At 35.0% G+C, this 71,291-nt stretch overlaps 7 protein-coding genes, 1 long non-coding RNA gene and 2 pseudogenes across 9 annotated transcripts; 7 read left to right on the forward strand and 3 right to left on the reverse strand.

Annotated features, from left to right (window-relative positions):
* Window positions 1-642: 642 nt before the first annotated feature.
* Window positions 643-4,564, forward strand: LOC145595361 (receptor-like protein kinase FERONIA). Its single transcript, XM_081651759.1, has 3 exons — window positions 643-1,663; window positions 2,092-2,499; window positions 2,877-4,564. The coding sequence occupies exons 1-3, from the start codon at window positions 834-836 to the stop codon at window positions 4,417-4,419; spliced, it is 2,781 nt and encodes a 926-aa protein (XP_081507885.1). The 5' UTR covers window positions 643-833; the 3' UTR covers window positions 4,420-4,564.
* Window positions 4,565-8,428: 3,864 nt separating this feature from the next.
* Window positions 8,429-9,830, reverse strand: LOC145595866 (uncharacterized). Its single transcript, XR_014103027.1, has 2 exons — window positions 9,531-9,830; window positions 8,429-8,700 (listed from the first exon to the last, which is right to left on the reverse strand). It is a non-coding gene; the product is annotated as an uncharacterized LOC145595866 (long non-coding RNA).
* Window positions 9,831-11,107: 1,277 nt separating this feature from the next.
* LOC145593869 (receptor-like protein kinase FERONIA pseudogene) lies at window positions 11,108-15,129 on the forward strand (annotated as a pseudogene). Its single transcript, XR_014102808.1, has 3 exons — window positions 11,108-11,752; window positions 12,831-13,387; window positions 13,578-15,129. The product of XR_014102808.1 is annotated as a receptor-like protein kinase FERONIA pseudogene (transcript).
* A 5,358-nt stretch (window positions 15,130-20,487) lies between these two features.
* On the forward strand, window positions 20,488-23,053 carry LOC145594844 (uncharacterized). The gene is made up of 7 exons (XM_081651186.1): window positions 20,488-20,638; window positions 20,735-20,856; window positions 20,998-21,050; window positions 21,313-21,376; window positions 21,542-21,584; window positions 21,688-21,735; window positions 22,780-23,053. The coding sequence occupies exons 1-7, from the start codon at window positions 20,561-20,563 to the stop codon at window positions 22,951-22,953; spliced, it is 582 nt and encodes a 193-aa protein (XP_081507312.1). The 5' UTR covers window positions 20,488-20,560; the 3' UTR covers window positions 22,954-23,053.
* Window positions 23,054-27,833: 4,780 nt separating this feature from the next.
* LOC145594719 (uncharacterized) lies at window positions 27,834-33,689 on the reverse strand. Its single transcript, XM_081651048.1, has 6 exons — window positions 33,350-33,689; window positions 31,316-31,697; window positions 30,622-30,818; window positions 30,158-30,299; window positions 28,503-28,656; window positions 27,834-28,407 (listed from the first exon to the last, which is right to left on the reverse strand). The coding sequence occupies exons 1-6, from the start codon at window positions 33,406-33,408 to the stop codon at window positions 28,382-28,384; spliced, it is 960 nt and encodes a 319-aa protein (XP_081507174.1). The 5' UTR covers window positions 33,409-33,689; the 3' UTR covers window positions 27,834-28,381.
* Window positions 33,690-34,580: 891 nt separating this feature from the next.
* On the forward strand, window positions 34,581-36,041 carry LOC145593870 (COBRA-like protein 2). The gene is made up of 4 exons (XM_081650234.1): window positions 34,581-34,641; window positions 34,814-34,890; window positions 35,083-35,542; window positions 35,668-36,041. Exons 1-4 carry the CDS (start codon window positions 34,581-34,583, stop codon window positions 35,730-35,732), a joined length of 663 nt encoding a protein of 220 aa, XP_081506360.1. The 3' UTR covers window positions 35,733-36,041.
* A 2,112-nt stretch (window positions 36,042-38,153) lies between these two features.
* Window positions 38,154-38,870, forward strand: LOC145593871 (COBRA-like protein 4 pseudogene; annotated as a pseudogene).
* Window positions 38,871-41,649: 2,779 nt separating this feature from the next.
* On the forward strand, window positions 41,650-46,565 carry LOC145595368 (COBRA-like protein 1). Its single transcript, XM_081651765.1, has 6 exons — window positions 41,650-41,896; window positions 43,204-43,283; window positions 43,716-44,172; window positions 44,433-44,592; window positions 44,678-44,964; window positions 45,114-46,565. Exons 1-6 carry the CDS (start codon window positions 41,812-41,814, stop codon window positions 45,404-45,406), a joined length of 1,362 nt encoding a protein of 453 aa, XP_081507891.1. The 5' UTR covers window positions 41,650-41,811; the 3' UTR covers window positions 45,407-46,565.
* Window positions 45,909-48,968, reverse strand: LOC145593872 (COBRA-like protein 4). The gene is made up of 6 exons (XM_081650235.1): window positions 48,716-48,968; window positions 48,543-48,622; window positions 47,586-48,042; window positions 46,881-47,028; window positions 46,294-46,571; window positions 45,909-46,207 (listed from the first exon to the last, which is right to left on the reverse strand). Exons 1-6 carry the CDS (start codon window positions 48,765-48,767, stop codon window positions 45,909-45,911), a joined length of 1,314 nt encoding a protein of 437 aa, XP_081506361.1. The 5' UTR covers window positions 48,768-48,968.
* Window positions 48,969-67,587: 18,619 nt separating this feature from the next.
* Window positions 67,588-70,450, forward strand: LOC145595046 (PI-PLC X domain-containing protein At5g67130-like). The gene is made up of 8 exons (XM_081651401.1): window positions 67,588-67,684; window positions 67,788-67,897; window positions 68,599-68,736; window positions 68,823-68,921; window positions 69,159-69,462; window positions 69,596-69,819; window positions 70,020-70,106; window positions 70,262-70,450. Exons 1-8 carry the CDS (start codon window positions 67,588-67,590, stop codon window positions 70,268-70,270), a joined length of 1,068 nt encoding a protein of 355 aa, XP_081507527.1. The 3' UTR covers window positions 70,271-70,450.
* The last annotated feature ends 841 nt before the right edge of the window (window positions 70,451-71,291 follow it).

Below are 71,291 nucleotides of genomic sequence, written 5' to 3' on the forward strand. Positions count from 1 at the left end.
GTGGTTATAAGTTACAGAACCAGGTAATTATTCATAAATTGTGGTTAATTAGTTCACCAATTGAACACCCTAACCCCTAATTGAAATCGTAAAACCCTAATTTCAACTACATTACCATAATCCCCAAAATCGCAACCACAAACCCTAACAGAAATTGATACCCCCAAAAAACAAAGATTATGATGAAGAAAACATACCAGCCTTTTCGGAATCAAAGTCATGTTGCAGCAACCACAGCTAATTGTTGATTAAATTTGATTAGGAGGAGAGAGATGAAGATTTGTGGAATTTTTGGGCGAAAAATAGTGACTGAGAAGTAAGAATCGAGTTAGGAAAAATAAATAGGAGGGAAATGGGAGGGGAAGGTAACTGGTGAGCCCTACGTGACGTCATATGGCAGTTAAAAGGGGAGAAGGTGGTAAGTTTTAGTGTTTTGCAAAAGAGAAGGTGGTAATTTTCAAAAAAAAAAATACAAGGTGGTAATTGCTAAAATGACCAAAGTAGAAGGTGGTAATTGTCAAAATTTCCTAAAAACAATGACACAAAAATTAGATTTTACTCCATACCAACCAACTAGTCTCCATGTAATATGCCTTCAAGAGTTAAAGGTATCCACAAAAAAAAAAAAAAAAAAAAAAAAAAAAAAATCTTCTTTTAAGTTTGAATAGTAAACGTAGAAAAACATTGAGTTCCAGAGTAAACATATGAATCAAAAACCAAGAACTTCTCTGCTACAATACTCTAAATGAGCCTCAAATTTCAATTCCCAGGAAATCCTAATTAGCACTACCAATCCTTAATTAATTTTTCTTCTGAAGATAATTCAATCAACCATGCTTATTCATCCTAAACTTCTCCCTTCATTTTTCTTACTGCTCCTCGTCCTCTTACCATTCGCTACCTCTTACCAATCGTACCATCCAAAAGACCATTATTTAATCAAATTTGGCCTTCCTAAATCCTCCACCAAACCCAGCGGCCATACATGGCAAAGTGACGAAGATTTTCTCGTTGCTCCACCATCCGCCGTAGCTGCTAGCACATCAGCTACGGCGGTGGGAGTGAATCCACCATATGACAAGGCCAGAATATTTAGAGACAGTGTCACCTATTCCATCCACGTCTCTTCTTCAGGGCCTAAACTCGTCCGCCTCTACTTATACCCACCAACCTTGACAATCTATAATAACCCTTTTATTGACACCGAAAAATCTTCCCTCAATCTCCTAATAAATGGATTCCAAGTACTACGCAACTTCAGCGCATACCTTGTTGCTTCCAACGCTAAAGCCAACCGAAATACCACTGCGCAAGTAAGTAATGGCCTTGTGAGGGAGATCTACGTCACAGTGGAAGAATTACGAGATCAGAATAAAAATTCTATCAACTTAACCTTCTCTCCAAGCAGTCCTAATGGGTTCGGGTTCATCAACGGCGTAGAGATTATATCTGTGCCTGAGGGGCTGTATATTAACCGGTCATCGGTTAACCAGCAAATTCCTTACCTTCAAGGTGGTCTTTACAATTATCTGGGAAATTATGATTTTCCGAGCTCTTTAGCTATGGAAAATGTTATACGGTTGAATGTTGGTGGACACACTGTGGAACCTTCTGAGGATACTGGGATTGACCGGACTTGGTACAATGACGATAACTTTGTGCGGTAACTACTTCTCTTTCTCCTATACTGTAATTATACGATTTTTTTTTTTAAATAAAGTGTTATAATTTGACAACACATTAGCGAACATGAAATTTTTACCTTAAGACCTTTACCAATCATAAGGTATTGTTATACAAAAGTAGTTTATTGAGGAAGTCCCAGTTAATCAATTTGGTAAACAAAATTTGTTTATCAAATAGCAAAATGGTAAATAAAACAACATAAATGCACAGTCATCATGACATTTTCGTAAATATATCAACAACAGCGGGACCCATATTTAATAAAAAGTTGTTGATTTATTTACAATTGTGCCATTTGATAAACAAATTTTGTTAATCAAATTGATAAACTTGAATTTTCCCGTTTATAATTTGGTAATGTTATGTTACAACATTAAATATTTTTCTTGTGTTATTGATTCACAGTTCTTATAACGGCACCCCAAGCCACACAGTTATCTTCAATAATAGTAAAGTTATCCCTAATTACACAGTAATAGCGCCTTCTCTTGTCTACGGCACAATGAGGACAATGGGACCATATTATAAAAGCGTAAAGCAGAACATGACATGGGAGTTCGAGGTTGATAATGGATTTAATTATCTGGTCAGACTCCATTTTTGTGAGTTAGACCCTAGCTTCAACGGTATTAACCTAAGATTGTTCTCTATATACATCAACAATCAAATGGCCTGGCAGGAAATGAATGTCCTTGTTGTTGCTGGCGGCTTGTACATTCCAATACATAGAGATTTTGTATTTCTTGTCAATGAAACTAGTAGCTGGAGCAGAGTTCTTCTCTCGGTGACCCTTATACCCGATTATAAAACATAGTAAGTTCTTCGTTCTATTTCATCTTTTTTCAACAAACAATTAATAAAATGAACAAGTACGCAACTAATCTATACATGTGTAAATTTCCCCATACTTTCTGTGTCTATCTAAGCTAAGCGAGTAGATTAAAATAGACAAGTTAAACGAATTTGTTTGTTAATATAATTTAGTATATGTACAACATATGTTTACAACGGTTGCATGTCAAAATTTCTTGTACAACTATTTTGAAGGATTATGCCTTGCTAAAATTGCTACATATTTTAATTTTAAATTAAAAAAAATCTGAGTATTTAAAAGTATTTACTTCAATTTCTGACTGAAGCAATTTTAATTTGCAAAACTTGATATCCTTGATAATCTGTGTTGCATTTAGCTATGACGATGCGTTGCTCAATGGGCTAGAGATTTTCAAGTTGAACTCAACAAATGGTTCGCTTGCTGCACCAAATCCTGCTCCCCCCAAAAGTATTATACAAGCTCCTATTAGTACACAAACACCGGGAAAATCAAAAAAATTGCCTCTACTCATCGGAAGCATCCTTGGAGCGACTCTAGTTTCACTTTCGATATTTGTATGTTGTATCATCAATGATCGAAGGAATAAGAAGCAAAAATTCGTGAGTACAACCACCACGGAGAAGAGTAGCAAGTTAAAGTGGATATTACCATTATTTGATTCTGCCGGCTCCACGGCAACTACAGCTAGTGTGGCTTCTAAACTGCCGTCTGATCTTTGCCGGTATTTCACATTAGCCCAAATTAAGGCCGCCACTTGTGATTTCGACAAAGACCTTATTATAGGAACTGGTGGGTTTGGAAAAGTTTACAAGGGTACTATCGATGGTGAAACCACTACTGTGGCTATCAAGCGCCTTAACTCGACATCGAAGCAAGGAGCTCGTGAGTTCCAAACTGAGATCGAGATGTTGTCGAGGCTACGACATGTGCACTTGGTGTCCTTGATTGGATACTGTGAAGACTTTGGTGAGATGATCCTCGTATACGAGTACATGCCAAATGGCACTCTACGAGATCAGTTGTTGTATAAGCATAACCCTCAAATAAGTTACACATCATTGTCATGGAAGCAACGCCTAATGATTTGCTTAGGTTCAGCTCGTGGCCTACATTATCTCCATGCGGGTGCAAAACACCTTATCATCCACCGCGATGTTAAGTCTACCAACATCCTTCTCGATGAAAAGTGGACGGCCAAAGTCTCCGACTTTGGTCTCTCCAAGGTTGGACCTGACCATACTGATGCGGGTGCTACTTATGTTAGCACCGCAGTCAAAGGGAGTGCGGGGTACTTAGATCCTGAATACTATCGATGTCACCAACTGACGGAGAAATCCGATGTGTACTCCTTTGGAGTAGTCTTGTTTGAAGTTTTATGTGCTCGCGCTGCAGTGAACCCATCCCTTCCTAAAGAACAAGCAAATTTAGCAATATGGGCACGAAATCACTACAAAAAAGGAACCCTCCATACAATTGTAGACCCGAACCTCACGGGGCAGATTGCACCCGAGAGTTTAAGGAAGTTCGGAGAGATAGCTAACATGTGTGTACGTGATCGAGGGGTTGAGCGTCCCTCGATGGGAGACGTAGTGTGGGGGTTAGAGTTCGCGTTACAACTTCAAGAAACTGCCGAGAGTAACAACATTGCAAATGGTACACCAGATGAGAGTTTCGACCTAAGTAGCAATTATCTAAGTGCTCTTGATGTTGGTTTTATAGAAAATGATATATCGACAAACTCAGGAGATAACTTTTCTCAAACTAGTGTTGTCGAAGGTACTTCAAAGAAGTTAATGGACAGTAACAGTAAATCTACGACGACTTCATCTTCGGATTATCTTGCTGATTCCAAACCTGGTTCAGTCTTTTCTGAGATCATTGATCCGAAAGCAAGATGAATCTATTCCTTCTTTTCTTTTTACAAGAAACTATTTATGTTGCTGTATTATAAACAATTTTCATGTAATTTTTTATTTTTGCCTTTTAGCCTGGCTTCTTTCTGTATACTTGTATAAGAGATATATACATCTTTATTACAAATCACTTCATCCTTTGAGCAAAATATTTGTTCAGGAGTAGTAATCTTCTTCTAAGTTTTGGTTTAGGCATGCAATAACAAACATGTCTCCAAAGTAAGCTTTATATTCACCTAAATTCATTTATATGAAATTATCATAAACTATTTAAATTTTAAATTGAATTTCAGTAGCCAAAACCTTTGTAAAATTTTTTATTCCCTATCTTATCTGAGCTTATTTTTCTTAAAATAATTGCATAGAAATAAGGTGAAAAAAATTGATTCAAAAAAAAAAGGTGAAAGGAGTACTTAATCCTGCATTATCCTAACTTTGTTCGACTCACTTTTTGTTTTCATTAGTTATTCTAAATTCTACTCGCTTTTAGAGAGTAGCTTTCTTTGAGAGTGAAACTAATCAAGTGACTAGAAAAGTAGGAAATGAAGAAAAGTAAAAGAAAGCTAAGGTACATAGAATTATTAGAAATAGACAAACAAAGCAAGGACATAAAAGTAGAAGAGTCACAAGTAAATTTTAGAATTGTCCTACAAGTGGCTCAATATATACGAAGATCGATAGTGAAAGTGATGAATTGAAAGGGCGGTTTAAATTATTATAAAGACTCGGGAGTCAAGATCAACGAACCCATACAATTAGCCAGCTTTATAATAATGTTACCTTTTCTTGTCATTTCCATGTTCATATAAATAATGGTCCTCTTAGTTAGATATTATCACGAGTACGTTAAGTGGTGAAGAGCAAATGTTGAATTTTCTTCCTTACTATAAAACATGGTATTGAATTGATTGATTATTTGATTGTAACGTTACACTTACTAGCATAGTGATTGTATGTAGGACCATATACCAATTCCAAAAAAAAAAAAAAAAAATTGAAAATTTGAGTCGAATTCACGATAAATCCAATAAATCTGACAATATTATTACAATATATGACATTAATATTCTAACATCTGACATTAATAATCTAATATATGACATTAGATTATTAAGATATTAATATCAGATTATATATTATTATTGTTAGATGTATTAGACACGCAAAAGCTTCTCATTGCAAAAAAATGATCATGGAATTGTCTTGAATAACCTACGCAATATAAAACTCTATCATATAAATTTTCATAAATCTATCTTAAAATATCACTAAAATATATTATTATCCTAAATTTAATATCATAAGATTTATGGAGTATATGGAAAATATATCACAAATTCACTATAATATATTTTCCTATATTCGTAACAAATAGTTAATGGTCGTTGTACTTGCTAACTTACAACATGAAATTGTTTGACACATTGAGCAAGACAATTATTCATTAACTTGTACGACTGGAGTTATATACTACAAATCTAAAATATTTTAGAGAAAGTGAGATACTTCCCTTATTTCTCTAATATTGCAACATGGAGACAGGTACAAATTTTATGAAGAGAAATATGTGAAAAAGGACTTTTAAGTGGTCAAATTTTTGTAAAAGGACCTTTTAAGTGAAAATGTATTATGTTTTAGGGGTACTTGGGAGAGTTTTCTTGGTGGTCAACACTGGAGCTCCGCCATTGACTGTCAAGTGAGTTAAAAATTAAAAAAAAAATTATAAAAAAATTATTTTCCCCCTCAATTTTCCTTCCTTTCTCAAACTACCGTATCTGTTGATTATGTTCCGCAAGGCTTGATTGCCTTGACGGAGATCAATGTTTCTTGATTAATTCTAATAATTACGCTCGCCGAGCCTTGCCCTTTAAAAAAAATGTCACTTTTATTGACCAAAATCATTGATTTTTAATTTTTAAGCCTTTGGGCTGATTGACCCACAATTCAAAAGCCCAGTTCAGGGGTGTATTGGACTTTGTTTGAATAAATTGGGCCTTTAGTTAAATAGAGAAAAAATAAAAATAAAAGCTCTGTTAAGCACGCTAGTTTAATAAGACACAAACGCTAGTACAGTAGTCAGTAGGTGAAATTGAAACTACTAGTGAGGTAAGTTGACAAGCAACCTAATTATATACTTCATATATTGTTTTGTAAAATTATTTTCTTAAGTAGATGAAAATTTATATGGGGATAAAACTTGTGTATTGGTGAAATGAGAAGCCATGTCATAAGGACAGCATTCTTCATGTAAAATACTTTGTATGAAACAGGCTCATCCTTTCATTACCTAACCTCTACGAAGATCACGCAACTTCAAATTTATATAGCTTCAATTTTTTTTGTTTTTACCAAAGTTTGAAGTTCAACATCCTGTTGTAGAACAAGCAAAAGAACAAAATAATATCATACTCGATACTTAAAATCTTAGAACTTAGGGCAATCATAGGAAACGAAGAAAATAAGATTGAGCTGAGCCGATAAACAACATAGGCATGTCAAATCATAATAATAAATCAAACAAATATATGTAAATAGCGTAAACAAAGATTACGTTTTTTTTGGGTTTTAGTTAAAATATCTAATTGTAAAACTAACGCGTGTAAAATTATTTCAATTTATACTACTATATAAAATAATTACTTTTTCTAATCATAGCTTATACTCCCTGCATTCAAGTAATATGGAGCATTTTCCACATCTTGGATGATGTGTTGCTGCATAGTATAAAATATATTTCCAATTATTTAAGTTGAATCAATGAAATGGAAATCTTGCTATACATTCCTAAGAATCTAACGAACCCACCCTCTCATATGGGTCCTAGGCCCTCACCCGCATATGATCGAAGCCAGCCCATCACACCCGCAAATCAGGGCTGCCACGTGTGATTTCGACGACAATAATGTGATCATAGGAAAGGGTGGACCCGCTATGTGAACTGTTAAACGTCGCTCTCATTTTACATACTAACGCTCGCTTTTTGACATGGAAGGACGATATTGCCCTTTGTGTAAGTTGTAGTGTATAATGGTGTAATACCATTCCCAACACTACCACATCCGACCCCGACCCACCACATCCAACCCCACCACCAAAAATTATTAAGCATTAGTGACGGGTATAGGACGATGGATGACGACAACATTCAGACACCGGACGCTTTGTCGAAGGATTCTGTAAGTCGTCGTACTTTTTTTTAAAAAAATTTGAAATAAAACATCCGCCTAAAAAATTAGGATCCACTTAAAATTTTTGGACGGATGTCATGGTTTTTTTTATTATTTTTTTTAATATTATTATTATTGTAATCTTTGCATATTATTAATCTTTGCATATTAGTAACTTTTATATATTATTAGAATCTTTGTATATTAGTAATCTTTGTATATTAGTAATCTTTGTATATTATTATTGTAATCTTTGTATTTTAGTAATCTTTGTATATTATTATTGTAATCTTTGTATATTAGTATGAGAGTGAAGTATGAGAGTTGTGAGTGTCGTGGAGTGAGTCGTGGGTATTTATTTGATAGGGATAAAAATGAAAAATCCTAAAAAATATGCGAGCGATGCCTAGTAAAAGGGGAGCGACGTTTAACAACCCCGGCTATTTATGCGAAGTGGTTGAACTACCATAGTACCATTGTGGCTATCAAACAACTTAACACTACTTCAAAACAAGGGGTTAATGCTAATGAGTTCAAAATGAGTTTGATCGAGATGCTCTAGAAACTACACCATGTACAACTTGGTGTCCTTGATCGGGTTATTTTTTGAGGAACATGGTTAAGTGTTGAGATGTACAACTTGGTGTCCTTGATAGGGTTATTTGTGAGTTAGGAACTTGGTGTCCTTAATAGAGTTATTTTAAAATGAGTTATTATTAAGAACTGTATTTAAATATAAGGAAATTTTGTATCTAATTAATGCTTATATGTAATTTTTAGGGCTGCATGTAGCATTTGCCTAGATAGAAATCATCTTATCTTGAAAATTCTCAGCAAACAAATCTATTTCCGAATAAGATCCAACATAATTACGTCTTTACTACACATATATTAGTAGACACTAGACAAATACAGATGAATTTAACAAATTAAAGTTCAACACTTAATTATGAGATCAGATCAACCAGCATTATTTCCCAAGGCCAGGCAATCACACCCACAGCCAAGCTTCTCACGCATCACCACCGTCCTAATACAATAAAACCGAGAGAGATAATACAGCATCGATGAGTCATCTATCTCATTAATGTGCATCATCCTGGGAAAAAAATCATAGTTAATTAGAAATTTAGAACATTCCATGTAAAGCTTTGTTCCAATTAAAATACCACACTAGAAATTTAAGCTATTTATATATAAAACAAAAATTAATTAATATAATGATTTACAAAAGGTTAAATGCGAGTATCACAACACTAAAAGGAGGGAGCAATGAAATATGATTATGTTTGATAGCCTCACCAGATCTTAGGCGAGTAGCACATAAGATAACATTTCACTTTAAAAAGAAAAAAAAAAAAAAAAAAAAAAAAAAAAATAGTGTGATGCTTTATCAATTTTTTTTCTTCTTCTTATGTAATCTTATTTTTTTTATTATTGTGAATGCTCTCAATATATAAACACGGTTTGAAATTGTCGGCAGACATGGATTTTTAAGTTTAATCCATATAAACTAGGATATCCATCTTTTTAAAAATAGGATATCTATTATCTGCACCATAATTTAATCTTACGAGACGACCTATTATAGGGTAGATCAGTAGGTGAGACTGTGAGAGTACATTTTAGTTAATGTTACTTCACTTGTACTTACATTAAAGAGAATGAATTTTCCATCACAAAAAACTTTTTAATTAACCACCATTCTTGAATTTCCTTACCAAATTAGAGAAATAGAGAATAACACTCTAATTAAATGTCAAAATATATAGACAATAAATCAGATAAACTTGTGATTAGTAAGGAACTAATGGGACATACAAATTTGAAATAACACACACTAATCAATTTCATGAAATAACAATATTATTAATATTGAAAATAATGGAGTACATTATATATGTAATAATGAAGAAAACAAGAACTTACCCAAAACTAAGTTAATGCATTATTTGACATCGCGACTACATGAATGTGCTTGGCACTCTCGATTACCATTTCCTTGTTGAAGACAGCCGTTGTTGGTGGTAAAACCGCGCTTTCCAGGTTTTATATATTTCTTCGGATTTTTGCTCCCCATAGAGGCTGTGCCAGCACAGTCACCAGCTTCTGCAGTACCATAGCTGATTAGTAGAACAACAAGAAGAACACACATCATCTTCATCGACGGCATTTTTTTATATCTTATATCTCTCACCTCTCTTTCGCTGTAATATATATGGACTACTCCACAACTTAATTGGTCATATTACCATCAACGTATATCTATATATATACTCGAGTAAAGATTTTATTTTATTTTAAAAGGGAATAACATGGTTATGCCCCCTTCCGGCCCCCTATATCCTTCTTTAAAAAAATTAAAGTAATACGGAGTATAATCCTTCTATGTAATTCCTCCGTTTTTTAATAGTTGCAACACACACTTGTTCACGATATTTAAGAAAAGTGGAATTTACATAATGTAATATACTAGGGTGAGAGGTTTTTGGAGTATAATTTATTGGGTCATGTGCTTTAAATAAGAGAAATAAATAGTACTCGTACAACTTTTTTCCTAAAAATCTGTCCATTTATAGTTTGTTGCAAGTATTGTGACATTTTCATTTTAAAAAAGTGCTGTAAGTATTAAAAAACGGAGAAAGTATTATTTTTTTGAAAGTTTATTTTTAGTTGACACGTTAATTGTATTTGTGTTTATCATTTATACTGTCACTTTCTGGGACCCAATTGTGTTCAATAAATTTCTTTTTACCTATCTCTCTTTTCTGTAAAGCAAATTAGAAGTGCTTTTGTAAACTAAATATATAAATAAATAAAAACTCCCTCTATCCCTAAATTACATTCCTATTTCTAGAATTTATTCCTCACATAATAGAGATAAATATGAATGCAATTTAGGTACGGAAAGAGTACAGATTAAAAGAGCATCCATCATACATGTATATTATTCCTTTTTTTTATTTTTTTTCGAAGAGACAGTCTAACGATTTGTTGTAGCCGTAATGATGATTCTCATCTGATTCGCCTGAACGCATTTGAAAACTTGACAACCGTTGCGATCCCGAACAAATCTTTACCAAAGAATTGACAATAGGGCAAAAAGATATTACCTTTTTGATAAACCCTAACACACAAACAAACCCTAAACGAACATAAACAAACAACTAAACTAACAAAAACTAACGAATTCACCATAGGGAGACACTCCACTATAGGGAGACGAACGAACATCTACACTACTTGTGTAGATATATTGAAATCTAAATAGCAAAACTAAAGATTAACTTATTGCACTTAAAAAAAAAAAGGGGGAAAATAAAAAAAAACTCATAAACGAATTAGCAGTAGTTGCTTGTAAATGTTGAAGTCTCATCCTTGAAAAGTCATCCGAGTCAAGTTCCAAACTAAAGTCTTCAATATAATCAACCTAAGTCATCAATATACTATATAATCTTCCAAAATCCATACACATACCAATACATTTAGCAACAAAATTTCAAAAAATGAACACAATTTACATCTTTTTAATCATAAACCTTATAGCAATTTCTTCAGCATTATCATCTCTTGTTAAACAACCACTGTTTATAAGCTGTGGCATCCGTAAGTCTACTACTGTCGTCAACTCTGACGCGGACAACCGTGTGTGGAAGAGCGACGACGATCCCGATTTCGCTCCTCCTAACATAAACACCATCTCCACCACCGCCAGGAACACCAGCCAGCAAGGTCATCTGTATGACACGGCTCGATTATTCCGATCACCACTTACCTACACCTTCCAGCTCTCCCCTGGCCCCAAATTCTTACGCTTGTATTTTACAACATTGACTTGTTACAACAACATCCATTACTCCGAATTCTTTGTTTCTCTAAGAGCAAACCAACACATCATCCTCTTGAATAACTTTAGCTCTTTTCTTAACTCCCCAAATGATATTAATACACAACGAATTATAATGGAATTCCACGTTGTAACCGTCGAAAACCACCTCAACTTAACCTTTACTCCAGGAGATGGAGGTCAATATGGCTTTATAAATGCCATTGAAATAGTCCCAATTCCTCAAGGGCTATATGTTAATCTTACAAAAACGACGTCGTTGAGATACCTCTCTAATCCTGGCATAGGATACACTCCACATAATTAGGGCTGTACACCGGTCCAAAACCGGACCGGACCTGGACCGGACCTGTTGAGACCGGGACCTGAATCAAGATTTTTTAAGGACCGGAGACCGGACCTGATTTGACAGGTCCGGTTCCGGGTCAGACCTGAACAATCAGGTCCGGTCCCGGTTTTGGACCGGATAGACCTGAATCACCTTATAGATTTAAAAAAAAAAAAAAAATTCCAAATTCACAAATTGAATAAATATCAATGTATTCTACTCCGTATTATACATTTAATACTTGTAAATATTACTATAGTATCAACAATCAAAATTCAGTAAAAAATTTTCTCAAAAAAAAAAAAAAAAAAAATTCAGTAAAATTTGAACCCAAATTAAGAGAATAAAATTTAAATTACAAATCTAATTTGAAACTTACCGTAAGAAGACTAAGCATATAAGCCTAAACTTTAATTCTAATTAAAATGAACAAATCCAAAAAAAAAAAAATTGAATAATCTAGAATTGTAATCAGTTACGGGGACTAATGGTGGATCTCGCCTCTCGTAATGGACCCTTGGACGGTCACGCGCTAGAGCTTGTGGTGACCGATCGAATGACCGCAGTGGGAGGGCCGAATGTGAAGAGGTGGGGCTGGGTCGCGTGTTGGACTGGTGGGTCGACGGTGCAGCAGTGACAGCTCTGGTGCTTGACGTCGCAGTGGGTTGACGGTGGTGCAGCCGGCGGCAGCAACCTTGCCAGTTTGTGTGGGTGGAGAGAGATTATAGAGAATGATTGAGAATTAAGAGAGAGAGAAAGGAGGAAGGAAATGAGAAATTAGAAGTGACGGTTATGACTCTATGAGTGTTGCATTTAGGGTTTAGTAGGATATTAAGGGAATGCTGAACTTTTTTACAAAATAGAGCTTAAAACCGGTCTTCAGGTCCGGACCTGAAACCCCCGGGTTTGACCCGGACCGGACCTGAAAACCGGAATCCATGTTTTTTACAGACCGGGACCGGACCTGAATTTACCGGTCCGGTTCCGGTCCGGTCTAAACAGGTCCGGATCAGGTCGGGTTTCAGGTCCGGTCTAACTTATGTACACCCCTACACATAATACCACCGCGTTGCAAACTCTTTACCGTCTGAACGTTGGTGGCGTTTATATTAGCCCTAACGATGACTCTTGCAGCATGTGGCGCACGTGGTGCAAAGACGGAAATTACCTCGTCCCGGGAGAATTGAAAGGAGGAAAGGAGGGTGGGCTCTTATATGGGACCGAGCCGGAGGTTTACCACACGTTGATCTCTGCATGTGTTGCACCAAACTTGGTGTATGCTACGGAGAGGATAATGGGTGACTATTTAATAGAAATGAAGTTGAGAAATAATCTAAGTTGGAGCTTTGAAGTAGATCCCGGGTTCGATTACCTGGTAAGACTCCATTTATGTCAAAGGAATCTTGATATAAGGAGTAATATGGAATTGTTCAACGTGTACATCGATGGTCTAGTGGCGGATAAAGGCCTCGATGTTTTTGCGTTGTCAGGGGGTGTTGGGGTTGCTATGTTTAACGATTATGTCATACGAGTCGATGGTGGTGGTGGTCGTGGTGCCGGGAATGGAACCAAAGTTGCTTTAAGGCTTGATCTGCAACCTTGGAATTATTCGTAAGTAATTTACATTTTATTGTGTTCAATTAACTTTTTTTTTGATAGAGCATATATAGCAGTATGATTAAATTAAGTTTATTGGCTTATAATTATTGTCCAAATCCTATTATCATCTACATAACACGTTTGGTGGATCCGTAACCTAATTATATTGTATCATTGCATATTGTGTTTAATTTTTTTGTAGGAGTGTCATAGACGTCTTTTTGAATGGTTTGGAGATCATGAAGTTTAGTGAATCAAATGGGCAAGGCGTGTCGAATCTAGCAGCTCCTAACCCACCAAAAGCACCACAACTGTCGAGTCCTCCAACAACAATACATAGAAAAGAATCAAACCGCCGTTCCCTTCTGATAATAGGCGTCGCAATTGGTGGCACGGTTTTTATCTCTCTTTTCTTAATTGCTTGCTTGATTGTCTATAAACGAAGGGCAAAGAAAGAAAAAAACATGGACACAAACACCGCAAGCAAGAATAAGTGGGCCCCAATTTCGTTTGATTTAGGGTCTGCGACAACTAGCACCATGAGTTCATCCTTGCCGTCTGACCTCTGTCGCCATTTCACGTTCATCCAAATCAGGGTTGCCACTCGTGATTTCGACGAGGACTTGGTCATAGGCAGGGGTGGCTTTGGAAAGGTCTACAAGGGTTTGATAGATGGTGGAGCTACCAAAGTGGCTATCAAACGACTTAATTCTACTTCTAAACAAGGGGTTCGAGAGTTTCGAACTGAGATCGAGATGCTCTCAAGACTACGCCACGTACACTTGGTGTCCTTGATAGGGTATTGTGAAGAAGAGGGTGAAATGATCCTAGTTTACGAGTACATGCCACAAGGCACCCTTCGAGATCATTTGTTCTACAAATCTCCAGAGAAAATCGACAACAATAACAACTCTTCATTATCATGGAAGCAACGCCTTATGGTTTGCGTAGGATCAGCTCGTGGCCTACACTACCTTCACGCGGGTGCAAATCAACTTATTATCCACCGCGATGTCAAGTCTACCAACATCCTCCTTGATGACAAGTGGACGGCCAAAGTCTCCGACTTTGGCCTCTCAAAGGTTGGACCTGACCATACTAATAAAGCCGGTACCACTCATGTTAGCACCGCAGTCAAAGGGAGTGTAGGGTACTTGGATCCCGAATACTATCAACGAAACCAATTAACTGAGAAGTCCGATGTGTACTCCTTTGGAGTAGTCTTGTTTGAAGTTTTATGTGCTCGCGCTGCAGTGAACCCAACCCTTCCCAAAGAACAAGCAAACTTAGCAATATGGGCACGAAGTCACTACAAAAAAGGAACCCTCCATACAATTGTAGACCCGAACCTAAGAGGGCAGATTGCACCCGAAAGTCTAAGGAAGTTCGGTGACATAGCTAACATGTGTGTTCGTGATCGAGGTATTGAGCGTCCCTCGATGGGAGACGTGGTGTGGGGGTTAGAATTCGCGTTACAACTTCAAGAAACTGCGGAGGATAACAACATTGCAAATGGTACACCAGATGAAAGTTTTGATATAAGTAATAATTATTTAAGTGCTATCGATGCTGGTTTTACAGATTATGATACATCGTCAAATTTGGGAACAAACTTTTCTCAAACTAGTGTTGTCGAAGGTACTACAAAGAAGCATATAGACAGTAGTAAATCTACGACGAGTTCATCTTCGGAATATCTTACCAAGCTTGGTTAAGTCTTTTCTGAGATCATTGATCCGAGGACAACAAGATGAATCGATCTATTGTATCTTTTATTATTACAAGAAATTATTTGTTTTACTGTATTTTAAACAAATTCATGTAATTTTTAATTTTTGCTGTTTAGCCTTGGTTTGATTGCTTGTATACTTGTAAGAGATGCAACTAGCATCATTAAAATCACTTCAATTCATGGAGTATAGGAATGTTGTTTTAAGGCTTGGCAAATTAGGCAATAACAATACATGTGATGCATCCTATAAGGCTATAAGCTACACTACATCAGTATATCTGATTTGTCTCTAATGGCATTCTATACTTCTAATTTCTATTCACCTAACTTCATTTAGATGGAATTATCTGAAAATATCAAAAATGATTGTAAATTGAATTCCGGTAACCAAGCCTTTGTACTTGTAAGTTTTTTTCCCTTATCTAAACTGAGCTAATTTTTCATTAAAAGAATTGCATAAAAAGGAGGTGAAAAACAGCCCTTCAGGGAAAAAAAAAAAAAAAGGGTGAAAAAGAAGCTTAATTAGTCTTTGGTATGTGTATATTAGTCTTTTTAACCCGACCTATCTTTTTCTTTTTAAAAGAAACCAAATAACATCCTTTCAACACTAACTTTTTTTTTTTTTAAAAGTAAAGCTAATCAAGTGACTAGAAAAGTAGTAAATTAAATAAAGAAAAGTAAAATTAAAGGAGCAAAGAACTTGACAAACAAAGCAAGGACATAAAGGTAGAAGAGTCACAATATATATATATATATATATATATATATATACACACATAGATATGTTGGATTCCGGGAAAAATCCTCGATTTGAATTGTGTATTATTGATCAATATATATAAAGTTTTACAAGACTCGTAATCCTAGTACAATAAGGATACAGAAAATATACAAATATTATTATCCTAATCTACAAAAAATATTATTATAACTATAATATCTATCACACCCCCGCAGTCATAGCGGGAGGAAGTTGTACGCTAAGACTTAAAATCCAAAAATAATTCTCGTGGTAGGCCTTTCGTGAAAATGTCCGCAAACCGATAGCTAGAAAAACATGTAGAACCCGAACTTGTCCCAAAGCAATATTTTCTCGAACAAAATGAATATCCATCTCCACATGCTTGGTGCGTTGGTGTTGAACCGGGTTAATAGAAAGGTAGATAATACTGACATTATCACAATAAACAATAGTAGCATGTTGAAGAGGACAATGTAACTCAAGTAAAAGATTATGAAGCCAACATGCCTCAGAGACAACATTTGCGATACCTCGATATTCTGCTTTATTTGCACTTGATATATATAAAGTATGTTGATGCTTAGATGACCAAGAAACGAGGTTGTCCCCAAGAAAGTAGCCATAACCCGATGTGGAACGACGGGTATCGGGATAACCTCCCCAATCAGCGTCGGTGTAAGTAGTCAAACAATGAGAAGCAGATGCATATAAATGTAAGTCATGATCAATGGTACCCGGAACATAACGCAGAATGCATTTCAATGCATCATAATGAGATTCGGGGATGATGCATAAAAAGACACACTTGTTGTATCGCATAGGCACGCAATATCGTCCGGTGAAAGTGAGATATTGAAGAGCACTAGCTAAATTGCGATACAAAGTAGGATCCCGAAAAGGTGGTCCTACATCTGCACTTAGTTGATTTAGTGTCAACTGAGGTACCTATAGGTTTACAAAATACTGAGAGTGCTGAATTGAAAGGACAGTTTAAATTATTATAACGAGTCAAGACTCAAGAGTCAAGATCAACGCCATCAACCCATACAATTAGCCAGCTTTATAATTATTTACTTTTTTCTTTTCAGTTCCATGTTCGTGTAAATGATGGTCCTCTAGTTAGATATTAATCATATTATCAAGAGTACGTTAAGTGGTGGAGAGCAAATTCCATGCAAATGTTGAACTTTAATTTCTTCCTCACTATAAAAACATGTTATTGAATTGATTGATTAATTATAACGTAAAGCGTTACACTCACTAGCATGATGACTGTATGTATGGCCATATACCAAGTTGCAAAAAAGGTGATCATGTAATTATCTTGAATAGTAAAAGGTCGTCGTCCTTGGTAACCTTTTTTTTTTTTTTTTTTTTTTTTTTTGAAAGCTGGTAACTTTAATTTAATGGTTAAACTTTAAACTGTTTGCCATATTGAGAGACAATTATTCAGTAACTTGTATGATTGGAGCATGCAATGGACCCATACAATTTCGTGAAAGTTTTACATTGCATGTGAAATTGTGAATTGCTTTATATTATTGGAGAAGATGGAACAAGTATATGAACTTTTTCTACGAGTATAACCACTAAGTATTAAGGTAGATCGTACTACATGTGTGATGTTACTCCGATCCGTATTTGTTAACAAAATGAATATGACTAAGGGCCTGTTCATATTTACTGAACTGAACTGAACTGATTGGAGCTGAACTGAACTGAACTGAACTGATTGGAACTGTACTGAACTGAATTGAGCTGAAATGAATATTTTATGTGAGAGGGAAATTAAGAGCTGAACTGAACTGAATTGATTGGAACTGAACTGAACTGATTGGAGCTGAACTGAACTGAACTGAACTGAAATTAAGTAAATGTGAACAGGCCCTAAAACCGAAGATTATGTATGCATGTGGCCGATCTGATCTCTTTTAATACGAAGTAATAATATAGGCAATTTTAGTGGTTTTAATGTTTTATCCAAGCCATGAGAATGAGCACTAAAGAGGGTTACCTATAAAATTACATCATAGCCTTTTGTACTACTGAAAATCTTATTAGTACTATTAATATATATTTTTTTCAAGTACTACTTAAAGTGTCTTTTGTACTACTGAAATCATATATAGTACTTTGAGAATGTTCATTAGTACTATATTGTCTTTCAGAAGTACTCTTAAAATATCATTATTTACAAAATTGTCATTATTATGTATTTGTTTGTGTTTAACTGTGAGACCTTACGAAACACTCTATGTTCTTATATTGGTTATATGATGTCTAAAGGGGCCAATATATAATCATGTATGAAAATTTTACACTACACCCCGGTGTAGCTTCTGCTACCTACACCCCCCCTCCCCAAGGGACGTCATTTTGAACATATAATATTTCAAAACTGAACATATTTTATTAATATTTATAAATGAACATACAATTATTTATAATTGAACATTTAATTAAGGAGCATTATTATTATAGATGAAAAATGTGTAAAATTTATAATTTTGTACTTATTATTGAAAATTTTTGAAGGTAGCACACACTCCTTATTGTAATTGTAAGAATCATTTCCATGAAAACTACAATATAGCACACACTCTTATTGAAATTCCTTATTAAATTTGTTAAAAATAACTAAGGGCCTGTTCTCTTACGTTGAAATTCAGTTCAGTTCAGTTCAGTTCAGCTGAGTTCAGTTCAGTTCAGTTCAGCTCCTAATTTCCTTCTCTTATAAAATATTCATTTCAGTTCAGTTCAGTTCAGTTCAATTCAGTTCAGTTCAGTTCAGTTCAGTTCAGCTGAGTTCAGTCAATGAGAACAGGCCCTAATTCATGATATAATTGGGTGCTTTAATTAGTAGTATAAAATGAACTTTTAAGTATATGCACATATTCATTTTAAAGTTAATGCATTTACTTGTTGATCATGATAAGAACGAAAATGAACATTTATCAATACGTAAATTAACATTTATATATAATGAAAATGAACATTTATCAATACGTAAATTAACATTTATCATCTATTAAAATGTGAATGACGTTATACTAACATATAAATGAACATTTAACAAAATGAAAATGAACATTCATAAAAATAAAATAAATTAAAGAAATAATAATAATAAAAAAATAACTACGAACTATAATCTTTGTTTCTCTTCTCTGAAACGGTTTCCTTCGCTCTGCAAACAAAATTGAAGAATGTACAGATATAATTTATTAGTTCTTCAATAAAAATTGCTAAGATTATAGTATAATACTTACATTGATTTACATTACTATAAATGTAAATGAACATTATGAATATCATATATGATCAAAAGATTTCATAGTATGCATAAGTCAGTTTCTCAACACACATGAATGAATATTTATGCATTTCATAAATGTGCATAACGTATCATAAAATGAACATTTTTTATTTTAGCACATAAAGTCAAATATAAACTCAAATAGATTCAAATATGCAAATGAACATATATAATTCAGTTTATGTTCATATATTACCTCGGAATTGTAGAAATGTTAACATCTATACCATAAGTTTTAATATCTTTTAAAAGTTCTTGATCTACAATAGGAGATTTTTACAATGACTATGTAGTAATATATAAATAAATATTTGTATTAATCATTTATTAACATGTGAATGATTGTATACTAATATATAAATGAACATTTATCAAAATGAAAATGAACATTTATAATAAAAAAAACCACTACGAACTAATTTAATTAATGCTTATTTTTCTCCAGATTTTTTTTGATGTTCTTCTCTGAAGCTATTTCCTTCATACTGCAATAAAAAAAAATGAAATACTTCATACTCAAAATTCAAAATGTACTTGTTCAAATTACTAGTTTTAAAACTAAAAATAGTAAATGTTCCTGTAACACAATTGCAACAATAAATTATAAAAATTAGGGTTCATACTCTTTTTCGAATTAAATATGAACAAAATCACTTACTCCTTTGAATTTCGACCTTGATATGTTGAAATATGTAGCAGTTGAACAGCTTTTTTGGATAATTTGTCGCAAAGTTTGTTGAAAATTTTGGATTAGAAAATGCTGAAAATGGGTGTAGAGAGAGAAAATGCAGTAAATGGGTGAGGAGAGAGAAAGTGAAAAAAGATAAATGGTGGTTTGATTTTTACTGTACAATTGTAGAAAGTGGGTATATGAGGGAGATTGTTAAACATTTAGAGGGTGGTGTAGGGTGTGGTACCTACACTAGGGTCTAGTGTATACCAATTAAATCATGTATCCTTTAAATTGCTAGGAATGGGCCTGATGATAAGACACAAAACATGCTAAGAGGATAAAAGTCCATTAACATTAAAGATTTGTGAACAATGTACAAAAATGAAAAGAAAAAACTTCTCCCTTCCTTCAGAAATCAAAACTTTTTTTTTTTTTTTTGTTTTTTTGACGGGCTTCAGAAATCAAAACATAAGAACAATATAACACCATTAATCCCATTTGGGCCATCAATTGGGCTTCAATTTTCATTATTAATAATATTGGACCATTATATTCCTATTTGCATGCCCTATAATAACACGGCCCATATAAAATATAAAAAAATGCATAAAATAATAAAAATTTCACAATTTCTCTGTTATACTGGGCAAAACCAATTTTAGCCGCCATTGAAGCTCATTTGCGCCTCTTCATCTTCTTCAATCTTGTGCTAATTCAACAACATGAGCAAGAAAGGTCCACCAAAGCATCAGAACAAATTCGCATGGAAACCCCATCTTGGTATCAAAATCAATGAAACGGTACTAAAAATCAATTAATTTATCTTACAAATTATAAAAAAGTTCTCTCTTTTTTTTAGAATTGTTTGAAGGATTTAACTTTTTTTACCAATTCAGGAACCAGGTGGAAGATTCAGGCCATTTCCAGAAGTTACTGGGGTTTGTCCTCGTTGTAGAGATCAAATTGAATGGAAGCGCAAATATGGCAAATATAAACCCCTTGTTGAACCCTCTAAATGGTTTTTCTCTCTCCTCCTTTCTAAATTTTGAAACTTATTATTGGGTTTATTGATGAATTATGATTCTGGGTTTTGATTTAATTTGTTAATGAATAATGGGTATTGATTTAATTTGTGATTTGTTGTGTTAATTTTATTCAGTCAGAAGTGTTCTAAGAGGGCTGTTCGTCAAGCTTACCTTAATCTATGCCCTGGTTTGTCTTAATTTCTTTTATTAAACTTATTGTTATACTTAGAATTATACTCCATATTGATTATGCAATGCAGCTGCTGAGTTAATATTTTAGGGTTCAAAAATTGAAATTGTTGTTGGCAACTTAAATTGTAGTACCCAACTAATCAAGGACTTAGAATCAAATCCCGTCTACATTACTGCCCTTGCTCCTTACACACCCCCACAAAAAAATTTGAACATGAAATGCAAAAGTTTGATTTTGTCTTTGGAATGGATTGCAGGCTGTGCTAAAGAACAGGGTGTGTGTGCTAAGTGTTGTAGTCGCGTGGGTCAGCTTGTTGGAAGGTTTTGATCTTACTCTCCTTTTATGGATATCTTGTTCAGCTGTACCAATATCTTTTACTACGTACTTAATTTTGATAGTGTAGACTATGTTTGTTGCTATAATTGCTATATTACTTAGTAGTATTGCACTTTTGTTTGACATGTGAACTCTAATATTCGTTTCAGGGATGCAGCAGAAGTAGAAGCTGAGCAGAAGGTCCTTGAGGAGGTAATGAGTTAATGACATTGTCTTTTAACACAAGTATCTAAGAATGTGGGAGTTGTTTTTTGGTTTGATATCTGATAGTTTGGATCTCTGTGTCATAATGCAGGCTATAAAGAATGCTCGCGAGAGGGATAGGAGGACACTATTGCGATCTGTAAGTCATCAGCAGTCTGTTTCTTTTGCTGTTTTGCCTATTATTTTTGCAGTCATTTTGAACTCTATACAGTAATAGTTAGGAAACTTGCCTTATTCCCCCTTCACTAACGTTCCTCCAGTGTATGGATGAGCATAATGATAAACAAGCTATCATGACTGTATAATATGAACTTGGTTATCATAGAACTTTTATTATTATCTATGGTGGACTGGCAGTAAGTTGGTAACTGTGTCTGCCTATTACCTTGGGTAATTGCTAATGTTATTTACCAAACTGCTCAACTATGATATCCTTATGAACATATAGCAATGAGTTGACAAATTTATCTGAAAACTGGCATCTGTTTGAGAAGAGATGGATTTAGCTGTCCTTTTTAAGCAACAAAGAAAACCCAGTTCGATGCTTTTTACTGTAAGAACACTGTCAGCTTGCTGAGGATAGATTAAACCCAAGCCTTTTTTACCATCCTGGCCGGTGCTGCATGAAACAATGGTCATAGCATTCATAGCCTCATAGGTTGTGTAACTTGTGTACTCTTCAAATGAATTTGACTTAAATTAATGTGTTTGTGTTTGTATATGTTGAATAAGTTGAGAGCACCCTGTTTGGAACATAATCTCATATTATATGTTTTTTAATAATATTTGTGGCATTTATGCAATCAGCTTTTGACTTATGCATATCTTAATTGATGTAATACGATATGAATATATGGGGATGAGTGGTAGTATATTACAAACAATATACAGGTGTATCGCTACCATAACGTTAGTTTTCAAGTTCTCTAGTTCCCTAATCCTCACAGCTTAAGTGCTTACCACCTTGCCCATTAAGGTTTTTTGGTAAACAATATGGGAGAACAATGTATCAAGTAATCAAGTTTATCCCGTGTTATTAATTTGTCAATCTTGTTTGTGGCGGCTACCGTCAATGCTGATGACTGATGTAAGTTTTTACTCGATATTATTGTTACATCTTTGCTGGTGTTGCTCAATTTGTATGTTTCATTGAGTCATTAAATTTGCCAACTTATCGCAACAGATGAACAAGGATAATAAACCCAAAGGGCAAGACAAAACCCCAGCTGTTCAGGATAGGAAAGTTGAGGAATTGTTCTCTGCTGTATCACTAGATGAATATGCGGAATTGAGCAGAGATGACGAAGACAATGGTGATGGTGAATATGGTGAAGATGATGTCAGGATCTGTAACTAAGCCATTGGCAAGTGTATTTTTAATATCGAATCTGGAGTGGTTTTTCGCCATGTGAGAAATTTTGACAATGTCACTGTTAATGATGGAACAATGAGTTTTAGCTTTCCTGTCATTCTTTTGCTTGAGCTAAACCATAGTCAAGCACACAGCAGAGACACTGATGCCACATCTGGCTCTCTACCTGTTTTTGCCAAGTAAAAGCCAGAATGTTTAAGAAGTTCAGACGTTTCTGCTGTGACAAAAGAGCTTATCGGTCTATACCTTCTTCCCTCTCTCTTGAATTGGCACTTGGCAGCGTACAGTTCATGTATTTTATTGATGTACCTAATGTTTCATATTGAAATCTTGTTCCTCTGCTATTAGATGATGCCGAGCAAAAATTTGACCTTGCTACTCACTCAGTCACTTGTGTCCTGCTTAGCCTTGGGTATGTTTACGAACCTTTTTTCCTCTGCTCACTATCAAACGCAGATTGTATTGGGGACATTGCTCTTGATAATGCAATTGGAATTATTGATGAGCATCAGATTCCTTCAACTGCCCCAAAACGGAGCAATAGAAGGAGATAAGTGTTCACCACTTTACAATTTCATAACCAAATGTCAAACGTGGTAAAATCATGACAGAGGGGGATAGATTCATGGCATTCAGGTAGAAAAAAAATCTCTTCCACACAAAACACAAACTCGATTATGTTGGCCTTCATCTAGGGCTGTTAAAAGCTGACACGATACGAACACAACACAAAATAAGCGGGTTTGGGTAAAGTATTCTCGACCCATTTACATAATTGGGTTGAAGCGAACCCGACATAAAATTAAACGGGTTAAGTTTGGGTTGAAATGTTCAACCCGAAACCGACACGCATAACCCAATTATATAAATGGGTTGAACGACAACCCGCTAACCAGAATTCGACAAGCTTAACCTATTAATTAAGTAATAAAAAGGACCAAAAATTTTATTCTAAACTTGTAATTTTGTAAATTGCCTTGGCCCTAGAGCTGTCAAAAACTAACCTAACCCGAAAACTCGACCTGAACCAGCAATGATCTGAACCCAACTTGTACCCGGACTATGGGGTGAAACTAGTGACCTGTAACTCGACCTGAACCTAACCATATGTTAACCGACAACCGATTTGATCCAATACTTTTTGATCTAAACTCGAACCTGCTCCCGACCTGAAAGTAACCGTCAACTGATTTAATCCGATCGAACAACAATCTGAACCCGAACTAGTACCCGACCCAATTAGAACCTGTACCCGAGTCGTGGAAGGTTTAATAAAATTTATATGCCTTTTGTTCAACTTATAAACTTCAAAATTACCTTAAAAAACGTGGATTATAGTCTTCAATTTTGTAACTTTTTGACCTTTTTTCACCCAAAAATAAAAGTTGCTAAAACCCTCCAAGAGTCCAATTGGGTCGGTGGAACCATCCAATATGCCCTTAAACCGTCATTTTACCCGTTCACAACTTGAAGTGATTTCGTAAACTCAAGACTACCACGGATGTTTATGACAAAATACAATGATCATATGTGGTTTCAAACGGAATTATATGACCCCGTGATGTATCCCTTATAGTCTCAAGGCTTTACGGCATCGGGCAGCGAAACCTCAAAATTTTCTCAAAAAGCGTGGATTATATATAGCCTACTATTTTGTAATTTTTTGACCTATTGTCGTCCGGAACTAAAAATTTCCAAGATGTTTACCATGGTCCCTAATACCCTCCGGAAGTACAATTGGGTCGGTGGAACCATCCAATATGCCCTTAAACGGTCATTTTACCCGTTCACAACATGCAGTGATTTCGTAAACTCAAGCTTACCACGGACGTTTATGACAACATATAATGATAATATATGGATTCAAACGGCATTATATGACTCCGAGATGTATCCCCTAGGGTTTCAAGACTTTTCGCCACCGTGCCAAGAAACCTCAAAAAGCGTGGATTATAGCCTTTAATTTTGTAATTTTTTTGACTTTTTTCGCCCAGAAATAAAAATTGTCGAGATGTTTATCATGGTCCCTAATATCCTCCGGGAGTCAAATTGGGTCGTCGGTAGAACCATCCAATATGCCCTTTAACGGTCATTTTACCCGTTCACAACTTGAAGTGATTTCATAAACTCAAGCCTACCACAGACGTTTATGACAACATATAATGATCATTTGTGATTTCAAATGGCATTATATGACCCCAAAATGTATCCCTTAGGGTATTAAGGCTTTTCGCAACCGGGCCCCGAAACCTCAAAATTCCTCAAAAAACGTGAATTATAGCCTTCAATTTTGTAATTATTTGACCCTTTTTTCGCCTGGAAATAAAAAGTGTCGAGATATTTACCATGGTCCCTAATTACCTCCGGGAATCTAATTGGGTCGGTTGAACCATCTAATATGTCCTGAAACGTTCATTTTATCCATTCGCAACTTGCACCGATTTCGTAAACTCGAGCCTACCACAGACGTTTCTGGCAACATATAATGATCATATATGGTTTCAAACGGCATTATATGACCTCGAGATGTTTCATTTTGGGTTTCAAGGCTTTTCGCCACCAGGCCCCAAAACCTCAAATTTTCCTCAAAAAGCGTGGATTATAGCCTTCAATTTTATATTTTTGACCTTTTTTCACTCGGAATGAAAAATTTCCGAGATGTTTACCATGGTCCCTTATATCCTCAGGGAGTCAAATTGGGCGGTGAAACCGTCTAATATGCCCTTAAATAGTCATTTTACCCGTTCATAACTTGTAGTGATTTCGTAAATTCAAGCCTACCACGGACGTTTATGACAACTTATAATGATCATATATAGTTTCAAACAACATTATATGACACCAAGATATATCCCCTAGGGTCTCAACACTTTTCGTCATCGGGTATGAAACCTCAAAATTTCCTCAAAAAACGTGGATTATAGCCTTCGATTTTGTAATTTTTGGACCTTTTTTCACCTGGAAATAAAAATTGCCGAGATATTTACCATGACTTTTAATAGCATCCGGGAGTCCAATTGGGTCGGTGGAACCATCCAATATGTCCTGAAAGGGTCATTTTACCCGTTCGCAACTTACACCAATTTCGTAAATTCAAGCCTACCACAGACGTTTATGACAACATATAATGATCATATATGGTTTCAAAAAGCATTATATGACCTAGATATGTAATCTCTTAGGGTCTCAAGGCTTTCGCTACCGGGCCCCAAAACCTCAAAATTTTCTTAAAAAGCTTGGATTATAGCCATCATTTTTGTAATTTTTTGACCTTTTTTCGGCCAGAATTAAAAATTGCTGACATGTTTACCATGGTCTCTAATACCCTCCGGGTGTCTAATTGGGTCAGTGGAACTATCCAATATGCCCTTAAACGGTTTACCCGTTCTCAACTTGCATTGATTTCGTTAATTCAGGCCTACCACGTACATTTATGACAAAATACAATGATCATATATGGTTTCAAACGACATTATATGACCTCAAGATAAATCCACTAGGGTCTCAACACTTTTTGCCACCAGGCCCCAAAACCTCAAATTGCCTCATAAAGTGTGGATTATATATAGCTAGAGATGTCAAAAACTGACCCGACCCGAGAACAAGACCTCAACGGACAAAGATCTGAACTCAGTCTGTACTCGAACGATGGGGGGAAACTGGTGACCTGTAACTTGACCTGAACCTGACCTGATCTTAGCCGAAAACCCATTTGATCCAATACTTTATGACCTGAACCTGAACCTGTCCGGACTTGATAGTAACCGTCAACCGATTTAATCCGACCCGAAAACAATCCGAACCTGAAGTGGTACCCGACCCAATTAAAACATGGACCCGAGTCATGGAAGGTTTAATAAAATTTTATGTACCTTTTATTCAGCTTATATACTGGTATAATTCTGTAAACCCTCAATCCGATTTAATAAAATCTTTTGTTCAGCTTATATAACTTTTGTTCTCTATTACACGTATATAGGTTTAATAAAATCTTGATGATGCTTGATCAAATTATGAAAGGCGTAATTATATAGTTCAACTTGGCCATATCGATATTTATTAGAATTGAACTTTAACCAAAACCCGACTCAACACTAACCCGAACTCGAATGTACCATCTTGTTAACCCATCCAAACCTGACTCAACACAACTCGAACCTGAAATTAAACCCGATCTGATTTTAACTCGAATTGATATATCCGAAAAGGTGAACGACCCATTATAACTTGAACTGCAAATTGACCCGACCTGAACCTGAACCTGATCTGAAGCTAGATTGATCCGACATAACCTGATCTTGATTTAACCCGAGACCTAATTTGACCCAACCCAAACCCTACTTGAATACCCGAATTGACAGCTCTACTTGGCACCTTAGGTTATTTTTGGCGGTTAATTTGGCGGGTAAAATAAAATCCAACTTTTGTAAATTAAAATTTGGCTCTTAATTTGGGACAATTCTTATGTATGGTTGTGCTGCTAAAGCAACCAACTTTAAATTCCTGTAGTACTTTTGCTAAAATTACTAACTTTAAACTCTTGTAGTAGTATCATTAATGAATTATTGATGTATGTCTTTTTAATTTTTAAATTGAATATTATAGTTTATTACATACTACATGGGTAAAAGATTACACGGGTAACCCGTTTAATAAGCGGGTTAGGTTTGGGTCAAGGGTTTTCAACCCGTTTAACAAATGGGTTGGGTTTGGGTCAAGGGTTTTCTAACCCGTTTAACATCGACACGAACACGAATACGACACAACCCGTCCCGTTTGACAGCCCTACCTTCATCCAAAGTGTTTAGACAAGTATCTGTAGCCAATCCACAATCTTATGCAGACAGTCCAAAAAAAGAACAAAATATGCTAAAATAATTTCACATTATTATCACTTTATCAGTAAGCATTCTGAAAGAAGGAATGTATATCACAGAAAAGCTACATTTTCCTTGTAATAGTTACTTTTGACTGAAGTTCAAAGAATTTTTTCGCTATCACCCTTGTGGGTTAAGCTCATGACTTCTATAATTTGTGGTCATAAAGATATACAGAAAATAATGACTCCTTCCTGCAACTTTCTAATCTATGCATACAAAAAAATACTTCACTGGTATTGTAAAACCATGCCTGATTAACGGACATCCTCACTGGTTATGGGTAACAGGAACGTTCTGCTAAATACAACTTGCTAATTCAATAGGTGTAACCAGTCTTCATTGTGCAATTCACAAAGGCTGGATACTGAAGTCATGAAACCAAGTTGCAAAGAGTTTCTTGTAAATGTTGACGGCAGTTGATAAAAGAATGGGCAATTAAAAAAGCCAAGGGTGAGTAAAATATTATAGCCATTTTGAGTAAGCTGAATCTTTCATAGCACTGAAACGGTCAGCAAATGTGTTGTCATGTAAATCTAGTCCTCCTTTGCACACAGCCGTTCTGCACAGAATTACAGAAAAAGTGTTCAGTTCTACTGGATAAATAAAAAAGTTGTGACAACAAAGAAGGATCTGCTGTAAGAGAAGCATCCATACTCAGATATTCATAAGCCAGTATCATGGAGGTTCCCCAAGCGGACATGCTGAAAAATCTTGGACCTAGTCCTCTATAAAGACCTTTCCAACCATCATCTGCAATCAATTTCTTTACAACTTGAACAGCATTCTGTCTCTTGTCTAATCCCATTACCTGCAATGTCACAAATTTTTTATCGATCAGAATCGCAACATATACACATCCAAAACGAATCCTGGGAGAATGAGTGGAAGAGTGCCAAGACTAGATGGGTGGATTACAATCCCCTTATCAGTAAAGCATCCTCCTCAGGCCCTAATAAAATTTTACCAGCTATGTTGGAACTATTTTGATCTGCTCCTAGAGAACTCCATGAAGAGACCCATTTGTAAGCAAGCAAGGAACATGCCTTTGCCAATAACCCAACAAACCTAGCACGGTTCACAAGCCATCATCACAGTCCAATACACCAAGGTCAACTATGGCAACATACTTGAATGGTAAGGCAAGTTCTTAACAATAACCACTCAGCACCAAAGTGACCATGTCCAACTCCAAGCCAAGTCATATGGAGCAATGCAAAATTAAGCCAACTTAAGGGGTGATACAGCATCAAGCTGAACTAAGTGGAGGCACAAGTAATACACTGGTCACTGCTTAAAGGCGCACAAGTGGCACAACTCCCCTCCCCTCCCCTCTTTGAGGGATACTACTTAATGATCCTAAAAATGCGTAGGGAAACTTCCCTCCATTTTCTACCAAAAGTTTCACCCATATATAGACAAGATCTACATGAATTACATCATTTGCCAAACAATCAATCTTGACTATGGGTATTATGATATTATTATTATCTTACAAACCAAATATGTATATCACTACTGCTGCTTCCAGATTGTTGTCCATTTGACACTAGTTGACTAGTTGGCATGATCTAGGAAGCTTTCCCAATAGTAGGTAGCAGCAATCAAAACAAATCATTTTTGCAAGGGATGCAACATAATCCTAGTTCTCCAAAGTCAGAGTATTTAAAAGTCACCTAAAGGAGGCTTCACTCGGATTTTAATAGGCTATGCATTAAGTTGGTCATTTCTTAATTGAGATTTTCCACCAAGAGATACCTCACAAACATTAGTGACATACTTGCACCATTGAAATTTCGACCAGAAGGCTACCAAGATTGAAGGTACAAAAGGGTCCTCTCACCCTATCTTTCAAAGGGAGGTAAGGAGGGTGGACAAGAGGTTTTCGTCCCCATGTTCACCATACAAGGGACTTCCCTCCATAAAGTTCCATGCAAAATTCCAAAAATGTAACTCCTATACAATAAAAATTTCTTCATTAATTCTAACACTCCATAAGCATATTTGTTGGAGATATTGTCTTTGTCCAAATTTAGTTTTAACACTGTTAGTTCATATTAAACAAGAAAAAGTGATGACCTTTTCAGTACAAGGGAATAATTGAATAAATGAAGAAAGCAAAGATTGCTAATGAATATCCAATACCTTGGATATTTTTGACATTCAAACTAATTGCAATACCATCTCCTTAATTTTTATATCAAAATTTATTATTAGCATGAATTACCTGCATTAGAGATATGCACACAACTGCAAACACATCTACTAAATAACATATTAGCACTGAGAAACAAAGTGGAATTTTCTTTTACCTGTAAACGAGTCTTAATGGTGTCTAGCGGAGTTGTGATGCAAGATGCCGTGGCACCAGCAACAACACCCCCAGCAGCTTGAATAGACACAATTTTCCCTAGACTAGGAACCTCTTGCTGCTCAGTTCCATCTCCTAGAAGGCTGAACATATACAAAGCATTCAAACCCCCAGTAAAAAAAAAAAAAAAAAAAAAAAACAGAAGACAGAACTAGATTGTTTTATTAACAGTATAAAATATGATACATAAGAATACTGACACTCTTAACTCCTTAACACATCTTCATAATGGCCACTTGAGAACAGCACAAATTAAACCAACTACTCAGACCTCAGTTCTAATACTTCTAACATATACTGTAGAAAAGTTTCACTATATTGATACAGCAACTGCAGTCTCAATAAAGCACGAATTATCATTAGGCCATAATTCAGAATTAAACTCTATAGAGATTTACACCTTACCTCCAGAATAAACGTTGACTAGAGCCGTAACTGGCCCACCATACAGCACTGGAAGGGGCATATGTCATCACTGATAGACCAAACCCCCTATACAGTCCCCGAACACCATCTGATTTGACAACCTTGCGAACAACATCAATTCCCCCATTATATGTTGCATAACCCGAATATCCTTGTACCATCAACTTCTGGCTAACCTAAATTTCAAAGATAGGAAGAAAAAAAAAAGGTCAAGGTGTACTGTCAATGTGAATCAGATAAAAGTCAACAATTAAGTTTCTTTCAATTAAAGTGTTGATCAAATGAAAAAGCAACAGAAGTTTGGCCTCTAGAAGTCGATAAATAGTTGCAACTTTCTATGAAAAGTTCATAAGCATAGCCTTTCTTAATAACTGAAAACTGACAGAATAACAAGTCGACAAAAAAGAGCATATTCATCAAAGCAAAAGATCACACAAGAAATTTTAGATTCTTGGTGACTAGGATGATAAGTAAGTTTGACTCCATAAAGTCTGTTACAAAAGTATATGCTTACCAAGTAGACATGCAACAGTCAAAACTCACAAACGAGAGGATGGAAACATCACAAAATTGACCTAATTGTTGGTACTCGTTCAATTACAGCTACACTATATAAGAATAGGCACATTTTTATATTCAATCTTAGTTTTGGTTACTCAAAGCAGATACATACCACGTCGACTGGAACAAACACAGCCTGCGCTGAAAGTGAACCAACCATGCCAGCAATACCATTTGCTATAGCTGCCTGTGACGGTTCAGACAACTTAAGTGGTTCAACCATCCGAAAAGCTGCCACTTTAGTAGTCTCTAGAGCAGTAAGAAATATAATCCGGGCCGGAACTGCACCAGTGATGACAGTACCAAATCCTCTATACAAACCAGGTACACCATCAGCTTTCAATATGCCTTTGGCAACTGAAAACGCACTTTTCTCAGTAATATCCTTGGAAGCAACCTGTAGCCTAGTCTTAACAACAGAAACTGGATAAAGTGCCACTGTAATTCCCGTAAAAAGCCCAGCTCCAACAACATAGAACTTTGTCTTGTCAAGTCTGGAAGGAATTATAAAATAAAATTTTAAAATGAAATGGTTTAAACATTTATAGGGTGAAGGAGGAAGCTACTATCACTATGTTCCAAAAGGTTAAATGCATTTCAATACAATAAATATCTTAAAAAGACATAAGATTCTTTCACAGTGACTTAATCTTAATGTAATTGGACCAAAAAATACACAATATTTATATATATATAAAAAAAGAGTCAAACAGGGTGAAGATCTTTTTGTATAAGTGGCTTCAATAAATTTGTAGGACTTCTACCCATCGTCAAATTGTGGCTTGTAAAAAAACATTCAGGAAAAGGTCAGGTAACATGATATGTATTTATGCTGTTATTTAATTAAATGTCTTATACAAAGTGTTTTCTTAAGTTACAACACTAGTAAAAGGCCTTAGGTACTGTTTCTTCAATTGAGGCAGCATTCATGAAGAATAATGTCTGAAAATAAAGAAACCTGAAAATTATGACATAAACTACACAAGTATTGAAGTACTTGAACAGGATCTGTTCTATAGGATTGTACCTTTGTATCCTTAAATATCCTTTGCATCCTACTGGCCAATATTGCAGGCATCATAAGAAGATTTGCAAGAGCAATATTCTAGTACTCTTACATACTTGTTTATAGGATTACACCAAGTGACTATGACTTCCCCAGTAAATTCAAGTTCCAAGCTGATAACTAGTACTCCGTACTACATATAAATCCCAATTTTCCAATGAACACCCTAACGAAAACACATGTTTAAATGAGTAGAGTGATGTACCATTGTAACTTGTATATAATCAATTAAAACCACATTTTTACAAAGAAAGTACATAAAATTCAAGAAGCGCTTCCCAATTTGGGGAATGTGTCCAAGTAGCACAAATTAAATACCAACTCAAACCCTAATAAAGCATCCCAATCATTATAAGTCAGCTACCCTTGTAAAAAAAACCTTGCTAGATGCAACAAAGTAACAGCCAAAACTCCTTGGATAATTGCACAATGAACTTCAGAGTTACCAAACTAATACACACTACTCTATCCAATTTCAGTGACCATCTCTATTTCTTTTCTCAGCCATCCAAGATAAGGATCTTGTATGACTAATCATTTTCCGAAACCAATACGAAGTACAAATTTAGCTTATCAAGTAACAAGAAAAACAGATATAGCAGTTCATATAGTAGCCTGTGATTCTGACATTTCTACTGATTAATTCTTTTAAGAATCTCATCCGAAACTCGAAAATAATATCATAATTTCTCGCCTCAGGGAGGGGGGCAATGCTCCATTGCACAGAGATTTCCATGGTTTACTAAAACAGCCTATATCATCAAGAATTTTCCTAATAACCAGATTAACCTATAAAATATCAACTACTTAAATGTATAATTACATATCCATGAAAAAATAAAGAACAAAAATATCTAAGATTCCCCAATTAAACAAAGGTTCGTCACCAAATCTTCAATTTCAGCAAAATTCTATTCCAAAAACTTGAATTAAGTGAGTGAAACTAATACTGAAATAATTTAGGTTATAAATTATCCAGCAACATTAAAATTGCAAATTAAAAGCTCAAGAAATCTCAAATTTATGAACATTAATTGAGGAAATTTGACATAATAAAGGAAATATAAATGAACTACTTACTTATCCCAATTAATCTCTGTTTGTCCGAATGCCGGAGTTCGAGGACCAGACGACCCCATTTGAATAAAGAGAAAAATTGAATTAAATAACAAAAAAGTTAAAGAACCCTAAAATCAGAAGATAAGCTGAAAAAAGGGGGAAAATTAGTGAAAATCTCAAATAAAATTGGGAATCTGAACCAATGAATGAGTTTGATTTGATGAAGTAAAGTGAAAACTTCCCATCAAATCAAAATTCAAAGAAATGAAAGAAGAAGAGAAGTTGTTGTATTCTTTGCTCTTTTTATTTCTCTTAATTTTTTTTTCCAAATAACAGTTCTTTGTTTGTTCACGAGGAAATTATTGGATTACTAAATTGAGGGAAAACGTGGTTTAGCACGTCAGAAAAGCGTCCTCTTTTCTAAAACTAGGCTGGCCGCATCAACATAAGTTTCCACGACGAGCCAATGGTGCATGGTGGTCCAGCCGTCTAATTTCGTGTCGTGCTAACTTTTGTTGGGGCCTGGGGGTGTAGGTTTTGATACATTAAAGAGGATTTTTTTTTTTTTTTTTTTTTTTTTTTTTTTTTTTTTTGTCACTTGATTATATTGCTCGTTGTTTAAAAGATTTTAAAATGACGAAAATAAATTACGTAATGAAAAAGCTCTTACATGTACATATCAGAATTTTCAATTGTTTATACTCCCAATTATGCTACCTCAACTACAAACTCGTGTTTGTATCTATGTTTAGCTTTTTTTTTTTTTTTTTTTTTTTTTTTTTTTTTTTTGGGTTAGAATTTATATGTTCAATACTAATCATTTTACTCAAATAATTGAAAAATGGTTGAGATGATTAAAAAAAACTATAAGTAATACACATAGATTACTGATTTTATCTATAAGTAATGCCTTAGCAAATCACTACGGAAGTACGGAGTATTAATTTTTATCAAGTATTACATACTTCGTATATGAAACTAGTCAAAGATATTAAGTTTTTTTTTTTAATAGCCAAAGATATTAAGCTCAATAGCTGGTTGGTTGACTTCAAACTTTAAAATAGTTACCTTAACACTTAAACAGGAGAATAATCAACGCATATTGGCTGGTTTACAGTAGACTTCAAACTTTTAAATAATGCTCCACTATACGGAGTAGTATCATTTCGTTCCTTTAACTTGTGCAATATAATTAACGCACAAATCAAAGTGACACAAAAATAATTATCTATCAAATTCGCAGATCATACCCATGTTCAAGTCTTTGAGTTTTCTTGTGTTCTTTTTCTATGTCTTAAACTTCTTTACTACAGGTTAGCTCACTTTGATTTACTTGCATTAGCATTAGCTCCTAAATTTCGAAATTTTGTTTTGTTTTGTTTTGTTTTCGCTATTATCATCACTAATTTTCTGAATAATTGAATTGTAATATGGAAAGTTGATGTAACTCTATATCTTGTGTCAAAATACTTTTTGTTATTAAAGAAGCGGCTTATAATGGTTCAATTGGAAATATCACAATCAAGTGGGATGTTTTAAGCTGGACTCCTGATGGCTATGTTGTAAGTAACTCTTATCAAATGCTTATCTGTTAGACTGTTACTCGTATCGTGTCATATCGTTGATTGATGGGAGCATACAATAATAACATATTCCATGGCCTTTGTTTCAAATTATGTCATATTTATTTATACTACGTCTGTGAGATTGATTATAATTAACTCCGCAATCTATGAATACGCGGCCTGCTGTAGGGTGTAGTAACAATCTACAACTTCCAAACGAATCGTAGCATTCGAGCACCAGGATGGAGATTGGGGTGGACGTGGGCAAGACAAGAGATAATTTGGGCAATGGTAGGAGCCCAAACAACAGACCAAGGTGATTGCTCACATTATAGAAGAAGCATCCCACATAGTTGTATAAAAAACCCCATTATAGTAGACTTGAAGCGTGGAACTCCCTACAACCAACAAATCCAAGATTGTTGTCGAGGAGGAGTGCTCGCTCCATGGTCCGGGCATGATCAAGCTCGTACAAAGAGTGCTTTCCAAATCGCGGTGGGACAAGAAGGCACTACTACTCGTACAGTCAAATTGCCTAAAAATTTCACATTCGAGGCACCTGGAGATGGTTATAGCTGCGGACCTGCTAAGATTGTTAAGCCTACTCGTTTTATTACGGAGGATAAGAGGAGAGTTACTCAAGCTATAAGTAAGGCCTATTTTCACCTAAGTAAAAACAGGACAATTTTGTGTTTTGCACTAACAATCATTCTATAGTTTTATTTATTTTTCTTACCGAGGCTTATTATTTATATCTTTGTGAACACTTTACAGTGACTTGGAATGTTACATGCGTATATTCTGGTGCCCGGAAATCTCCTGCAAAAGTCGCGTTTTAGAGAAAAACAAGCACGACAACCAGCCCCGGCCTCAGCTTTGGCCTCGTGGATGGATTACAGTATTCTCTCTTATCATCTCAGATCACCACTGAGTTCAAATATATAATAAAGAGCTATATTTTTTTTTCCCCCTTTTGAAAAGCAAGATCAAAGACAGTTATTTGTCCAAATGTTGTGTTCTTAATGTTGATATATGCCTGTAATAGTGAATTGTGATGCTCCATTTCTTTTTATGTTATAAAGTTCACAGTTGGATGTTAAGGCTTTTTATGTTAATGGTCTATACTCTGTCTGACAAATGCAGTTTTAGCTAAAGTTATCTGTTATTCTTATTCAAGTTATCTTGTCTGAGTTTTGTTATCATTCTAACAACTTCTAGTAGCCGTCATTAAAGAGAATTTGAGCTCCCTCTCCATACTAGACTGAAAAATTGGATCATCAGTTAGTCAAAGCACTAGCTAAAAAGCAAAACCAATACAAATTTACAAAAAGCTATTGCCGAACAAGTCCTTAGAGAAATATTCAAAAAATATTTAAATCCGACTAAATAGTATATAACACTTTCCGAATTTAAAAAACACCCACGTCTTTTGACTTCAGACATTGGAGGAACAACACAATTCACATCACACTTGTTCACATGGTAATCAAACCCTGTTGTACTATATAACAATATTTTTCGGGATACAAGTCCTTCTAGACCTCTAGTCAATAATACTAAGCTGACCTTTGGTAATAGTAGTAATTATTTACGAACAAGTTGATAAGCATTTAGATAGATATACAAGTATGTATGACACAGCTATATAAATCTCATCTTAAAAAGTGATATCATACAAGTATACAATCCAGAAATAAAGGCTCAAACTTTTTGCAAAACATGGCTTCAAATAAAGTTGAGTCTATGTTAAAATTTTTGAGGTTTTACTGTATTAACCTTGCTCTTATAATCCATTCCTATTCCTCCTTTCTATTTTTGGTATTTTTTTTTAGTAAATCAACTCTCTTTTTCTGTTTTATATTTAATGTTTTCTCACTCATCCTTACCTAATTTCAATCATAATTCTTGTGCCAAATTACAATGAATATGATTGGTTAAAAATTTTCAATTAGAAGCATTTGGTCCTTTTTTTTTGCAAAGGATTGATGACATGTCATGAATAATAATTAATCTATCTTTGTACTTTCCATTGTCTTATCTGATTATTGTTATTTGTCTTATTCTTCCCTCCTTAATTCCCGTGTAAATTTCCAAAGAGGAATGTAATTTAGGGACGGAGGGAGTGGCTCATTTCTTATTCCCTCTTACTTTTGGAATTAACTTTGTTGATAAATTAAAGTCGTACACTTTTACTGATCCATATATATTTTTTGGTTTGTAGATCCTTGGGCTTTTGTTGGTTGTACGTTCATTATTTACTTCATAGATCGGATAGCTGATGCACTTGATAACTACTTCTTACATTACCATGCCCCGGATCAACTCGGTGAAGGCGATTTAGAGCTAGCTTGATTGGATTTTTATTTTGCATTGATCTATATATAGTTGTTCCTTGATATATGTAATCTACCATGGAAAATTTAGCAGCTTGCTATTATATTTTTTGAAGTATCTCAGCATTTCCCTTGTTCTGTTTTTCTGCTTCTCAAAGTCTGGTCCTACAGTTCTTATTCCTTCCTAATTTTGGAATTAACTTTGCTGATGATACGAGTATTAGGTAATTTTCGGAAGATGAGCAATTCCCCACAGCGTTATGTGTGTTCTTTTTTCGGATAAACAGCTAGTCAAAGCACTAGGAATTATTGCAAAAGCTAATGTTAAACACGTCCTTAGGCTCTTTGCTGATACTAGTATAAATAATCCAACTCTTTCCATGATTAAAAACGTCAACTTCAGATTTTGGAGTATCTAGCAATCTACATATTGATCACATGATTCACATCGCACATGCCAATGTGACATACCCCGTATTAAATAATTGTCCCTATAAAATCACAGAAAATCAAAATCATCATATCAAATCAAATCAAATCAAACCGTTCTAATCAATTTAAGTAAACCCCCCGTATGAGGTTGTTCAGCTTTTTCCTGCTAGTTTTCTTTCTCTGTTCCTTAAACTTAGCCCTTTTAGGTGAGCTTATTAAATTTCTTCTCTATCTTATTACTAGTTATTAATACATTCTTAGTTGTACAATTATTGTTGTATAATATTTTTGCTCAGTGTATGTTTGAAGGCATTTCATTTTCCACCCCTACATACTTGCATGCATCGAATGTTGTTTACATACGTGCATACATAGATACATTCACCGGTGTACTTTTGGCTCGCTAGCCTTGAGCAAAATTGGCTAAATGTATCTTAAATCGAGCTGTAGATGATCGAAATAAATCATCATTTTGATTAAATTCTATGTATTATTTTCAATTCAGAAGCGGGTGATCATTCAAATTCTAATGGGAATATAACTATCAAGTGGGATCTTGTCAACTGGACTCCTGATGGTTACATTGTAAGTTGTCCTTCAATTCGATAAATAATTTAGTCAAACACTAATAACTAATCACTTGTATGAAATATAATAAGCCATATTAAAATTGGCAAATAACAGGCTGCTATTACAATCAACAACTACCAAAAACATCGTAGAATTCGAGCACCGGGGTGGCGATTAGGGTGGACATGGGCAAGAAATGAGGTCATATGGAGTGCAGTAGGAGCTCACGCGACAAACCATGGAGATTGCTCGAAATTCAAAGGATACATCCCACATTGTTGTAATAAAAACCCTACTATTGTAGACTTGAACCCTGGAGCTCCCTTTTACCAACAAGTTGCAAATTGTTGTCGAGGAGGGGTGCTCGCTTCATGGTCTCCACAACATCCGTCGTCTCGTTCAATAAGCACCTTCCAACTTAGCGTCGGACGAGCAGGCACTAGTGTTAGGACGGTTAAATTGCCTAAGAAGGTTACGTTTAAGGCACCAGGAAGTCGTTACGCCTGCGGACCTGCAAAGGTGGTTGCTCGTACCAAGTATTTTACCTTGGATAAGAGAAGGTTTACTCAAGCTAAAAGTAAGTTTGTTACTCTACATGTTTATAATTACGAGTTTGCCCTTCAAAAAAAATTACGAGTTTAAATGATACAAGCTAAGTACTAAGTACTAAATATTGTTGATTCGATATAGAGTACACGTTCATCACTAACTAATTAATATTTTCACATTTGACAGTCACTTGGAAGGTTATATGCAAGTATGTTGGTACTCGGAAATCTACAACACAATGAAAGTGTATTGGAGAAGAGCAAGCCAGTCTCATTACTCCCATATATATGTGTGTAGTGTGTATGATGAAGTAGTTAAGTACACATACTCATAAGAATCATTTCAAGCAACTGCATCAAACTAAAATTGTATCTTGTATGTTATGAATTTTATTTTTATTTTCATGGATGAAAGACCCGTTTTAACTATGTATACGTTGTTGTAAAAGCCGAGCTTTAATTTTAGTGCCAGGATTTTAAACCTCATTAATAATAAAATGGCTATGCTGATTTTAGTAATTTGTACCAATTCATGTGAAACTAATGGTGAAAAAATGAAAACTATTTGTAAAATTTTGTCTTGAATTCTAATTGTTTTATTACATTAACATTAAACCAACTTATAACGACCAAATTTTGGAGTAAGTTATAAATACAGAGAGTATTAATAAACGTTTACTCTGTCCGTTCAAAATAAATAAATAAATAAACGTTTACTCTGTAGATCAACTTGTGTAATTCAAGGTACCAAAAATAAAGGAAAATTTGTTAATTACTACCTCAAAAAAAGGGTATTTGTGAATTACTACCCGTAAAAAAAAAAAGTTGTTAATTACTACCCTAAAACTGGTGAATTCTATAGATTGCTACCCTTTTCCCTAATCAGCCCCTAATTAGGTGATTTAATATATTAATGATATCATTATCCGGCTAATTTGTAATCAGTTGTTTTTAAACCTTAAATAATTAATTAAACCCTAGAACCACCTCCACACCACCATTGCACCACCTTCGGCCACCCTCCACCCACAACCGAACCTACCTCCTCCAACTCCCCACCATGACAACACCCCTTTCTCAGTCCCCACCCTAAAACCACCTTCCTTTCACGATACCTCCATCCCCTACCCGCGGCGGCCCTGACCCCCTACCCCTTACCGGAAAACCTTGCTCGACCATCCCCAATCTTCCTTTATCCCCTTTCCCCCTAATCACCACCCTAGGGTTTCAAGTTTAGGGCTTTAGGGTTTTAATTTTGGAACATTAGGGTGGTGATTAAAGGGGGGAAGGGGGTGGAGGAGGCTTAGGGAGGGCCTAATAGGGTTCTCTGGCAAGGGGGAGGGGACTAGAGTCGCCGGTGGGTGGGGAGGAGGGATTTTTTCGAGGCTTGTAGGGATTGTTGGGGGGGGTTTAGAGGTGGTGCAATAGGTGGTTTAGAGGTGGGGTGGATGCCGGGGCGGGGGTAGGCTGCCGGAGATGGTGGGGATGGGGTAAGGGGGCTGCCGGAGGTGGTGCAGTGGTGGTTTGGAGGTGGTGTTAGGGTTTATTTAATTAATCATGCCTTAAAAGTAACTAATTACAAATTAGGGGCTGATTAGGGAAAATGGTAAAAATCTATAGAATTCATCAGTTTTAGGGTAGTAATTAACAATTTTTTTTTTACGGGTAGTAATTCACAAAGACCTCTTTTTTGAGGTAGTAATTAACAAATTTTCCAAAAATAAATCGTGTAATTGAATGTTGTGAAAGACAAGGCCGCAAGCCCAATTTGGCAAAAGTCAGGCAAGAGAATAGTAAATGCGGCCCTACATATCCAAAAAATTAGTTTTTTTTTTTTTTTTTCTTAATAATGACCCATCCAATGACGTGGAAATTAACCAACCACTAATTTGGACACAGCTGAAAATATAATAGTAGTATGAAAAATAAAAACAAAAAACCCCCCAAAAAGGGAGAAAAATAGAAAATCAAAAAAGAGCGCGTTTGTTTAGTTTAAGAAAGAGTCAATATAATCTCACACGGATATACCATAACACAAGACAAGCTGGAAGTGCACTGTCTTCCACTACTTAACAAATACTAATGTACTTCTAATTCTAATCTAGTTGCTTCTTACTACACGACACTGACTATACCAAAAACATAGTAACTTCCTTTACTTCCTTAGTTTAGTTTCTTCTTAACTTTATCGATTATTATTATTAAATTCTAAAGCAACACTTGCATGCTAAGCAAATCATGTCCATCAATATAGTGCATGTGGGTTTTGTGTCACTAATTTTCTCATTCATTTAGGGAAATTTTCATGAATTAACGGGTTTTGATGCGAGGGGAATACTCCAAAATACTTACAAGTAATTTTAAGGAGAGAGTTAAATTTGTCTTATGTGAATGAGTCTAATCGCTTGATATGTCACTAGTGTCAGCATGAAATTTCTCGTCAAACTAATTGATACACGTTTATTGATATAAGTTATATTTTTCGTAATTTAACTACTCCAACAATCTACATAAATATTGTCAAACTAATTACTTATATAAACCAAAATTTAGGGAAATATAAAACACGGAATTGTAATCAAGCCGCCCCTATTCCTAAAGAAAAACAACCAAAATCCAAAAGACATCCCACTAGAAGTCTAGAATATATGGCAATAAACATACCATGGACCATGCTCAAGTCAAGTCATTATTAAAACTTCAAGTAATAACACGCTATCTTATTGTCATTTTCATTAGCAAGGATGAGACACACATTCTAAAATTCAATGCTCAAACAAAAAAAGTTCAACCAAGAATATTTATAATTTTATACAACTAGTACTCATAGTTCATAATTAGTGCAAATTCTTTCTTCTCTTCCCACTAATTTTCTAAAGATTTGGCACGTGAACTTCAGAAGCTAGTGGAAAGTCCAATTTTAAGTTTGTTTGAGCCTCCACACACACCACTCTTTTTTTCATTTCATAATTTCACTCTTTCTCTCTCCTCTCAATTCAATTAAATTCCTGGTTATTTTCTGCAAATTCTGTAAAATGGGATTCTTCTCATCTCGCAATTTCAGTTTTTTCGGCTCTTTTTTCATCATCTTCTTCTCTTGCTCTACTTTTACACTTACAGGTAAGCTTTCTCTCTCTCTCTCTTTTTTTTCTACTGATTTTGATTCTGGGTTTCTAAAGTTTGGGACTTTAATGGTTATTTGCTGATCAATTTGAATGAATTCGATAGTTTTATGACAAAATGGTTTTACCCATTTTGTATGATCAACAATTTGTAGTACTAAAGTATGAGACTTTAATGGTTAAATTTAATTTCATTTGTAATTTCTTTTCCTGAAAATTCCCAAAATAAAAAAAATAAAATAAAGAATGAACTTAATATTTTTGACGTTTAGGTTTCAGCCATTTTGTTTGATCAAGAATGTGCAATTCTAAAGTTTGAGACTTTGATGACTATTTTCAATTTCATTTTCAATTTGTGTGTGTGTGGTTTTTTAATTTTTTTTTCCCTGAAATTCCCTTAAAAATTATTTTAAAACAAAAATGGGAATGTTGTGTTGTTGGTTTTTTGTTAGTATTATAAACACATACGAATTAATTGTTTGTTTTATGTTGCTACTCTTTTTAATTAGTTGTTGCTGGAATTTACCCTGTTTCATATCTTTTTAATTTGATTGGTTTTAGCCTTGGGTCATGTAATGTTACAGTAGCTTCATGAAATTACGTCTTATATATTGATTCTGTAAATTGGAAATGCTTTCCTAAATACTATATAATATCAAGAAATACTATCTGAAATGGACTGTATCAGAAAATTGAAATATTTGCCCTGATTATTATTGTTTTGTCTTTGCCCATTTTGTAATATCTTGTATAATTCCTCAACTATCATGACATTTTATTTGCCAATGTGTCATTTACCGATTTACTCGTACATGAGTGAACTAGTTATGATAATCAGATAATGTGTGCAATATAATTGTCAACTTAGGCTAGGATTTGTGAATTTTTGAAAACCTAAGAAATTTCCGGAGTCATATTGATGACCATCGGAGTTAAATTTTGGTTCATGTAGCCGTCCCACGGTCCCAATAAGATTGGGATCAAGGCTCTCATTCTGTTACTGTGAAAAATTGCAAACCTATGAGCACCTCGGTTGCACGTAAATGGGGATTCGAGGATTTTTAGTATGGTTTTTTTTATTGTAAATGGGTGGTGTATATGAATAGGTTTGTGAATTATTAAACATTTGATGTACTTGAATTGCATTCTTTCCCTGTGGGAACTTTCATTGTTTTCTGCTGAGAACTGTGAATATCATAAATGTCAGTAAGATGTGCTCTACATGTTCCTGTCACTTATTGCTTTTGTTTCGCAACAAGAGGAGTTTAAGACAAAGCTTGATGTATTTGCTCTGGTTATTTTCAGGAGCATACGATCCTCTCGATCCAAATGGGAACATTACCATCAAGTGGGATATCATCAATTGGACTCCTGATGGTTATGTTGTAAGTACTTCTTTCTTGATTGGGGCTTTGTATATTTGTGTACATTCATGAAGGAAAGACATATGGCTGCTGTCTTTTCTTCCAATCCAATGTCCTTGGTTTAAAGCCTGGAATCTTGAGCATATTGTCTATTTATCATACCTAGCAACAGGATCGCTGTGTTGCTAGTCCGGTGTCCAATTTGTATATGAAATGATAGCTTATGTACCTGATATTTATTCATTTTCATGTTTCTTTAATATCCGTTTAGCACTGCAATGACCCAGATCCTAATGGTTGTCTACGAAGTAGTACATTTTGTCTCTTAGTATATGTCTTTCTGTTTTGTAAAATCTTTGGCAAATGAGCAGGAAAATGTCTAAATTGTTGAATTTTTAAGATGAAAGATTATCTAGCTTCTTAACAGTCTTTCTCCTCTGATTGGACTCTTAGGCTGTGGTTACACTCTACAACTTCCAGAAGTACCGCCACATTCAAGCACCGGGGTGGCAACTTGGATGGACTTGGGCGAAAAAGGAGGTTATTTGGAGCATGTTGGGAGGCCAAGCAACAGAGCAAGGAGATTGTTCAAAATTTAAGGGCACTATTCCACATTGCTGTAAGAAGGATCCGACCATTGTAGACTTGATGCCCGGGACTCCTTACAACCAGCAAGCTGCCAACTGCTGTAGGGGAGGAGTGCTGAGTTCATGGGTGCAAGATCCTCCAACTGCGATTAGTTCATTTCAGATTAGTGTGGGACAAGCAGGCACCACTAACAAAACAGTCAAAGTGCCGAAGAATTTCACTCTAAAGGCACCTGGACCTGGTTACACTTGTGGACCGGGAAAGATTGTTAAACCCAGCAAATTCAAATCCCAAGATGGGAGGAGATCCACTCAAGCTTTAAGTAAGTTAATTTGGAGTTACATTTATAAATCTGCATATTGTATCTTGTTTTCAGATATGGCATCGTATACGAAGAATAATTTTAAGTCTTATTAGTTTCTCAATTTTGATTGATAAATATTTGTCAACCAGAAAAATCCTTGATCAATGCCGTTTATGTCTTTATGATGATCTTTTATGTGCCATTTAACGTTATCCTGTTAGTTTCACAATTTACTGATTTCTTTTCTGAAACTGTGTTTTTCTTTTCTATTGTTGCAGTGACATGGAATGTGACATGTATGTATTCTCAGTTCCTTTCCCAGAAAACTCCCACGTGCTGTGTATCTCTTTCATCCTTCTACAACGATACTATCATATCTTGCCCAACTTGCAGCTGTGGCTGTCAAAACAATGCCTCCAACCCAGGAAGCTGCGTAGAGTAAGCTTTTTATTTGCTTTACATTCCTCTTCTTGGTGACTTTGCTTGTTAAAATTTTTAATTTGTCATTCTCATTTCATGACAGGCCAAACAACCCATATTTGGCTTCAGTTGTTTCTCCTGCATATTTGAACAAAAACAATATCTTGCCACCTCTGGTTCAATGCACTAGCCATATGTGTCCAGTTCGGATTCACTGGCATGTCAAAACTAACTACAAAGAATATTGGCGAGTGAAAGTTACAATTACCAACTTTAACTATAGGATGAATTACTCAAACTGGAACTTGGTTGTGCAACATCCTAACTTTGACAATTTGACCGAAAGTTTCAGCTTCAGTTACCAACCACTAACTCCTTACTCGAGTATAAGTAAGTTTTTCTATCCTCCATAATAGTGAAATAATATTGTGCTCTATTTGCCTGTTGAGGAATAATAGTTGCTTTTCTGGTTTTTATCCATATCTTGATTAATTTGGTTTCTCTCCAGAAATAACTGATTTTTTGTTATTGCTCTATAGATGATACTGCTATGCTATGGGGAATTAAGTTCTATAATGATCTTCTTATGCAAGCTGGTCCACTTGGCAATGTTCAGTCTGAATTACTCTTTCAAAAAGACAAGTCTACTTTTACATTTGAAAAGGGCTGGGCTTTCCCTCGCAGGATCTACTTCAATGGCGATAACTGTGTCATGCCACCTCCTGATACCTACCCATGGTTGCCAAACGCCAGTCCTCGGCCACTTACCTCACTCCTAACTACAACATTGACACTATTATCAGTCCTGGCATTCTTATATACTCATGCTTAAGGGTTTTGACCTTTCTCTCGGAGCACATAGATATAACATCGAATTATGGAAATTCTCAATGGATTTTGATTCCAATACTTGGCTTTGAAGACCGAGTGGGAGGCCTGTTGAAGATCTGCTGCACGATCACCCTTCAGAGGTGTAGTCTGCTATTTTGTCTGATGATTAGGTTGGTGCATTCATTGCCAATTGGTTTTCATTCTTTTGTAATACTCGGGTTTAAAAGTATTAATCATCCTTTTCTGTATATTTCTTGTATTACAAAAAAAATTTACAGTTGTTACAAAAATTGCCAACCACACAAAGGAACTTTAGTCTAACTTATACTTCCCATCATGTTATCATTGCTCAAAATTACATGTATCTGATGCTTTACATATTGCAGAATTCGAGTTCTTGTTCAAAACTAAAAATGAATTTTCTATGCCTGATTTTCCAATACTACTCGTGTTTTGGAAATATATTTCCCCATCTGATATTTTTATGTCAACTAGTACAATGCTCAAAATTGAGAAAATATGCCACAGCTGAAGATTAGCAGGACAAACGACAAAATCACCGTGAAAACTGAGACTGATGGCTTAAGTCCTGAATTGGGCAAGAAAGGGTATGTATCAGGTGCAGGAAGCCTGCATTCATCTCCGTTGAAGTAAACTTTCCTAGGGAATGCCCATCCTTGCCTGAAGGTGAAAGTGTTCTCATCTTTCTGCATTAGAACTTCAGATTGTACATTACCTAATGGTCCGGCTTCCATCAGAAGATCGTTATAGAACTTTTGCCCGTAAAACATCCCTGTATCATCTGCGATAAATACCAGAAAAACCGTCAGAAATTCAGAAGTATATGATTTGTTGTCTGAGCTATCAGAACCATTGTCAGAAACTTACTTATCGATCCAAAGGGAACAAGAGGTTTGTAGTTGAAGCTGAAGACTTCAGTAACCTTGTTCAGGTTAGGGTGCTGAGCAACAAGAGTCCATTGGCTGTAGTTTGTTCGGTAATTGAAGTTGGTGATGCTAACCTTAACGCGCCAATAGTCTTTGTAGTTAACCTTAACATGCCAGTGCACCCGAACTGGGCACATGTGATGGGTGCAATGAAGCAATGAGGAGCTTTCTTTTCTCCGCGAATTCACTTTTGTCGGACTCAGAATTTTTGAATCACTCCTGTTATGAGTATAACCAATTTTGAGTCAGAATTCAGAAAATATAGTGGACTAGTGGAATACTCAAGGTCTCAAGGGATATTTTTGTATGCTTTCTCACTTTTTTAAACAACATTAGTAGGACCTTATAATCTATCACATTCAAAATTTCTACAACTCGATTTAATCCAATCCAAAACAACTCGACTAGTTGACAATATGTATGGTTATTATACTACAAATAAAACTGGACTTAAACTCGTATCACCTAAAATGATCCCGATTAGACGAATAGACTTTAAGCAAAGTTTATTGGAACAAAAATTCTTACTTTACACAATTTTTCTTATGTTCACATCCACAGGCGCAAGTAGGGCAAGGGGTGATAGTTTCATTGTAGAAAGTTGACATGGAAACGCAGCAAGATGGGTATTTCCTTGCCAGAAACTGTGAGTAGGTGCAGGTCACATTCCATGTCACTGCATCAAACATTCAATCAAACATTAATTATTTGTTAATCTGTAAACTTTTTTTATTTAGATGTGACTAACCAAACTAACAATATTAATATTTGTTAACCAAAAAAAAATGACTTGCTAACTAATACTCGTATTAATTATTTAATAAATAAAAACAACATAATTATTTTTTTTTATTACTTTATTGTTCTTCCATTGTAAATCACAAATGAAACTAGTGTGAATGCAAAATTCTGCCGAAATTTCTAAATTGTACTTGTATTACACACTTGAGTCTTTAGTTGTGCATAAGATTAAAACAGAATAGCGCATAACCGTATAGGTAATTAATAATCTCAAATTAACGGTTAGATGCGCGTGATAGTACTATGTAAAAAGATTAATGTATACGTGTCTAATCATAAATAAGAACATGACGGAAACGAGGAGGATCCAACCCAAAACTAACCATGCCAACTTCAAATTAGAGCGAATCTAATCATTATTCATTAAACAACTTACAAACAACCCAAAAATAAACAAAAGTAAAAACCAAGAGATAAAAGAGTAAAACTTACTCAAAGCCTGAGTTTTACGACGACGATCAGTACTCAAGAAATTAGTAGAAGGAACAACCTTAGCAGGCCCACAAGTATAACCTGGGCCTGGGCCCAACATGGTAAAATTCTTGGGCAATTTAACAGTCTTATTAGTAGTACCAGCCTGACCAACACTAATCTGAAACTGAGAAACAGACCCATCTTTGTCCTGACCCCACGCATTAAGGACACCACCCTTACAACAATTGGCAACCTGTTGATTGTAGGGTACCCCTGGTAAAAGGTCCACAACTGTTGGGGTTTTTTCACAACAATGAGGAATGTTCCCTTTGAATTTCGAACAGTCTCCTTGTTGGGTTGTTTGGGCTCCTACCATTGACCATATTACCTCTTTTTTGGCCCATGTCCAGCCCAATTGCCACCCTGGATTGCCTATGTGCCGGTACATTTGGAAATTGTTTATTGTTACTGTTGCCTGCATTTTATTTCATGTAATATAAATTTTTGGTTAGCATAAGATTTGAAATTTAATATATCTAGAGTAGACTAGGTTTTATTTTAATCAATTAAGTGTGTTAATACTTGTGGAAATAGGTAATCGTGTGTTTCGAACTTAAAGGTGGCTACATTCTAAGGTTGTAATACGACTAATAGTTATATCTGCAAATGGATCTTGTGTATTTGAAGAAAATAAACAAAAAGTCTATTCTTGAGAATTTGTGCATCTTAAATTTTGAAACCAAGAGAGTATATATTTTTTGGTGTTTAGAGAGCCACAAGGGCGGGGATGAGAATCGATACCAGGATCTCCTGAAACCGAGAAAGAAGCTCTAACCACTTGAGCTATCCCTCACTCTCACCAAGAGAGTATATATACTTACAAAAAAAGTCATTTTATTTATCTACTTGTAGATAAAAAAAAAAAAAAAAAAAAACATACATTGATTAAAACATTAGTATACAAGTAATACTTACCACATAACCATCGGGGGTCCATGACATAACATCCCATTTGATTGTTATATTCCCATTTGGATCCAAGGGATCATATGCAGCTAAATCCAAGAAAAACACATAAATTTACTAATATTAGGCCAAAATTTTATAATAAGTTAACACAATCAGTCAAAATTAAAACATAGACTAACCTGCATAAGATAGAAATGTCACAAGGCAACATGCAATAATAAGACTCCTCATTTCTGCATAAAACAATGGTCTTGTACTCTTGTCTGAAATGTGATATACTTCTTTGATCACCAGTCCTTCTTGAATAACGATTTCGAGTTCCTCGACTCTTTGCCTTAAGATCTAAAAATCTAAAACAAAAACTACAAAAATGTGCTAACAATGTAAACAAAATTTGATGATCGAAAATGTGGAATGTGTAACAGTAGTAGTAGTAGTAGTTTGTTTTTCAATGTATCACTTTTAATGCAAGGTAAGCTTTACTACCAACTGGTTGTTGAAGGACTTTATATAATGTCCAAAAAATGTTAGGATCAATTTTATGGTACACTCATCTTAATACTTAGATCTCGTGTCTTTTAAGCAAGGTTCTTCTTCATACATTCGTTTTAACGGTGAGAGTGGGATCTACTAACAAATAGACAAATTAAGCAAACCATGCAATATATATTAAGCTACTATAAAGCTAAGATTATTACCAGATTTTGGTGTTAATTAATTATATTTATGTTTGTTGTATGGTGGTTTATTGGTTCTTTTTTTCTATGATAATGACTTGATGGTTCAACAAATGAGTTTGCGACACTGACTTAATATTATAATCATTATCTTAAGATTTTTTTCCCAGGCTTGGGTGAAATGGCCTCACTAACTTATGTGTATTGTGATTGAGGTGCTAAAATGTTTTTTTAACTTTAAAAAATATTTACAAATTAACAATAAATTATTAGACTGTCTCATACTAACATAATATATATGTATATACTATATATACTACGATAAGCTAAATCATACAAGTATATATTTACTCCATATATATCAAATAATTATTCAAGCTTGTAATTTCAGTATAACTAGCCTTCTGGCCCGTGCAATGCACGGGTTATTCATATAAAATTGTATTGAGAGATAAGTGAGGAAATATCAGTAAGTCATTATAGGATATAATATGTAATCGGAAACATGATTAAAGAAATTAAAATTATGAAACTTTAATCGAAAAAGAGGCTTAAATAGAAGGTGGAAGGGCTAAAATTAAAGAGAGAATAAGAAAAGGTTGAATTAAAGGGGAGAGATGAAGATTAAGAGATGAAGTGTGTATGAAAGATTTAGTATAAGTTTAATGAAAGAATTTAAAAAATTTTTGCAATAAATAATTAATAGTGTAAGATGACATGTGGCACTATGGTTAGAGAAGTGTAATAGAATGAATGTGGACATGTGTCTTTTTTAGTTTATTGGTTATAGTTTTTAAATACTAAGTATAGATAAAGATATATTCCCGTGGTGATAAAACGTATAAGTGATAAAATCTAAATTAGGCCTTAGATAATGATCAATCAATCTAGGTTTTTAAGTGATCATGATTCCCCTCTAGTAAGTCATATATATATTCAATCATATACACCCACTAGCTACTTAGTTGGTCACATAGAGCGATCTGTAATGGCCTTAAATCAATGAAGGGAGTATGTTCGGAACCAACTTAGGTGATAATTAAGAGGCAAATAGATGATTATTTCACCCACCTAAGTGGCCTCGAGATTCTTAATGGGAGTATGGGACTATGGGGTATTCGCCTCGATATTTTTTGTGTCTAAAAACGTTGAAATTTCTCTAAAAAAAAAAAATTTACTAGTGAAATTTCTCTAAAATTGAAAATTATAATACACAATCAATTTTAAAACAAATTTTCGAAACTGAGAGGTAAAAAGTCTTTTTATAAGTCTTTGAACTCCCGATATGAGTTTGCATGGTTCAATAACATAGCCATTTCGCACCTACATTTTTCAAGTTTTTTAGTTAAGACTCTCAAGGGTTGCTAGCTTGCTACATTAGGTTCGTTCTAATCACCCACTATACATCTCAAAGTCCCATTCTATTCTATATGTGTCATATTGTTGTACATTATTTTTTTAGGACACTTATGGTAGTGTAAAAGTCGAATGTTTGAGTGTCAATAACTCAACAATGCCCAAATAACCTGTAGTGAGCTGAAACTTGGTTGACTCTAGATGAATCCAGTAATTAAAGTCAGCAAAGCTAATAATGATAGAGATGTCATAACTAAAGTTACTTAGCTTGCTATATTTCCTATCATCAGATTTTTTTTTTCCCCACGACATTGGAATTTTCACATTATATATTGTTTCGGAAAATGTAATGTGTCACCCTCCAAGCTAGAAAATGATGTCTTAACCTTAGAGCTTTGTAGAATTTTATTAACTTATTTAAATGCATGTTAGCATGCACCTTAATATTTAATTTTTTTATATATAAATGAAGTTCTAGGAAACCTAAAGATGAAAATTGAGATCGAGAGAAACAAATGCTTGATTGCCTAAGGCTTACTTTGAGGATAAGTGAGTGAAAACTTGGACATTGAGAAAGGCCATGTGTTTCAAAATAATTGTCATCATAACATTCCTCATTTATACTCGATTCTATAGGATTCACTAGAGCTATCAATTCGGGTATTCAAAAGTCGGGTTTGAGTCGGGTCAAATTAGGTTTCGGGTTAAATCAGGATCAGTTATGTCGGGTCAATCTAGTTTTAGATCGGGTTCAGGTTCAAGTCGGGTCAATTTCAGTTCAAGTTATAACAGATCGTTCACCTTTTCAGATATAGGTCGGGTTCAATTCGAGTTAAAATGAAATCGAGTTTAATTTAAGGTTCGGGTTGGGATGAGTCGGGTTTGGATGGGCTAACAAATTGGTACATTCGGGTTCGGGTTAGTGTTAAGTCGAATTCTTGTTCAAGTTCAATTCTAATAAATATCGATGTGGCCAAGTTAAACTATATAATTACGCCTTCCATAATTTGATCAAGCATCATCAAGATTTTATTAAACCTATATACGAGTAATAGAGTACAAAAGTTATATAAGTTAAACAAAAGATTTTATTAAATCGGATTGAGGGTTTACAGAATCATACCAGTATATATAAGCTGAATAAAAGGTATAAATTTTTTTATTAAACCTTACATGACTCGGGTTCATGTTTTAATTGTATCACTAGTTCAGGTTCGGATTGTTTTTGAGTCGGATTAAATCAGTTGACATTTACTATCAGATCGGGGGCAGGTTCGGGTTCAAGTCGATCATAAAGTATTGGATCAAATTAGTTTTCGGTTAAGATCAGGTCAGGTTACAGGTCACTAGTTTCACCCCATTGTTCGAGTACAGGCTGGGTTCAGATATTTGTCCGTTAAGGTCGGGTTCTCAGGTCGGGTCAGTCTTTGACAACTCTAGCTATAATCCACACTTTTTGAGGAAATTTTGAGGCTTCAGAGCCTGGTGGAAAAAAGTGTTGAGACCCTAGTGGATATATCTCGGGGTCATATAATGCCGTTAGAAATCATATGTGATCATTATATGTTGTCATAAACGTACGTGTGGTAGGCTTGAGTTTACGAAATCAATGCAAATTGTGAATAGGTAAAATGACCGTTTAAGGGCATATTGGATGGATCCACCGAACCAATTAGACACCCGTAGGGTATTAGAGACCATGGTAAACATCTCGACAATTTTATTTCCGGACGAAAAAAGGTCAAAAAATTACAAAATTGAAGGCTATAATCCAAGCTTTTTTGAGGAAATTTTGAGGTTTTTTGCCCGGTGGCGAAAAGTGTTGAGAACCTAGGGGATATATCTCGGGGTCATATAATGTCGTTTGAAACCATATATGATCATTATATGTTGTCATAAACGTCTGTGGTAGACTTGAGTTTACGAAATCACTACAAGTTGTGAACGGGTAAAATGACCGTTTAAGGGCATATTGGATGTTTCCACCGACCCAATTGGAATCCCGAAGGGTATTAGGGACTATGATAAACATCTCAGCAATTTTTATTTCCAGCCGAAAAAATGTCAAAAAAGTACAAAATAGAAGGCTATAATCCACGCTTTTTATGTAATTTTGAGGTTTCGAGGCCCGTTGGCGAAAGACCTTGAGACCCTAAGAGTACATCTTGGGGTCATATAATGTCGTTTGAAACCATATATGATCAACAAATGTGGTCATAAACGTCCGTGGTAGGCTTGAGTTTACGAAATCACTACAAGTTGTGAACGGGTAAGATGACCATTTAAGAGAATATTAGACGGTTCCACCGACCCAATTGGACTCCTGGAGGGTACTAGAGACCATGGTAAACATCTCGACAATTTTTACTTTCGGGCTAAAAAAAGGTTAAAAATTTACAAAATTAAAGGCTATAATCCACGCTTTTAAGGGAAATTTTGAGGTTTAGGGGTCTGTGGCGAAAAGCGTTGAGACCCTAATGGATGCATCTTGTGGTCATATAATGTCGTTTGAAACCATATATGATGATCATTGTATGTTGTCCTAAACGTCTGCGTTAGGCTTGAGTTTACAAAATCGGTGTCAAGTTCCAAACGGGTAAAATGACCGTTTAAGGGCATATTGGATGGTTCCACTGGCCCAATTGGACTATTGGAGGGTATTAGGGACCATGGTAAACATCACATCAATTTTTATTTTCGGGAAAAAAAGGTCAAAAAATTACAATATTAAAGGTTATAATCCACGTTTTTTGAGGAAAATTTGAGGTTTCGGGGCCCGGTGGCGAAAAGCCTTGAAACCTTAAGGGATACATGTCGGGGTTATATAATGTCCTTTGACACCATATATGATCATTATATGTTGTCATAAACGTCCGTGGTAGGCTTAATTTACGAAATCACTGTAAGTTGTGAACTAGTAAAATGACCGTTTAAGGTATATTAGATGGTTCCACCGACCCAATTTGACTCCCAGAGGATATTAGGGACCATGGTAAACATCTCAGCAATATTTATTTCCTGGCGAAAAAAGGTGAAAAAAAATTTAAAAAATTGAAGGCTATAATCCACGCTTTTTTTAGGAAATTTCGAGATTTCGGGTTCCGGGGCGAACAGCCTTGAGACCCTAAGGGATACATCTCAAGGTCGTATAATGTCGTTTGAAACCACATAGATCATTATATGTTGTCATAAACGTCCGTGGTAGGCTTAAGTTTACGAAATCACTACAAGTTGTGAACTGGTAAAATGACCGTTTAAGGGCATAGTGGGTGGTTCCACCAACCCGATTGGACTCCCGGAGGTTATTAGGGACCATGGTAAACATCTTGGTAAATTTATTAGCAGGCGAAAAAAGATCAAAAACTTACAAAATTGAATGCTATAATCCATGCTTAAGGAAATTTTGAGGTTTAGGGGCCTGTGGCGAAAAGCCTTGAGACCCTAAGGGATACATCTCTGGGTCATATAATGTTGTTTGAAACCGTATATGATCATTATATGTGATCATAAATGCATGTGTTACGCTTGAGTTTACAAAATCGATGCAAGTTGCGAGCAAGAAAAATGATCGTTTAAGAGCATATTGGATGGTTCCCTCGACCCTATTATTGGACTCGTGGAGGGTATTAGGGACCATGATAAACATCTCAGCAATTTTTATTTTCAGACGAAAAAAGTCAAAAATTACAATATTGAAGGTTTTAATCCACGCTTTGTTAGAAAATTTTGAGGTTTTGTTGTCCGGTGGCGAAAAGTGTTGAGACCCTAGGGAATATATCTCACTACTAGAAAAAGGCTCAATTCCGACGGAAAAATTCCGTCGGAACCACCCCAAAATCCGTCGGAAAACCGGTTTCCGACGGAAATTCGTCGGAAACAGTTGTCGGAAAACCTTTCGTAGGAAAATTGTCTTCTTCCGACGGAAATTCCGACGGAGTTTCCGACGGAATTTTCCGTCGAAAGTGGTTTTTCAGCACCCGGAAAATCCGTCGGAAATTTCCGACGGATTTTCCGTCGGAAAATGTTTTTACAAATTTAAAAAAAAAAAAGACCGCGCCACCACCGCACCTACAGCAACCCCCAGACCACCGCACCTACAGCAACCCTAACCCCCAGACCACCGCACCTACAGCAACCCCTAACTAACCCCACACCACCCGTATCACCAAGCCCCCTAACCCATTCCTCCACCCACAACCACCAGAACCCCTATCCAACTTACCCTAACCCACACTAACGAGCCCAGATCTACCACCCCACCTAACAAACCACCCCCAACATCCACCTAAAACCACCACTGCCACCGCCGCTACAAAATCGCAACCCAAAAATTAAAAAAAAAAAAGAAAAAAATTAAAATCCTAACCAAAACAAAACCAGATCTATACTTAAAATCGGATTAAACAACAAATCGACCACAAAAAAATCGGATTAAACAACAAAAAAAATTTAAAAAAATACACTTACCTTAATTCGACCACAAAAACCTTGAAATTAGGTTTAAGAGGCCAAATTCGACCACGAAAACTCTAGATCTAGTGTTTTCGTGGTCGAATTTGGCCTAAAAACCTTCATTTGCACCGTTGGAGATCGCGTGTGGGGGGTTGGGTTCGGATTTCGACCTGGTGTTGCATTGTTTACGTTGTTGTTCGATCTTGTGGCGGCGAGTGGTAGTGTCGGCGGTGGAAAGAGAAAGGAGTGAGAAAGAGAACGAGAAGGAGCAGAGAAGAGAAGGAGGAGAAGAGAAGAGGGGACGAAGAAGAGGAAAGAGAAGGAGGAGAAGAGAAGAGGGGACAAAGAAGAGGAAAGAGAAGGAGGAGAAGAGAAGATGAGAGAGAAACAGAGAAGGGGGAAATAAGAGAAAGGGAGGCGGAAATGAGGAGAAGGGGGAAATGAGGAGAAGGGGGCATTTTAGGGTTAGACCAAAAATCAGTTTTAAATTTTTTTAAAATTATTTTACGACGGAAATTTCCGTCGGAAATTTCTTACGGACTATAAATCCGTCGGAAATTGTAATTTACGACGGAAAATTCCGTCGGAATGAACATTTATTCCGACGAATTTCCGACGGAAATGTTTAATTCGTCGGAAATATACGACAGAACAAAAATCCGTCGGAAATTTTGCTTTTTCCGACGGAATTTCGAGTCCGTCGTAACCAATCCGTCGGAATTAGCCTGTTTTCTAGTAGTGTCTCGGTGTCATATAATCTCATTTGAACCATATATGGTCTGATCATTATATGTTATCATAAACGTACGTAATAGGCTTGGGTGTACGAAATTACTACAAGTTGTGAACGGGTAAAATGACCCAATTTGACTCTCGGAGGATATAAGGGACTGTGGTAAACATCTCGGCAATTTTTATTTCCGTGCGAAAAAATGTCAAAAAATTACAAAATTGAAGGCTATAATCCACGCTTGTTGAGGAAAATTTGAGGTTTCGGGACCTGGTGGTGAAAAGCCTTGAAACCGAAAGGAATATATCTCGGGGTCATATAATGCCATTTGAAACCATATATGATCATTATATGTTGTCATAAACGTCCGTGGTAGGCTCAAATTTATGAAATCATTTCAAGTTGTGAACAGGTAAAATGACCGATTAAGAGCATATTGGATGGTTTTACCGACCCAATTTGACTCCCGGAGGATATTAGGGACCATGGTAAACATCTCGGCAATTTTTATTTCCGGGCGAAAAAAGGTCAATAAATTACAAAATTGAAGGCTATAATCCACGTTTTTGAGGAATTTTGAGGTTTCGGGGCCCGGAGGAAAAACACCTTGAGACCCTAAGGGATATATCTCGGTGTCATATAATTCCATTTGAAACCACATATGATCATTATATGTTGTCATAAACGTCTGTGGTAGGCTTTAATTTACGAAATCACTTCAAGTTGTGAATAAGTAAAATGACCGTTTAACAGCATATTGGATGGTTCCACCAACCCAATTTGAATTCCGGAGGGTATTAGAGACCATGTTAAACTTTTCGGCAATTTTTATTTCTGGACGAAAAAGGTCAAAAAATTACAAAATTGAAGGCTATAATCCACGCTTTTTGAGGAATTTTGAGGTTTCGGGGGCCGGTGATAAAAGGCCTTGAGACCGTAAGGAATACATCTCGAGGTAATATTATTCCGTTTGAAACCACATATGATCATTATACGTTGTCATAAACGTCCGTGGTAGGCTTGAGTTTACAAAATCACTTCAAGTTGTGAACAGGTAAAATGACCGTTTAAGGGCATATTGGATGGTTCCACCCACTCAATTCACTAGGCGAAAATATGAATTGGCCACCGGTTCAAAACCCCCCATTGCCACCGGTTTTGAACCCGTGGTCATTTGGGGGGTGGCAATAGTCTAATGCAAAGCCACCGGTTCAAAACCGGTGGCAATAGTGGTCATTGCCACCGGTTAACCGGTGGCAATACTAGGTTAATGCCACCGGTTAACCGGTGGCAATACTGTCCCAAAAAATTAAAATTTTTTTTTTTTTCATTTTTTTCACTAAAAATCAGTATACACTTTAATATTAAACATAATATACATAAAATACATAAATTAAATCTGAAAAATTACAAACTTAAATGAAATCTGCAAAATTACATAAATATACATAACTCTGCAAAATTACATACATAAATTACATTGATATACCTATTATAAATAATAAATTAATTAAATCTGCAAAATTTAAAAAAAAAAAAAAAAATCGGCCCAAATATTTCGATCCTCCAATTTCCAAATTCCATTCACAGGCAAATTCAACCCAGATCTACACACATCCAAACAAAACAAACAAAGTTGAGAAACTAATCACAAATTCAGAACATTCTACATCACAATTATCATAAATCAAACAAAAAGCTTTTGCTTGAGAAACATACACCTACCAAGACAGCATCCAACAGCAACGACACCCAAACCCACACCCACCACGACAGCAACCACACCCACCACGACACCCAAACCCACACCCACCACGACAGCATCCAACAGTCGTCACCCAAACCCACACCCACCACGACAGCAACCACAAAAACGACACCCACCACGACACCCACCACGACAGCAACGACCTAAAAAGAAAAAAAAATAAAAAAATCCAGAAAACATACCGGTAATAAGCGAAATTAGTTTGAATTTGGTTTAATAAGGTCAAATTCGACCATGAAAACTCTAGATCTAGAGTTTTCATGGTCGAATTTAACTTAAAAAACCATGAAATTTAACACCACCATTCCCACCAACCAGCAATAACGACAGAGGAGGAGAGATAAGTAAGATGCGAGAGGATAGAGGGGTGAGAGAGCAGCCGGAGATGACACGAGAGATCGAGTAAGGATGAGATCAGACGAGAAAGAGAAGAGGAGAGGAGAGAGAGGAGAGAGAGGAGGAAAGAGAAAGAGGAGAGGGAGGAAAGAGAAAGAGGAGAGTGAGGAGGAAAGAGAAAAAGGAGAAAGAGGCGCTTAGGAGGATTAGTTAGGGTTAGTGGTTTATAAAGGGACGGGCCGGTTTTTTTTTAATTTAAAGAAGGCCACCGGTTTTGAACCGGTGAGATTAATGTTTTAACGACCGGTTCGGTTTGAACCGGTGGCAATAATGTATCCCCACAATCCCGCCCATTTTTCCACTTCTTTTTGCCACCGGTTTATAAAAACCGGTGGCCATTGAGCGGTGCCTTTTTCAATTTTTCTACTAGTGATTGGACTCTTGGAGGGTATTAGGGACATGGTAAATATCTCGACAATTTTTATTTCTGGGCAAAAAAAGGTCATAAAATTACAAAATTGAAGGCTATAATCCACGCTTTTTGAGGAAATTTTGAGGTTTCGGAGCACGGTGCCGAAAAGCCTTGAAACCCTAAGGCATGTATCTCAGGGTCATTTAATGCTGTTTGAAACCATATATGATCATTATATGTTGTCATGAACGTCCGTGGTAAGCTTGAGTTTACGAAATCACTGCAAGTTGTGAATGTGTAAAATGACCGTTTAAGGGCATATTAGATGGTTCTTCCGCCCCATTTGTACTCCCAAAGGGTATTAAGAACCATGGTAAACATCTTGGCAATTTTTAGTTCTGGGCGAAAAAAGGTCAAAAATTACAAAATTAAAGACTATAATCCACGCTTTTTGAGGAAATTTTGAAGTTTCGGGGCCCGGTGGCGAAAAGTCTTGAGACCCTAATACATACATTTCGGGTTCACATAATTCCATTTGAAACCACATATGATCATCACATGTTGTCATAAACGTCCGCGATAGGCTTAAGTTTACAAAATCACTTTAAGTTGTGAACGGGTAAAATGACTGTTTAAGGGCATATTGGATGGTTCCGCCGACCCAATTGGACATTTGGAGGGTATTAGGGACCATGGTAAACATCTCGGCAAATTTTTTTTTCCCGGCGAAAAAAGGTTAAAAAATTACAAAATTGAATTAATTGTTGGATTAATGCAATTTTACTCGTATAGTTCTAAAAATGCTAATTTTTCGAATTTATTTTAGTCTTATTTTAGTCAATTTTGTGGATAAAAATAACAATATTTTTGTCAACGAGGTAGTAGTCAATTTTGTACGTTTAAAAATCCATATCATAGGAGAGGGCTGAGAAGGAAGAATAAATGGGGTGAAGACTTGACCAAGAAGTAAATTCTTGATTATTTTGGTCGTTTGTTTGACTCCAAAATACAATACAAGAGGCTCAAGCACCTGGTTTTTAAAAATTTACGTAGACGTATTATCCTTTGAGATTTAATTACAGTTCATAGATGATCCAGCCCACAGATTTGTAAATGAAGTTTTCTGTACGTGCACTATATATATACATAATTTTACACGTAAATGTTATACATAAATAACTAATTGACTTAAATCCCAAGTACTCTATACTAAAGAGGTAAAATCATTTAAAAGTTTGTGCTTCAAGCTCAATCTATAATTCCTCAATAACCCGAAATGGGACGTTGGATCAAGCCCGATGAAAGTTTTTTTGTTTCTTTTCGGTAAATTGCCATTAAAACTATGTGACTATGTATATATGAAATATGATTCATGTATTCTATTTTGTCAGCATAGGCGCATAGCTTTATTTTTTATTATTAGCCCGACCCCTCCCTCTTGAAGTGATTGATATTTTATAAACTTCATCGCATATTTATAACTTTTTTTACAAAGAAATATCTTCAAATGTAACATATGGAGTATTTAGATATTTTTTATAATTTATGTGTATTTTCAAAAGAAAAGAATTATATTATTTTTATTCGTTATTACTTTTTTTTTTTTTTTTCCGAATAATTTATATGTACTCGGTATAATTCCACAGGTATATCCACTAATAGCAGCAATGTCATTTGTCACCGGTATGTGCATATTTCAGCTAACAAGAAATGTGCTACTAAACCCTGATGTCAGGTATAATTTACAATACTGAATACAATTCATTTTATAATATTAATCTACTATTTTCACCCTATTTTGTTAAATAAGTAATTTTAATTGTGCTTATTATTATTTCATGTGATAGAATCAACAAAGCTCACAGAACAACAGCAGTGCTAGAAAACTACGATGAAGGAGAGAAATATGCAGATCATGGTTTTCGCAAGTTCTTAAGGACTCGTTCTCCGGAAGTTATGCCTACTATCAACCATTTTTTCTCCGACACCGGAAAAAAATAATTTCTTTAAATTATACGGAGTATTGTTTTATTTTAATGGAGTACAAAGTAGAATAAATTGTGTTGTTTCAATGTTGTAGATGAGATCATTATACTTCATTATTTAGTATTGGGTTTAATTTGGAACTTTGGATTATATTTGTACTAGGTTAGACCCCGTCCCATGCACGGAAATTTTTAATAACTAATTTTAAATTAACATTTTATAAATAAATTTACATACTACCTCCGTTAACTTTTATTTGCAACTTTGGAATATTTTATATCTCACAAATAATACCCCAAAGTTGCAAATAAAAGTTAACGGAGGTAGTATGTGAATATTATGATGGATTATAAAATAGTCTTTATATTTGTATTGACAAAGTAGTAAGGTTACAGAAATAATGCAAATCTTGTTTATATATATGATATGATATTATGATGAATCAATTGATCCAATTAAGTCTATATTATATATACTAATATACATCTCAGCAAATCTTGATAGTTAGGAAAGTATACATCTCATAAACCTTAGCTTATCCAGTAATAAAATATAAAATTTCCTAAATATATTATCTAGCTAATCAGATCATATCTAAATTGATATGGATACTATATCACAAATGATATTTTCCTAATCGAACATATAGCTACTATAGAAAAATCTGTAAACAAAATACAATACATTAATCTTCTTTTATTTTGTAATAATTGGAACAGAGCTTTTTCAGTGCGGCAAGGATTACTTGTATTCTGGGTTATTTGTTTCTAGAGTTACTTGTAGAATGTTACTTGTATTTTGGGGTTACTTGTATGTGTTACTTGTATTATGAGGTTACTTGTATGGATTACTTGAATGGGTTGAGTAATACCTACAAGTAACCCCATACCAAAACCTCGTACCAAACCAATAACACCTTATAAGTAACTCCTGACCAAAACCAGTAACACCCATACAAGTAACCCCAAAATACAAGCAACACCTACAAGTAACCCATGACAAAAACCAGTAACACCCATACAAGTAACCCTAGAATACAAGTAACACTTACAAGTAACCTCTGACAAAACCAATAACGCCTATACAAGTAACACCAGAATACAAGTAACACCTACAGTAACACCATACAAGTAACCCCTGTCGCACCATGTGGCCAGCCGCATACAAAAATTTGTATAATTGGAATATGTTCAACATTAAATAGTCCATTTTTTTCGATTGCAACTGCTGTACCTAAAGTTTAAAATTTGCAATAGAGTTTCTTAAAAAGGTTAATTGACCTAAAGCCAATTAGAAAATATTTCAAATCACAACATTATGAAAAAGTCATCCCTTTTATATTTTGGTTGCGAAACAAGTGTACGTAAATGTATGTATGCACCTTTTGCAAACAATTTCATGCTTTAACCAAATTGCAATGCAAAATACTTAGGGCTTGTTCACATTTACTTAATTTCAGTTCAGTTCAACTCCAATCAGTTCAGTTCAGTTCAGTTCAGCTCCTAATTTCCCTCTCTCATAAAATATTCATTTTAGCTTAGTTCAGTTCAGTTCAGCTCCAATCAGTTCAATTCAGTTCAGCTCTAATCAGTCAGTTCAGTTCAGCTCAGTTCAGTAAATGTGAACAGACCCTTAATAGAAACATATTATATATATTAGTCTCTAAAATATTAAGTTAAAAGTACAATGTGAGCTGTCAAATGAGAGTGGATCAGTGGATATACTTATCCTCGTGTTATAGTAATCACTAATCAGTACTTTTGGTATAGGAAGACAAAGTATATGCTAAAAGCCTTTAAAGTTGGTGATAAAGTATAAACAATATGGTTTAACTAAAGGGGTTGTTATTTGTCGCTCCCATTTTACCGGGTAACGCTCCCTTTTTTTCTTGAAATTCAATTTTACCCCTAATATATAAATACGGTTTTTTCCTTCCCGACCAACATTTCTCACTTCTTTACTTCTCTCTCTAACTCTCTTACTCTCAAACTCTCTTACTTTCTAACTCTCTAAAACAATTTTTTTTTTTTAAAAAAAAAATTCAAAAATTGTTCTTCATTTTTTAAAAAAACAACAATCATCATAAACACAAAAGAAAATGGGTGATTCGAGGCGGATTAGGCTGAGATTCGGAGGGAGGACCTTCGGCGGCGCTGGTGGCAGCGGCGGAGGCGGTGGCGGCGGTGGCGATGGTGGAGACGAGGTTTTTTTTTTATTTTTATTCGGATCCCAGGAACTTCCGCCCAAAATTTCCGGAAGTTCCATGGAGGATCCGCCTGGAATTTCCGGATCCTCCATGGAACATCCGGAAATTTTGGGCGGAAGTGTGACATCCGCCCAAAATTTCCGGATGTTCCATGGAGGATCCGGAAATTCCAGGCGGATCCTCCATGGAACTTCCGGAAATTTTGGGCGGAAGTTCCAAATTTTTTTTTTTTTTTTTTTTTTTGGCCCGTTAATAAAATTGTTAATTTTATTTTTTTTTCGGATTTTGTTTTTTTTTGTTATTTTGAAGTGTTATGGTGATTATTGTTGATATTATTATTATTGTTGTTGTTATTATTGTGCTTATTATATTTTAAAAAATATGATAATTTTTATTATTTTGTTGATATTAGGTTTTTATTATTAATGTTAAGGTTATTGTTGTTGTTGTTAATTTGTTTTTTTTTTTTTTTTTGGATTTTGTTATTTTTGTTGTTATTTTGAAGTGTTATGGTTAGTATTATTATTATTGTTGTTATTATTATTGTTGATATTATTATTATTATTATTATTGTTATTATTGTCATTATTATTATTATTATTAGTGTTATTATTTTTAAAAATATGATTAGTATTATTATTAAACTAATTTGATATTAGGGTTTTTATGGTTATTGTTGTTGTTTAATTTTTTTTTTTTTTTTTTTTTTTTTGTTGTTGTTGTTATAATAATATTATTATTAGTGTTATTAGTAGTACTATTATTAATATTTTTAATTATGATTAGTATTATAGTTGTTGATATTAGTGTTATTATTATTGTTATTATGGTTATTGTTGTTGTTGTTAATTTGTATTTGTTGTTGTTGTTGTTAGTTATTGTTGTTGTTAAGGTTATATTTGTTGTTGTTAATTTGTATTTGTTGTGCAGCCTCCTCGGTCGAATCATTTACCACTTCAGGAATGTTAACACCATCACCAATAACCAGTATCTTCCAGAAAGAATGAATTTGGCTGCTATACAATCCCGTCTGTGCAACTATCGAATCATGTATCTGGCAAGCACATGGAAGACCATGGGTCAGACGCATAGCACATCCACACCGTTCATGGACCTGGTAACTCAAATCCCGCATCCTTTTCGTCTCGTTATCCAGAACTTTCAAGCAATGTTGAGACACTTTGCCATTTATACGTGACAGTGGCAACTGTTTGTACATCTGACCAATTTTAGACCTTGATGCCTCCAAGTCATTACGAATTTGTATGATGCGATTACCGATATGACAATGGACTCGGGCCCATACGGTATCCAAAGCACCTGCCAATGATTCTAATTAGTAAATTCAAATACAATTACAATTAATACAATTACAATTACGTAACAACGAGAACAACTAATAAAATAATACAACTAACCTGTGGATGATTCTAACCAAGTTTTCACTGCTGAATGTTGGCTCTCAACTCTGTAGTTGGTGGTGTTACCAAAATGAAGAACCTGGTTCGTCCAAAATTTCACAAATTTCTCCTTATGACAAAGCCAAGTTCTCTGAACATACTGAATCACTTCCGGATATTTTCCCCACCTCACTTGCATGGCAGTTAGAGCACGATCATACTCCGCCTGTGTTGTTGCGTTCACGATTTTGAACCATCTCCCAGCTCTAAAACTGACACCAACCGTCTTGTTTCCAAACATCTTCGTCACCTTAGCCTCCACATCTCTGTTGATGTGCCATAGACAGAGTAAATGTGACGTCCCTGGAAAGACTTCTCTCAAAGCCGCACATAGCCCAAGATCATGGTCTGAAATAAATACAGATGGCTCTTTATCAAACCCAATCAACTCCCTTAATCTCTGCAACACCCACCGATAGCTAGCCGTGCACTCGTCGCGCATGAAAACATATCCAACTAGAAAATTCTGGTTTGTCGGTGTCACGCCTACTATCTCAAAGAAAGGCATGTTATATCGATTGGTCTTGTAAGTAGAATCCATACCTATGACATGTGGGTATGTGCGGAGTATGTTGACCATGATCGGGTGCACCATAAATGCATGTTGCAAAACGTTGTGATCATCGTTCGTGAACCAGTAAATGTATTTACTCTCTCTCGCCAGATGAAGAAATTGCTGAACAACTCCTCTTCCTTCGGACATCTCCATCCTGAAGTCATTTCGGCAATTGTAAATGTGTCGGATGTTTGGATGATCATCAGGAAATTGCTCGGCAATAGTGGACATGATGTTACGGGGAGAAACCTTGGACTTTGTCATGTCCCGCACAACCTGTTTTGCACCCGGACTCAATCCGCTCACTTTACGGTGACCCTCTGGGTACACAATCATTGGGTGGTTATGTGTCCCGGTGTGATCATTTTTCGCAATGATCTTCCAACTTTCGGTGCTAACATCATAATATATCTTGATGTAGAATGGACAACCATTAGCTTTGGTTTTGGTGTCCTTCCGTATCGCGTTCTCCAAATCTCTCGGCTTGCTCCTTCGTGACCGATCACATCGCAAATACCGATACGGCCGACCATATCTGGTTTTGTTATAAGACGATTTCACCAATATAAATCCCAATTTTATGGAAACACCATCAGCCCATGTAACAGCATCGTCAAATGTAGGAAAAAACGTATCGGTGACAAAATTCCCACTATAATTCACACCGTCACCGCCTTCCTCAGATTCCATATCCTATACAAATTAAACAAAACATGTTTTATGTCAAAATAATAATAATAAAAACAATAATAATAATAATAATAATAATAATTATAATTAAAATAATAAAAACAATACTAATAATAATAATAATAATAATAATAATAATAATAACAATACTAATAACAATACTAATAATAATAACAACAAATACAAAACAATAACAATATTAATGATAATAAAAAATTATAACAACAACTACAAAACAATTTATAAGACCATAACATTAATTAATAAATAAATAAATAATAATAATAACAATAACAATAATAATAATAATATTATTATTAATATTAATATTAAAATTATATTTCTACTAATTAATAATAACAATATCAACAACAACAACAACAATAAAAATAACAGCAACAACAACAATAATAATATCAACTACAACAACAACAATAATATCAACATATTACTAATAATAATAATAATAATAATAATAATGAAACAAAAAATAAACATATTACTAATAATCATATTAATACAACAAAATTACATTAATTATCAAATACTAAATCACAACAATAATCACAAGACCACGAAAAAAAAATACATAAAAAAAAAAAACTTAATAAACGTACTTAACATTTAAAAAAAAAAAATCCCTTCAAAAAAAAAAAAAAAAAAAATTAATAGGGACATCCGCCTAAAATTTCCGGATGTCCCTAGGTACATCCGCTTGAAATTTCCGGATGTTCCATGGTACATCCGGAAATTTTAGGCGGATGTCCTAATTACCGAAAATAATAAAAAAAAAAAAACTTACAGAATGATCCGACGCATTCTCCGGCGTACGTATGTTCCACTTGCCGTCCATGACCCAAGACCCGTCGGAAAATTTAACGATTTTTGAAAATAGAAGATTTGGTTGCAAGGTCGTGGGGACCGATTTTGGGAAGCTCGGGACAACAATGTCGTGAAGTAAGGGGACCGTTTCATGTATTGTGTCCAAATGGGGAACAAGGTCCTTTTTATAACCCAAATTGCACAAAGGGCATAGTGGTCCATTCAAGTCAAAAAGGGAGCGTTACCTGGTAATTTGGGAGCGACAAATAGCAGTTGAGTTTCATTAAATATTAGTGGACTGATCGAACCATGTATTTTTACAAGTCAACTTCCACTTGTTCGCACTCTTTTCATTGTTGAGCTTATCTTTAATTTCGAGTACTTAGCATTAGCAATATACATACCTACTAACATACGGATATACTTTATAATTGTTAAGCATAGACAACGGTGGAACGGTGGTCGGAAGTTCAATAATCTATACAACTCCTTTCTTGTCTCTAAAATATTTTCTTTATTGAATTAAGCTAGGATTAATTTTCAATTTTAGTTGACATTATCTTATCTTTAGTTGACATTGTCCTATATATCTTTGTTCATTTCCAATGTGTAGTGGAACTGACTGGAACAACTCACCCCGTTAAGTTTTTATGTAAAACTAGTTGTACTATGTGAATAATACATTCTACCATACGTAGCATTTAATTTCTTTGCATATACTATGTATTTGTTCTCGATCAACAACGGTATGGACCGTATGGTAACTAGGTAAATAGTAAATGGGTGTGTTTCAGTTTGAGTTAGATAACCTATATAGGATTATTATTGGCATCTTAAAAACCTGATATGTCATGTTGGTGATTGTAAATTTTAATCATCTTTTGCATCTCTGATCTTGACAACAAGTGCAACAACATTCCGAAATAGGCCAAAAATAATTTCCGTTGTTATATATTGGACACACTACTCAATTGTATCCACACATGTTGTGTTGTTAATATTCAGGTGAAGAGAACATACTCATAATTATAGACACCATCATTTGCTTTCAAAAAAAAAAAAAAAAAAAATAGACACCATCATTTGGAATTGAAATTCAAATTTTGATTAAGGGCATGTTCATATTTACTTAATTTCAGTTCAGCTCCAATCAGTTCAGTTCAGCTCTTAATTTCCCTCTCTCATAAAATATTCATTTCAGCTCAATTCAGTTCAATTCAGTTCAGCTCTTATCAGTTCAGTTCAGTTCAGCTCCAATCAGTTTAGTTCAGTTCAGTTCAACTTAGTTCAGTAAATGTAAACAGGCCCTAAGCCCTAAATTTTATGCATAATCTAAATTACTCATTAATGAAAATAAAAATGGATGCATGGAAATAAAAAAAATGAAATTTTCAAAACATCTTTTGATTCCATTCCATGAAGAGCCAAAATTCAACAGGAACACCCCATTATACTGCCATAAATGCCGTATTCTCGTTATACCTTTTTGTAATATTAAGCTTATGTAAATCAAAAATTTTAAAAAATATCACAACTTTTATTCTTCATTACATATATAATTCACTAATTCTTTTTTCACCCTTTTAATTAATCAAACAATATGTCTCCTAATACATTTCTTCCGTACATTTTCATACTCTGTCTTCAGTCTTCTTTTCTGCTCTCATTTTCTTGCTCCAATGGTGAATGCAAGGTTTGTTTTCTTTATCCTAACAATATCATATGTTTATGCAATAAATCGTGATTAATAATTTTTATTTAATTGGAAAAAAAAATAGAATTCACAGGATTTAAAGAAAGTTGATTTGTGTGGGAAATGTGAAGAAGGGTTCCGGTGCTTCGATTGTATAGCAGGATTTAAAGGGCCAAGCTGCGTTAGAAGTACCACCACCGATCAATTTAAACTCCTGGTATTACTAGATTCTTATTTAATCTCAATTTTAATTTGTTTAACATGTTATTAGTTATGTTTACCCGTCTGATGAATTGGAAGTACATGCACGATTACAAGGTGATAGACTAATTTAATTAATTTACGTGATTATGATGTTGTACTTCGTAATTCGATCATATTGTGTTTGTCGTCTAACATATACACTTGTACCATTTAATTATAATTTTACATGTTTGCACGGATTCACCAATAATATACACACTACTATACGGTTGGTTTAATTTGTATTAGATTTATTGGTATGGTATGATGAAATGGATGGTATATGCTTGTAGATTAGCTAATCGAGTTTATGCAAATTAGATTTTCTTGCAGGATTGAATCTTTCCCATCCTTACATGTTTAAAGCATGACATAGTTAAGTCTTTGTCGAATGAAGTTTCGTGTGAACTGTGAAGTACTTTATTGTATCACCTGTATGGCTGTATGTAGATGTAGGTAGTTAACTAGTCCCCACTAAATGCACCCATTTTGTAGTCACATGATAAATTTGAGTTTGAAATATGTATAAATTGGCCTACTTTTTCATGAATTCTATTTGGGGAAATGACCCAATGATGATCAACTCACTTCGTACTTTGTAATAATTTATACTTGTATATAGATGAAGTAATAACTACGGATTAATAGTTTTCTCTTTGTTTTCGTCAAATGTAGAACAATTCTCTACCTTTCAACAAATATGCATTCTTGACAACCCATAACGCGTTTGCTATTGATGGAGAACAATCTCATACCAAAGTTCCTCGAATCACCTTCTCAAATCAAGAAGACACCATCACTCAACAGCTACAAGTAAGAGTTTCTTCATATAGATTTCGCTTCAATGTCTTTTGTGCAATTGTTTTACTTAACATTATTTCATTTCTATTTATGTTTAGAATGGAGTTCGAGCCTTGATGCTTGATACATATGACTTCAATGGAGATGTATGGCTGTGTCATTCATTTGGAGGAAAATGCTATGATTATACTGCTTTTGTAAGTTAATTTCATCCAAATTCAAATATTATTTTAGTAGCATTACCATTCATATAATATAATGATGTAAAATGCCAAAATCAACAATATCTCAATAGCGAGCTGGAGGCATGAATATATGATCATAAACCATTACTGTTTTATAAATTTCAAACTGATTCTGTAATTTTTATTAGCGCAACATAGTTTGATTCATTTTAAGAATCGAGGTTTATTAAATCTAAATACATCTATCAGGAACCAGCAATTGATACTTTGAAAGAGATTGAAGCTTTCTTGTCTTCAAACCCAACAGAGATAGTGACCTTGATATTGGAAGACTATGTTAAGGCACCCAAGGGGTTAACCAACGTATTTACTAAGGCAGGGTTAATGAAGTACTGGTTTCCTACTTCAAGGATGCCAAAACAAGGCCAAGATTGGCCTTTAGTAAGTGACATGGTAGCGAAAAACCAAAGGCTACTTGTATTTACTTCTATGAGATCTAAGGAAGCTAGTGAAGGCATCGCGTACCAATGGAATTATATGGTCGAAAATCAATGTAAACAGCCTCGCTATCTTCCTTTTTTTATCGGATAACTGTATAACTTATTTTTACTGATTAAAACTGATTTTTACTAGTCCTAAACAAAAAAATAAAAAGAGGTTGTTTTAATGTGTAGTTTTTGTTGCAGATGGAGATGGAGGAATGAAAGCAGGAAATTGCACAAACAGGGCAGAATCATCAGCTCTAGATGTTACAACAAAGTCTCTTGTTCTAGTAAACTTTTTCAGGTCTGTGCCCTTGAGGGACCTTTCTTGTGTTGACAATTCCGCGAATTTGATCAAAATGCTTCATACATGCCATGATGTTGCTAGAAATAGATGGGCTAACTTTGTTGCTGTTGATTATTACAAGGTACATACATCTGTAAATCTGTTCTGTAATATACTCGCTAAAGTTGGTTATAAGTCATGTATTGCTCAGAGACTAATAACCTAGAGAGTAGAGATAGTGCGTGCAAGGACAGTACTCCTGTATTTGGCATGTAATACATATACTGCAACACCGTACTAGATTAGATTATGCTAACAAATACTTAGTATATATGTTTGCAGAGAAGCGAGGGAGGGGGTGCTTTCGATGCCCTAGACATGTTAAATGGAGAGCTGCTTTGCGGGTCTGATAATGTACATGCTTGTAAGGTAAGCACATACATAACACAACATGATTATCCGAAGTGTATATGTCAAACATACTACTACTTTCTAAGAACAATTTTCTGATTGAAAAAAAGGATTCATATTTGATAGAGAATTTGAATTTTGTGGTTTTAATGGTGATATACTGCTTATTGCAGCATGGATGATTACTCTGGATCCTACATTGTCCGCGATAAAGCTTCATCTCATTTGCTAGGCTGCTATGTGATGTAATCTTTGACATCTTGAACAAATTCTTACATGGGAAGAAACACAAATTGTGTTATGTAAGCATCAATTGTCATTGGCCTGGCATCATCAAGCTATAAAATTGTCAGCTGTAAACTGTTATTTGATTAAGGGCTATGATTGGTAAAAAAAAAAAAAAAATTGAATTGTTGGCTGCGCTTTAGAACATAATGCATTTCAATTCCATTAGAATTGAGGCCAACTAACTGGGCCTGATATAAGTGGGCCTGAATTGTCGTACATTACACACAGTAATTTTTCATGGTCCAAGATATTGGGCCAAAACTTGATTTAGTTGGCTTGAAAGAAAAAATATCACTGATGGATCCAAGCCCAAAAAATATTACCCAACTCATTTTCCTTTTATCATTCTTATCGCTAGGAAAAAATCAAAGAATATAATTCTTAATTATGTCAATAGCCACAAAAAAACAAAAAAAAAAAAAAAAAAAAGACTTGACATCTTGCTTGCTACGAGTAGGGGTTATTTTTTCTTTTTTTTTTTTTTTTTTTTGAGCTAACGAGTTTAATGCCCCAAAACCACTTATTAGGCATATTAGCATAGCTAATGGATTCATCAAGCATGTGATCCTCAAAAGATGCATTAGTGGTTTCCATTTTCCACCTAGTATGATGATATTAACAAAGCCTATTTATAGGGAGAATATTGCATAATATGGTTTGATCAGTCAAATTGACCCCATTTAAAGGGGAAAAACAGTGTGAAAATGAGAATTATAAAGATGATACAACATTAAAATTACTAATAGGTGTTTAACACAATAATTATGCTAGGATTACTACCATATACTAGGGCTGCAAACAATTAATACTTACATGATTCAATTTGAAACAAGCATAGGAGTAACATACTGTATATCGTGGTGTATGGGACCCTGCTATATATTTCTCATATTGTATAGTGTATGGTTTTGAGTC

The sequence above is a fragment of the Chenopodium album genome, chromosome 19 (assembly GCF_948465745.1).
Source record: "Chenopodium album chromosome 19, dcCheAlbu1.1, whole genome shotgun sequence".
Lineage (NCBI taxonomy): Eukaryota > Viridiplantae > Streptophyta > Magnoliopsida > Caryophyllales > Amaranthaceae > Chenopodium > Chenopodium album.

Coding starts and splice junctions, on each gene's coding strand:
- LOC145594844 (XM_081651186.1), top strand. CDS start 20,561: ATGAGCAAGAAAGGTCCACCAAAGCATCAGAACAAATTCGCATGGAAA. Junction 21,585..21,687: donor AGCAGAAGGTCCTTGAGGAG/GTAATGAGTTAA, acceptor GTCATAATGCAG/GCTATAAAGAATGCTCGCGA. Junction 21,736..22,779: donor GGAGGACACTATTGCGATCT/GTAAGTCATCAG, acceptor TTATCGCAACAG/ATGAACAAGGATAATAAACC.
- LOC145595361 (XM_081651759.1), top strand. CDS start 834: ATGCTTATTCATCCTAAACTTCTCCCTTCATTTTTCTTACTGCTCCTC. Junction 1,664..2,091: donor AATGACGATAACTTTGTGCG/GTAACTACTTCT, acceptor ATTGATTCACAG/TTCTTATAACGGCACCCCAA. Junction 2,500..2,876: donor ATACCCGATTATAAAACATA/GTAAGTTCTTCG, acceptor TGTTGCATTTAG/CTATGACGATGCGTTGCTCA.
- LOC145593870 (XM_081650234.1), top strand. CDS start 34,581: ATGTTCAAGTCTTTGAGTTTTCTTGTGTTCTTTTTCTATGTCTTAAAC. Junction 34,642..34,813: donor CTTAAACTTCTTTACTACAG/GTTAGCTCACTT, acceptor TTGTTATTAAAG/AAGCGGCTTATAATGGTTCA. Junction 34,891..35,082: donor GGACTCCTGATGGCTATGTT/GTAAGTAACTCT, acceptor GGCCTGCTGTAG/GGTGTAGTAACAATCTACAA.
- LOC145593872 (XM_081650235.1), bottom strand. CDS start 48,767: ATGAGGAGTCTTATTATTGCATGTTGCCTTGTGACATTTCTATCTTAT. Junction 48,043..48,542: donor GGACCCCCGATGGTTATGTG/GTAAGTATTACT, acceptor AATAAAATGCAG/GCAACAGTAACAATAAACAA. Junction 47,029..47,585: donor TCGTAAAACTCAGGCTTTGA/GTAAGTTTTACT, acceptor TGTTTGATGCAG/TGACATGGAATGTGACCTGC.
- LOC145594719 (XM_081651048.1), bottom strand. CDS start 33,408: ATGGGGTCGTCTGGTCCTCGAACTCCGGCATTCGGACAAACAGAGATT. Junction 28,657..30,157: donor CCATTAAGACTCGTTTACAG/GTAAAAGAAAAT, acceptor GTGACATTGCAG/GTAATGGGATTAGACAAGAG. Junction 28,408..28,502: donor ACTGGCTTATGAATATCTGA/GTATGGATGCTT, acceptor AATTCTGTGCAG/AACGGCTGTGTGCAAAGGAG.
- LOC145595368 (XM_081651765.1), top strand. CDS start 41,812: ATGGGATTCTTCTCATCTCGCAATTTCAGTTTTTTCGGCTCTTTTTTC. Junction 43,284..43,715: donor GGACTCCTGATGGTTATGTT/GTAAGTACTTCT, acceptor TTGGACTCTTAG/GCTGTGGTTACACTCTACAA. Junction 44,173..44,432: donor GAGATCCACTCAAGCTTTAA/GTAAGTTAATTT, acceptor CTATTGTTGCAG/TGACATGGAATGTGACATGT.
- LOC145595046 (XM_081651401.1), top strand. CDS start 67,588: ATGTCTCCTAATACATTTCTTCCGTACATTTTCATACTCTGTCTTCAG. Junction 67,898..68,598: donor CCGATCAATTTAAACTCCTG/GTATTACTAGAT, acceptor CGTCAAATGTAG/AACAATTCTCTACCTTTCAA. Junction 69,820..70,019: donor TTGCTGTTGATTATTACAAG/GTACATACATCT, acceptor ATATGTTTGCAG/AGAAGCGAGGGAGGGGGTGC.